Consider the following 72,089-nt stretch of genomic DNA (forward strand, 5'->3'; position numbering starts at 1 on the left):
GCTATAATAAAAGTTAGAAACTGGGGGTGATGTGCAATTGGGAGCCAGGAAATCTGCATTTGGTGTTCACTGCAGCAGAGAGGTGAGTGGGACTCACTGTGAGCTCTTGTCCCCTCTGTTTTTACACTGGTACCTGCCTCTTCCAGGAGTCCCAGGACAGGAGGGGTCATAACACATATCCAAGTGCCTCTGGATACTTCAGCAGAAGTGAGAATAGATGCAGTAAGAATAGCTAGTTTGAATTGTTACTAAAAGATTTATAAATTATCTTCTCTCCTGTGTGAGAAACATGCAGAAAAAAATTTGACATATTGCTGTGAGATTCTGGTACCTCAATTTTAGGCTCTTCTGTGCCCAGCAATAAGAGCATTAGCTGTTCATAGCCCTCTGGAGCCCATGGCCAGCGAGGGCAGCAGGGATCCCTCTAGTCATCATTGCAAAATAAATACTTGTCTGCAACACGAACCTCTGAATGCAGTATCCAGTTTGCTCCCAGAGCAGAGGGAGCTTCTAAATTTCTGCTGGCAGGAGCTTTGTGAGGAAGAAGAGCTCAGTCCTTCTGCAAGCACAGCAGGCACTCCTCCTGCAAGAGCTAATGCCTGCAGCTTCAGACCACAGACTTCAGTCTCGCCAGATCTTTCAACCCCTGTTTCTCCCTTTTTTTATAGAAAATCCTATTGGTTTAGGTTAAAATCAGAAAACCCCAAGAGGTTCAGTGGGATGGGACTAATTAGCCAGTACGGACATATCTGGTCCACACACGTAGTGACTAACTCCTAACATAGTGCTAATGAATGTATGGCCAGTCTTCGCGAACGAAGATTTGGGAAGGGTCTTTACCCTTCGAGCCTGCGCAGTGGATTTTTTTTTTTTTTTTTAGGTGAGACACAGTGTGCGCTGAGCTGAGCCCACCCTTTAATCCTGAGGTTCATCTGCCGGGGCCGAGCAAGCTTGGACGGTGGCAGTGAGGTCCTCAGGACGTAGGTTTGTTTAGAGTGACCTTCTCTTAGATGGATGGCCTTACAGGGCTAACGAGCTCCATCTACCCGGGGGACTTTTTCTCTGACTGGGAATCGAACCCGGGCCGCGGCGGTGAAAGCGCCACATCCTAACCACTAGACCACCAGAGGGCCCCAGTGCTAATGAACAGACCTGACAAATAAATGAAACAGGGCAAAGTTTTCTCCTGCCAAGTAACACAGTTTTCTGACAAAAAAATATTTGAAACAAAATAATCCAAGTAATTCTGCTGACTTTAAATTCCAGGTTTTGATGTCCACTTTGTTTTTAAACTTCTCTGATCTTTGTGAAGGGGAGATGGAGGGACAACAGCTCATGTTCCTCTCTTTTTTCCACAGATAAAGGAAATGGAGAGAAGAGAAATGGGGAAAAAATGCCAGTGTTCAGTCTCTCTCTATCCCCTCAGATATTTTTTTCTCTCGCTTTTCTGGATGGGGGTTACAGGAGGAGAAAAAGAGGAGGAAGTATGTGAAATGAGGAAGGACCAAAGGTTTCTTTCTTTTATCTCTTTTTGTTTGATTTCCCTGTTTTTTACAAGAAGGTAAGAGATTGGATGAAATGATACTAAAAATTCTCAAATTCAAATACTGAAAAGCTAAATCCAGTCAAACACATATTGGGCAACACTGAATTAAAATTTGAATTTTGATTTGCTGAAAATTTTTATTAGAACTGAATACTTACAAAAAGTTACTTTATAATAAAATGCATATTCCATTGGTAGGAGAATATAGTTGATATTGAAATATAGTTGATATTGAAATATAGTTGATAGGGAAACCTAAAATGTAGAAACAAATAATTTCATAGCATGATTCTACAATCTGTGATGTTTCCTGTAATATAGAGTACATTATAGAAATACCTGAGTTTTCTCAGCACCTTGTCATTTCCACTGAAATGAAATGTCTTCAGTACCTCACAGTATTTGCCCTCACAAGTCCCATATGTCTGGTGTGAAATTTCCCCAGACTCTGTCCATGGGACTGCTCTGGTCACGGAAAAGCTGCTCCCTGTCTCCAGCCTCGTTATGTCACTTGCTGTAATCATGACTTGTGGATTAGTGTTATCACTTTATGAGTAACTTAGCCATCCCCAGACAAGTCATGAAAATCACAAACCTTGGAATAACATAAACCAACATATATAATCATTGCCACTGCAGCTTTCACTATGGTTAAGGGAGTCTTCAAAACATGTTTCCAAGTACATGTTTCTCAATGTCTCAGCTCCAGAGCTTTGTTTCATGGACCTCGGCTACAAATCACAGTCTTCTATGCAGAGATGCTGGTGGTCTGTTCTGTACTGAGCCCTCATCCTGTGTGTTTGAGAGTCTCTGTAGCATACACCATGCCAGCAGTGCTCTATGCAGTTAGAGAAACCTGAGTTATTCTTTGAAATTACCTTGGTCTGACAAAAATTACTCTTTTGTGCTTGAACCATCCAGCTGATATTCTTCATGATAAGGAGATAAATATCAGCCCAGGATGTTTTCTTGGATTTGGTTGGTTGGTTTGTTGTTGTGGTTTTGGTTTTTTTTGGTTTTGGTTTTGGTTTTTTTTTTTTAAATAAAGGGGATTACAATCTGAAAATATTTATTTATTAAAATATGAGATAAAGGGAAGAAATGAATGATTTAGACACTCCTATCAGAAGACAACTTTGTCAGCATCTCCCTGTTTGGAGGCAAGGTCTTGAAAGTGGGCTGCCTGCTCACCACAGATACTGGGAAGCATCTTTTGCTGCTCTTAGGAAGCTTCTGCCTATATTGGGCAAACTATGAGATATTGAAACATTCCATCTCTCTTCTGATGATCACGGACTTCCCTAACATTGCATTCTTGTCCCAGAGGGTTTGCCTACACTGAACACCTGTCTATCACCCTGGGGCAAGAGAAGAGGAGACAGACTTTCTTCGCAGTTGCTCTCCAGCTTCCCTGCCATGCTCTTCCTCGTGGTGACCAAGCACACTGGTTTTTTGGCCCCTTTCTGAAGGAATCTCTCACTGGCAGGTTCGACTGAGCTGTTTCTTATTGGGGAGGTCTTCATCATTAAGCACCACTGGAGGACTTGAAACAAACCAGAGAGATATCATGGTCTCTTTTCAAACACTCAGGACCAATGTACCGGGAATCACCAGCATCTCTGTGGAGCCATAATCACAAGGAATTGGGGAAGGTGAGCGCAGAGTGGCAGCTTGGGAAGTGATCTGAGTTGTGTGGACTCCCTGTGGGTATCTGTCTTACATGGAAAGTGCCACTGAGTAAAGGATATGACTTCCTGTGTACTGAAACCCGCAGGAGATGCTGTGTGATATACAAGGCAACTTCTTTAGCCCAGGACTTCATGATTTGCAGCCTGACCCATTGCAAGGTCCCAAGAGACATCTCCTCCCCAGTGCTCTCTATTTCTGTTGATGTGTCATTTTGGCTGCTTCAGTGTGGGTCAGGGCTCTGTAGTGCAAACACAGAAACTGTGAAAAAAGTATTCCCCAGTGACCTCTGCACTGAGGAGAAGCACTGCCTTCCTCAGCCTCAGGCTGTACACAGCTTTCACGGCTGTGATGCCCACTTCTGTGGAGCAGAAATCACTCTTCTGTTCTCTGCTTATACAGCTGTTTAGCATTCCCAGGCTCCAAGGTGATGCAAGAACTAGCAACTAAGGCACAAAAGCACTTTCACACCCCGTTTAGCTTCCCTGAAATTCAGTTTCCAAAAGAAACTGCTGTCTTCTCCACTCACCTTTCTAGCAGCCTACTTCAGAGACCCACAGGCCTGTGTCAGCCTCCCTCCATCAGCAGCCTCTCAGATGAGCCTGTATGGCAGTGCTGGTCTCAGTCTACAAAGGACAAAGGGGAGAGGGGCCTCCTTAGATTTCTACACACACACCCCCCCCGAAAGTAGAAAGGGAAAAAAAACCCTCCTCTTGGTGAAAACAATGGGAAAAATGAGATGAATACATATTACTTCACCCCTTTTCCTACCTCCATGCATTCCTGGTCTGAACCAGGGGAGTGAGAGAACTAGAATATAACCCAAAGCCCCCCTTTTGTTTCACTGGTGATTTCTTTTAGATATTTTTGGAAGGAGATGTTGCAGGTGGCTTTCTCAAACATATTGACTGCATGTAGGAGGGAGAAGTGGGAAAAGGCATGATTAGACTTTCAGAAAGAGATCAATAGTTCTCTGGAGGACTGGTATACTACAGCTGTAAATATTTCAACCCTCCAATCAAGATAGAAACGGCAATATGTGACTCAGACACCACCATCCTCAACAGTCAAGAAAGACTTTATGAGTTAGTGCAGTGGAGTTCCATGAGAAATGCAGAGTGTGCTGGTGGCAAGTAGGATCAGCTCACAAAGCTGACAGAGAAAGAAATGATCACATTTATACCAGTTGCCAAGCTTTGGACTCTCTGTTGTCTCTTCCATCTACCCTTGTACTGTGGAAATGCACCTGACAATACCAAACATAATGACAGCTTGGCCTGTGCTCTCACTGAACATTTCAACCAGCCCTGCACAGCACAGAGCACGTGCTGTAGGCGTGTAACACTGCAAAACCACTTAGTATTGGCAAAGAGAGGGAACATCATGTCTTTTCCAGCTGTATCTCCTGCAAATCCGTGGGAAACCTTTCCTGTCAAATATCTCCACTGGTTTGCTGGCTGGCTTGTATTATGTGCAGATAATTCCAATGTGGTTGCTTAAAGCTATCCTCCATTTTGGTATCAAGCCATATATTTTCAGCCCTCTAATATTTGTCTAATATAAGCATGTATTTGTATGTGTTAGAGGCCAAATTGGCATGTGGTCTCTTGGCTCAGCCAAGGCCTGGAGACTTCCCCACACAGCAACCCTCCAGGTTGCAGGGATTGCTTCTATTTCAAATAACAACTTTTCCTTGAAAGCCTCCATGGCACCTGTGTTACGTCAACAAGAGACCCTCAGGACCATGTCAAAGCACACGTGGCAGCTGCATAACGGGGAGAGAGCACTGACTTTTGTCCCCCTGCCCCACAAACATGTCTGTGCTGCAGAAGCAGAGCCATCTGTGCCTCCCACTGTCAAAGCCTTCCCATGCCATGGGCTCCTCTTCACCACACACCAATCCCTGAGGCCCCATCACCTTCCGTCTACAACATGTTCTGCCACAGCCAGAATAGCTCTGCCTATGCTGAGATGCTGCTTAAGTACTCAAAATAGCCTTATCTCCTTCTATATCTCCCTCTATCTTTACCAGTCCTGCTCTGGCTTCCCCCACCAATGTGCCTGAGCATCTCCCAAAACAAACAGCTGCCTGAGAAGCTCTTCCCAGGGCTGCCAGGTCTTGAATGCTTTGTATCCACTTCCTCATTCTGTATTGCTTACCACGCATCATCTCATAGTAGCAGACTCCCTGAATCCAGCACTCACGCAGTAAAGTGACAAAGAAGTTGATTGCAAACAGATATTTTTGGTATGTGTACATACTTATGTTCAACACTGGAAATCTTAAAATTGCTTTGTTTCCTTGTATTTTTCCTATGAATTTCATGTTCCATTTTTAGGTGTGCTTGCATTTTACTTGGAACCTGCACTCTTAAGTCAGATGGACAAATTATTGCTTTGCTTTTTCTGGGAAAATAATACTATAGAACGGTCGCTTCAGCATACACAAGTACTACTGGCAAGGAATATATAGGTAGTTTAGATTTATATGGCTGTAACTGAAAGCAGAACTTGGCTCTATTCTGCCTGACTGTCATGAAAAGAGATAGTCACAATGGGCTTTAATATGAACTTGGCTCCTAGAAATTATGGCAATAAAAATAGCAATGCCATCATTCGTTAGTTCTAATTATTCCAAAACTTAGACATGCAATCCTTTTCTTAAAGAGATGTGCTGAACTGAAATACCTAAAAAGAAAGTAGTAGTTCTTCTACCAGCACAATACAGACAAAAATTCCTCCAGAAATTTATATCATGATGATCAGTGCACAGTTTGAACACTACAGCTTCTTCCAGAGAGAAAAAGATGAAAAGTTTTTTTCCAATATCCTTAGGGTAAACCTTTTTTTCATATTTACAGATTTTCTGAAGTAAGTGTCTCTTACTAATGTGAATTGTACACGTAGAGAGGCATTATGGTGGCTGACCAATGCCTTGGACATCTGCACGCAGAAATGCCACCAGCTAGGCTATGAGCCTTGTATCTTAGCAAAAGAGGGTCAGTAGACCACAGCCAACAGGAAACAGAAGCAAGAAATCAGTTATAGGTTTTTTTCTTATTTTATTACAATTTTTCCACAGGGCTTTGGGACTTTTCTCACAGCTCTGTTGAGTAACCAAGTCTTATCCATCTCCTGTTCTTCTTGTCTTTACAGATGGTAATGGCACTGGTTTACCTTTTTGTGTCTGTCAATCTCCAAACAACAGTATTTTAGATCTCAGCAATTCCAAGCAGATCCTGCTGTGCAGTCTGTCCAGAAACAGACAGAAACTTCTCAGAAAACAGCTTCTCAGAAACAGAGTAAAATGTTTCACTGAAATACCACATGCAACTGCTGTATCTTGTTCATTTCTTGAATGCATGTGCTTACATTCAATTTAGGGCTGATGACAAGTATCATATTGACAAGCTCAAAGTTCCACACAAATTCCCCATGTCTTCATCATGAAGTTGCATCTTCCAGTTGCCCATGAATCTGTGTGGCTCCTCCATACCATGTGAAGTTTCTTCCTTCACAAAGCCAACATGTTTGGGTAGTGTTTTTCTGAAGACGTGAATTTTTGCAGCCAGTTGTGCTGCACAGTTGTCACACTTCATATACTGTTAGTTTCTTCCTCAGTTGTCAATTCCCCTACAATTTCTGAATCCACTGGCCCCCTTCAATCACACTGCTGAAGTGGAAAAAGTATCAAAGATAAGAAGTTCCTATAAAGCAGTGAAAACCAGGGCTTGGATAGAGGACAGAGACATCAGTTAGTGTCCTGAGTGAGGGAAGGCCTGCAAGGTGAGAGCAGTAATTATCTGTCCTGTTTGACTGCCAACTGGCAAGGAACAAAGGTATCCAAGGGAGCCGGTCCATACTACATGGTTCAAAACAGGCAGTGGCACATGTTGCTTTTGTCTCCCCAGGAGCTGGAGGACTATTGGAAAAGAGATGAGAGTCTGTGAAATATTTCAGGTAGTGCATGGAAAAATGAGGTCATGGGAAATGCTTATATTGGTTGTGATTACACAGATGAAACCCAGAATTCCCGTAGAAAAACAGGCTGCATCAATTTGCATGATCAGTAGATAACTTGTTTTAATATTTGCCTGTTCATTGTTCCCTGCAGAAAATATAGGTTTTGCCAAAAGCCTGGCACTGGGAGACAGAAAACACTGAGCTGCAGGGTGTCCCTGGAGGCTGGTGGAGAGCAGTTTGTGTTCTGTACAGAGGGGTTTCCATGTGTGGAGCTGTGACCTGAGACTCCTCAGAAAATACAGGCAACTGAAATTAGTTTAGGTCTGAAGACAGACAATTAATTCACTCAAATTACCTTCTGTTTGTGGTAGACAGAGTACATACCCACAGGCTGCTGCCACAAGCAGAGTTTTGTTAAACTGCAGTCAATGAGTTGCTCTGACTTCACTGTGATGCTGCAAGACATAGATGAGAACAACAGAGAACGGGAGTTAGCAAGAAGAGCACATCTTCTGGTCAATACCATCGCAGCTTCTCATCTCTTTTTGTACAAAATTACCTATTCCTGATAATGACACTTTTTAAAATTTTTCTGATGTGCTTATCTTTTTGTCTTATGTTTCCCCATAGAGTAGCAATTGCAAGGAAACAAGGGAAGAATTGGGAGAAGAGGCTACTGATATGTATACTGTGACAGTATTGCTTTCAGCAAATGAAATGAAACATTCCCCTAAAACAATCATGCTATGTTGAGGAACTCACGTTGCCCCATCATGGAGTCCTTCTGACTGACCAATAGTCAAAATCAGAACTCTTTCCTTCCCTGAGTGTGTTTCTACATAGAACAGACACATGGGTAATGAAGATGACTGCCTGCATGGGCTTTGCATGTGACCTTTCTCCAAAAGCAATTCTTTTCCATCAGTTTTCCATCAAAATCCTCCTGTCCAGCTAATTCCTCTGAGGCATTCTTTGGTCTCCCAGCTGGATGGCTAAAGCATTGGCCTATTCCCTGACCTTGGCACACATTTTGTCATTAAACTTGGAAAAACAAGCAATTCTTCAGACTGGCAGGCCAGGCAACAAACCCAGACTTTCAGAAATCACACACTATGCACATGTTTTGTTTTATTGAAATCACTGGATTTGGCCAGCTGCTGACTCCTGGATTAATGACCAATACCTCCTCCCATCAGGTGTCCCACTTAGCTTTTCCCTGGACAAATGGGGTAGCCATGAGACCTGCTGGGATTTGAATCCTAAACTACTTTGGACGTTGACCTTTCCAATGCTGCATGAATTTTTTAAAACAGTTACTGAAAGCTCAATTAATGATTTATTTATTTTATAATTAGTCAGCCCTAAGGAGGAAAAAGGGATAGACTCTGACAGCTCCTTGGTCCCAGAGCTGCTTATCAGCATGAGTAGTAAACAGGGAAAGAATCATAAATATTACATTATCCCTCAAGATAAGGGATTTCAGAGTGAAAGATTGCTTCCCAATAGCAAACTTCAGGGCAATGTCATGGAAATGGGTCACAGATTCCTGGAATGTAAAGTCTACCCTGGGTCTTCCTTAGAGCAATGGATTCTCTTCCACTCCCACACAGCTCCCTTATGGCTCCCAGGCATCTCCACTTCACCACAGAAAGTCAAGGCTGCAGCCTGAAGGTGTCTGCATTGTCTTCTGCATTAGTGACCTTTAGGAAAGAAGTAGAACCCCATTTCACTTCTCATTTCAGAGAAACATAGAGTTTCCCAGTACAATGATCACTATTCAGATCTCTGCCTGTGAAGAGATGAGGCATTTTTGCTTGCTTTAGGAAAAAGTGTGTCTTGCAGGCTGAAGGAACCATGCTCCCCATGGCCCATGCAGCCCCTGACTCTGCCAGGAGCTTGCTCCAGCACTGGCCACTCTGCAGTGGGAACTCAGGGAAGCCTGGACCAACCCCACCAAACTCGGTCAAGTAGGAGAGAGGAGCCTACAAAGCCCATCCCACCATCCTCTGGGCAGAGATCCTGGAGCTGACAGCAGGAGGTGATGATAGACCCCCTCTGAGAGAGAAACAATGCTCCCCCATCCCTGTAGGAAGCTGCTCTGGTTCCTGGCTCTATTTAGCATTCACAGTGATGACTTGGCATGTTCATGCTCTCTACATAAATCCTGATAAACTCCTAACCTCAAAAACATCCTGCAACTAGGAGTTCCCGTGTCTAGCTGCCATATTGTGTGAAAAAGCACTTCCCCTTATCACTATTTTCCTGTTTCTGAGTTTCACTGAATCTCTAGTTTTAAAGACAATTTGAATATTAATTCCTCACTCTCTTATCTATCCCACTCACTCTCTTCATACTTTTCTAATGTCCGCTCTCATTTATCTCCTTTTCAATGTGAATTCCTCCAACTGTTTTCAATTTCTGCTTAAGAAAGTTTTGCTTGTCTGCATCACTAATGGCATCAGTCACTACCTACCTGCCTTGGGGAGGACCAGTAGACAAAAAATCAAGGCCACTGTACCCCATTATTAAAAATTAGATCAAGCACCGCTTCTTTTAATATGGCTAGAGAAATAACTTCAAGGAAAGTCTTAAAACAACATCTTATCTCTCTGTTTGTAGCATAATTATACTATTATTATATTCTGTACAGAAGGACATATGTTTTATTGATTTTCAAAAGCATAAATAGCATTTTTAGCTTCTATTTAAAGAGCTCTTGGCAAACTGTATAAGGGCTAGAAGAACACAATCTTTTTTTACATACTTTTAATCCCTTCCCTAAACAAATCCTCTGACTTGAATTTTTTACATTTTGAAGGCACTAGGGTTTATGATTTGCTGTGTGATGCTCACTATTAATGATACCCATCACACTTTTGTGGTATCAACATTATCTGTTTTCCATAAGCATGCCATCATAATTCACAACAGCAGCTTTCAGATATGTTTTGCCTCTGCCCAAGGGAGATCACATCACTTTTTCTTACACTTTTGGTGGAGCTGCAATAACCAAAGTCTAGTTTGCATGGCCCTTCTAGCCTTTAATGTTTAATTAAAGTGCCCTGGCACTGCTTAAATACTTATTAATTCTCCTAATATTTGGCCTGATTGTGAAGTTAGTACAGCTGCTTTGCAAAAATACTACATTTCAGTAGTATTTTATGAGTAGTATTAGTGGTATTAATGGAAAAAGATATATGCCTGGACCACAGCTTTAGTTTGCAGAGCCACCTTGTCTGTTCCACTATAACCTTTCCCTAAAGCTCTCGCTCTAGAGAGGGAGAGAGGAATCTGAAGAAATTGTTACTGCTCTTCTGTCTTCATTATGAAAGCAAGAGTCTCCCTTCCTCCTCCTTCTCGTCCAGTCCCTTTGCAGCATAAACTTCTCTTCCACTATAGAGATGTGACACAGGGCAGAACAGAAGAGTCTCAGTTTATGTGTGAGCTTCAACTGCAATGAGACAGTGTAGTTTATTGATGTAAAGGAACATTAAATATTTACAGGTTCTTCAGCGTGTTCTGTGTTAGTTCTGCAATAAGGTAGAACACCTGAATATCTTAGCTGTCCTCTCAGAAGTAACCTCCTTCCCTCTAAAATAATGATCCTTATGAAGTCCTGCTAAAAGTATTCGTGTTCCCAGAAGCCACACCAGGACTACAGCTGATCAAAAAGCTTCTAGGCAAAGCTGTCACCTTGAAATTCATGTTTATATCAAAGTCGGTGTTGAGACTTAAAAGCAGTCCTTTGACCTGACAGTGTTGATACACATTCTGTTACCCAAGGGAGTTTATTTTTATTGTTTCTCTAAAATAAAAAAGGCACAATTAAAAATAATAATATATGAAAACACAAGCAAAGAGGAAATGAATAAGCATTAAGCTCAGAACAATGGGATGGGTCACAAACGACGCGCCAGGCCAAATGAGAACAGCAGCCTTGGCTCTGGCCCTTCAAGGGCTTCTGCACGTGCTTAACTCTATTTCCCCTGGCCTGATCCTGCACTGACTGTGCCATTAGGGCCCCAAGTTCAGTAAGAGCAAGGGCAAGCCCAAGTGAAACCTTCTTGCCCAGGCGTGTCTGTAACTTGAGGAGCATAATAGTACCTCTGAAGTCATGCTGGTGTTCTGCCGAGGGAGAATTTATTTTCTCCATGAGCTCGTTGATGACTTGGGGGGTGACCTTCCAGAAAGGGGCTGATGCAGTGAGGTAGTCACAGTTTCTCTCAGAGATCAAAAAGAGTTAATGTTCCAGCAGAGCATCTGCAGACAACTTATCATGACGAGTATCAAATCTTCACCTAACATGGTGTCTCTGGGTATTTTTGTTCAAAGTGAGACTACTACATGCTGGAGTGAGTTCCTATTTGGTTTATCAACAGATGTGTTGGATCCCTCTCTAGGAGTCTGTGCATCTTGTTACAGTTTTAGAAGGCATTTAACCAAATTGTCATCAACTCATTTAGACTGAACTGCATGTTGAATCAAAACATCCCCACAGAGGTGTGGAGGAATGCCTGTGGCTGAGATTATACTGAACTCGGGTTAAATTATCCCAAACTATTAAATAATCTGCCAGTGGCCTCTTAAGCAGGCTCAAAGAAGCGGCTGAAGAAGTCTGCAGCTAACTGAAGAATGTGTTGTTCTCAGCTGCAGCCTGAGAATCGGAAACATCGGTTATAAAGTAGACAAAAATGTAAATAGAAGAGTGATGTGTTGACCACTGCAGGCAAACACAGGGAGGCAGGGGAGCAGAAAGAACTGTAAGTCTTTGTTCTGGTGCTGTGACACAGCTGACCTCAGGGTGGCTTAGGACAGAGATCTGCTACAGGCCATCCAATCATTCATAGGAAGTAGAAGAAGCTTTAATAAGCATTTGTACAAGATATCCAAGCAATGAGATATGGCGGCAGTAGGAGATTTTAGTTACTTTAAACCATGCAGAAAAAACAACAGGGTGACTTAAAATCTCTTTACTATATAACCAAGGTTTTCAGCAGGAGTAGAAGAGTGAGCAGATCCTAAAAGATCTCTACATTGAAAACAGAAGAACAAGCTACCCTGTGCAGAAGAACACCAGGCACGGAGGTACTATTCTAGATGCAGTAGCTTTCTGAGGACTTGAAAAATTATGTACCACAGAAAGAAGTAACACAAACATCTAGCTAAGAACAAGGGAATAAGACAAACAACGGGGTACAGAAGCAAAGCTGCTACAGTACAGAAGGCATTTCAACTAGGAAAGGACATTAACGGGAACTGGAAAAGGTTCTATAAATAAATACATTTTGATTAGAGAGAAAAAAAAGGAAAGTCTTGATCCATTGCTAAACAGGAAAAGAGATCAAATAACAAATGATGCAGAGAAACCTGGCGTGTCTCTTGATCCAGCCCTTATTTTAAAAAAAGCTGTTTGTGACCAGCCAATTAACCAAATTATTTTTAAAATGAGGTAGGATTGCAGGTCAAAACAGGAAAAGACCAAGTCAAAGAATACTGGATGAGCTAACTGCACACAAGTCAGCAGGGCCTCATAGAGTTCACCTGAACTTATTCAAGAAATAAGATAAAGTAATATGTGAATAGCTAACAGTTATTTTAAAGCAATTATTGTAAAGGACTCACATAGAACGAGACGAGCCCTGGAGCACAGGAGAAGGGTGACTATAGTGCTGATCTTTAAAAAGGAATAATGAGACCCCAGGAAGCTATAAAACACTCATCCTGGTTTCCAAAAAATCTGGAATGAGTTATTAAACAATCAGTTTTTAAAATACCTAGAATTATGGTATGGTGATAAAAAGCAGTCCACCTGAGTTTGTCAAGAACAGATCATGTCAAATCTGTCTAATTTCTCTCTTGCTGACAGAGTAGCTGGCTTAGTGAATAAAGAAGAGCAAGTGGATGTGATTTATCTTATCTCCTGATATGGTCGCATTAGGTATGAACTAAATGTAATCACAACAAGACGGGTGCACAACTGGGTGAACTTCACTCCAAAACCACAGTTATCAATTGTTCTATCAAATAGGAAGTTGTTCGAGTAGGATTCCTCTGGGATTTTTTCTGGGCCTGTTTCCATTCTTTTCACTAATGATGCAGATGATGAAATCTGTGGTTACCATTAAACTTGGAGAGGCTGAAAAAGAATCAAAGTCAGAGGAACAAAGCACAAATTATCTGGTAAGATGGTTCAGAGCCAACCTGATTAAGTAACTGCTAGGATATGCTACTTTCAGGGAGGGGAAATCAAATTCCCAACTATAAAGCTGGAAGAAATTTGTAAACAGTGGAGTAGCAAAAGAAGGTCTGAGAGATATAGCAAATGACAAGCTGGATTTGAGTTGATAGTACAGTACCCTGAAAAAATTAAATATAAATGCCTGAGTTGTATATATGAAACATCATATATAAGACAAAGAAAGCAATTATTCTGCTCTGCACTTTGGTGTGGAGGTCTCAGTTGAAAAGTTTTGTCAAGTTTTTTTTACTGTACTTTAATAAAGATAATAGATATACTGGACACAATTCAGAGGAGATCAACAAGTATGATCAGAGATTTGGAAAATGCAACCGGTGAGATAGAAAGAATTGAATTTGTTTAGTCTATAAAAGATTGTTTAGTTTAGAGAAGATGAAGGTGAGGCAAGACTATTTCCTCAATGCACAAAAATCTCCAATAAAGATGACGGTGAGCAAGTAAGTGTCCTTAATCAAAGTAAGGACAAGAAGAGAACAGCTAAACACTCAGCAAAGGCTGCCTAGGCTGGAACCAGGGGAAAACTTTCCATCCATGGGTGCAGTGGAGCAGAAGGTTGTTCAATCTCCTTCACTGGAGAGGCTTAGGTGCAGGTTAGGGAAATGCCTTCTAGAAAGGGGGAAAATACACTAGTTTGAGCCCCGAGAGATCTCTCTCATTGGAGACCCTTTGCTGCACAACCCTGCAGCTTTGAGGCTTAATAGCTGAGGGTGCAAGTGTGTAATTTCTGATATTATAATGCAGTGACTCTGTTAGTACTTTAATGATCATCTTAAACAGCCCTCATCCCCTCTACCAAAAGCTCTTGCCTATCGAATTTCTTCTGCTTCTAGTGAGTTAAGGCAGATATAATGAAATAAGTTAATGTCTGCTGATTTTTTTTATGGCCCCAGGTACATAGCATGTCAGTGTGCCAAATTCATACCGGGGCACAGCCCAGGTACACTTCTGCCTTCATTTTTCCCAAATATGAGAAGGATTGGGCTGCATCCTGACCAAGATTCACATAGTGCTCTGTCAGCCACCCATCTTCTCCAGCAGGATGACAGGGCTACTCAAGGGAAGCACTTGAGTCACATCTGGGTCCAGGGAAGACCCTTGCCCTGTTGCAGCCTCTCACATTGCCATGGCTCCTTTGATCCTCTGGGAGGAACTGGGACTCCCTAAGATCCTGTCCCTCCCAGGGGCTGTGTTGCTCAGCTCCCACCATTTGCAAAGGGCTCAGTGCTCCCCAGCCTCCCTTTATACTTTACAAGCTGGAACCCTTCCTGCCCAATTAGTTGCACAAAGGAGGGTCTAGAAACTAATACCACCTTCCAGGAATGGTAAAAAGGTGTGTGTGTGGGGAAGCCCCACCAGAATCATCCGTCTTCAAGAATCCATAGTTCATACACAGCCAGGCATAACTTACCTCTATCACTTGTTATTCCCCACATCAGAAAAACTAATAGCTAACAGTGTTCAGAAAACCTAGCCTAAATTAAATCAATTAATTGAAACTCTGTTTCCCCCTCTTTTTAATATGCTTTTATGTATCTCTTTAAAATTTATAACCTAACATGTATATATTTAATTTTAGCATTTCAGAGGTGGAACGTTGCTGCTAATTTATTTCGGTGCCACATTTTGTTTTCTTAACTGCTCGGGTCTTGCACATCTGGTGAACAAGCAACATTTTGTGGGGGCCCAGTTATTTCCTGTGGGGCTCTGATGTGTTTTGTCCTGTCACTGCACCAGTCTGCAAGTGACATGGAGTTAAGGTACTCAGGCTGCTTTCCTGTCTTGAATGCTGTAAATCAGTGCCAAAAAATAAGGGCGTCAGGAAGCTAATGAAGAGGAGAAATGGCAGCAGTCATCAGAACAGATGCCTCCAGGTGATGGTCAAAGATAGTATTAGGGAAATGATGGAAACTGCTGCAAGGGACTCAGATGGGAGAGTATCATCAGCAGATAATTGAATTTTATAGTTAAATTAGAGCTGTTCTAATATAGACATGATTTTTGATTTCACAGTTAAAGCACAGTTCCGTTTTGCACTGAAAACAGGAATTCAGCTTCTTTGTTATGTTTGAAAAATACAGTCTCCTCCTCAAATTGGCAGCACTTATCCCTCTGGGTACAAGATGAATGGTCTGGTAATTTGTTAGTTTGTGATTTGCAATTAATTAGAAACTTAGTCCTTTAAGAAATCTGGTCCAATTGTTCCTTTGTTTGAAACTTCTCAACAATGAAATAATGCAGACCACAAAAATGTCCCATCTAGTCAAATTCTTTGGAACTTTGCACACAGATAATAGCTGAATAAATTGGTTTGTAATTAAAATTTTTTTTAACCTATTGTAGACAGGGAATATGGTGACTTCAGCAAAATCTCATCCAATCATCTGGTTTTCTCTAGAAGGAATCTACACATGCTAATCCCATTGGCTGTAAGGATTTACATTCATTAGTCTCATTGACTTGTTCAGGGTTAAATGTATCAAGAAGACATTACTTGGCCAGTTCTTTTAATTTTTTACTTTCTGATTTGGTGTACAAAAGGCTCCCTTCAGCACTGCTGATCCAGTGTATATTTAAGAGGCATTGCTGAAGAATCTGAAGCAATAGGGTTCTTGAGAATATTGAAGTATTCAATATTCAAGAACCCTGTGCCCCTGTGACTCAAATATCACCCTCAGTTCCATCACTAATGCAGCACACTAAACCACTAGTTTCAACCTGTGGCTCTAAGATGCTTAAGAAAGGTAATTTCAAAGGGGTCTACAAACAGTAACTAAGAATTAACCTATTGCAGAAGACCCAAATTTGTTACACTGGAGTATATGCTTCCTTTGAAATTTTCACAGTGGTCCCCAAAGTGAAAAGCAAAATTAAATAAACCAATAGCAGATTTAATTCACTGTCTTCATTATCTGTTTGGTGTAGCTCTGATTGGCTACATCAGCTGTAAAATCCTGGCATGGAGCTAGATAAAGAAAACAGGAGTAAAAAACAAGATATATTTAAAAAAAATAGAGATGTAAGAGGGATGTAAGCAGTAAGAAAAAAAAGTAACAAACAGCAAGAAAAATCTCATTGTATCCCAGCAGAAGAAAATAAATTTGTTCCTTCCATAGACACTGCAGCCGAAAAGAGCTTTGGTAGAGGACAGAAGTGTCCTTGGAAGGAGGACAGTTGGTGCAGCCATGAAGATTGTCCCTTTGTCACATGCTAAGGAAAAGTTAATGTGATGCCAAGGCTAAGAAAGCTGCTGTGGCAAGTGGGGGAACAGCTCTTCACACCCCAATTTGAAAATCCAAGCATAAAGGACTTGATTGTGTTCTGGTAAGAAACCTTAAAAAATTAAAAAAAAAAAAAATCACAAAGATTCCGACTGAAACAAAAAATGGCTCATTTGGGTAGTTTTATGAAAGCTGTTAAAAATATTTCTATTACTGCTGCCAATTTATAAATGAAAATGTAGTTCAGAAGCAAAAGAATGCTTCTGTTTAGAAAAAGTTGAAACCAAATATTGTTTAACATTTAAACACTCTCAGTTCTTTCCTTAAAGAAAACAACTTTTTGGTACTTATCCCAAATTCATAAATAACTCTTATTCTCCCTTATTTGTAAAGTGGGATGATATCATTTGCCCAAAAAAAAAAAACAACAACCCAACAAAAAGTCCAGTATCTTCCTAAATCTTAAAATAACTAAAACCTTAAAATAACTAACATCAGACCAAATGGTCAGTCAGACATGAACTAAATCCAAAGATTTAACAAAGATCTAATACAGGAATGACCCAATGCCTGGGAAAGAAAGCGGTCACTGGAACGGGCAGGATCCTTGCCAGCCCCAAAGCAGAAGCACCCAACAGTGAGCCCCACCAGGGTGCAAAGCAGCCTGCATGGCGTGGAAACTTGTCTGTGACTGCCAGCCAGGAGAGGAAATCAGAAGGCATAAAACAAAAGGGAAATGCAGAACTGCACATCTCCCGTGACAGAGAAGAATCCCAGAGCTGCTGGAGCTAGTGGGGGGTGCAAACTTATTTCTCTGCATTATCTGTTAGGAAAAAACACTGCCCAGCAAAAAGCGTGGGGGGGGAAGCTCTTACCCCACAACAGGAGGGCACCATGGCTGCTCCATCATGTGGGGCTGGCTGGAGGAAGGTCATCCTGGCCAGTGGGATGTGGCCCTTTGATGCAGTGGGGGTATGGCAGAAGAGAGGGGGCTCAAGAAGTCCCAAATGGCAGAGAGGTGGCATATGCAGGTGAGAAGTAGTCAGGACACAAGGGGAAAATCTGAGCCGCATGGAGTGTCTTGCATGTGAGTGCTGGGATGCAGGCTTGGGTTGGGAACCTCGGGAGCCCTAATTTTCTTCTGGTACTAGGAATGTTTATCTTGGGGACTGGGACAAAGAGGTCTGTTTTTTCTCCATGCTTCTGTTAGGAATTCCTCTGGATTTCCTATCCAAAAATAATAAGAATTTAGGGAGGATAAGACATGAATTCTCTTTCTGCTCTGAGGTGGAGTGGGCTGATGGAGAGGCGCTGAGCTGGCAGGAGGTGTGCATCCCCCCAGGGTTTCCTCCCAGCACCTCCTCTGACCAGACACCTCCCAGCTGACCTTCCCACTTTGGAGGACAGAGTGGCCAAGGGAGGTGTTCCTCAGATTGCCCCCGTGGGAACGTGAAGCTGCATCCAAGGGCTGGAGGTGTGATCTAAGCAGTCAGTTCCTGTGTGCACAGGTCTGGCAGCCATTCCAGTCTGCAGAGAATTCAAGGTTACAGCACTGAGCAAGGCACTGTAAAGGCTTGCATGCAAGACCACTTAAACCCTGGAGATTATAAAATAATGTAATAATATAAAATAATCTCCTGGAAGCAAACCAGGAACTGATGTGACTCTGTCTTCTGGTCTGGCAGCTGGACCAGTGTTGAGGAATCATGCAATAAAATAGGTCACAGGTTTCCAAAAGGCCATTTTTTTCCTTTAAGCTTATGAGAAAATGATGATTTATGAAAATCAGCTTGAAGCAAGGCAGTCGTTCTGATAATAAAACCTCAAAAGAGTACGGAGGGCTTTGTCATTACAGTAATGGGCCCCAGATAAGTGCTTCATCAAGAAGACTATACATCATTACTACTTACAATGCGCTGAAAAGATGGGGCAGGGGGAGAATGAATGACATCTGCTACAAAAATAAACTACAGCAGAGATGTTGCTCAATGCTTTTATATTTTATATCATAAAATACTCCATTTTGGAATTCAGTTAAGCCAAACACACATTTTTCACCTCCTCTCATCACCTCAGAGTGCACTTAAAATGTGAAGCCCTGAGTGTAACCTGCAGGTCAAGCCTCCCACTGGCCTTGGTGAGTCCCATGTCCATCCCTCCAGAATGTACCCAAGGCACCCAACAGCCCCGTGCAGTGGTGGAGGTTTTGCTACCACCTGTATGAGCTGCAAAGAGAAGCAGTTTCTTGCCTTGTTTAAAAGCACAGAGGTGGACAGCAAGATGCTGAGGAAAAGCAAACACAGCCTTGTCTGGCACAGTCAAAACAAAATTTGGTCCCATGACTTGTTTTTTTTCCCTCTGACCATGCTTGCAGCTCAGCTGTGGAGGTCAGGATGTAACAAACCACTGCAGAGTTTTGCTGTGCTCAGGTGTTTTGTTAGATTTATGTAAAGGAAAACACTTTTTCTCAGATTTCTGCATGGCTGCCTCTGTTGCTACAAGCTTTCCCCAGCAAGAGAAAAACTTCTCTCAGCTTAACCATGGAAAGCTGCTTGGTCATGGAAGTGGAGGAAAAGCAGAGGCTGAACTGCAGGAAGGACATGCTGGGGAGGGCAGGTTCCTGGGGACCCCAGCTGGGAGGTAAAGCGAAATGGCCCTCCTGGGACCTCTGACTATCCTGGGAGACCACCAGGACATGGGAGAGCCAGTGTCTCCAGCCCTGTCTGAGACCCTGAGCTCTCCTTGCTCATGGGGTGGCTGCGATGTACCCAAACAAATGGATAAAGTCAAACAAAGCATGAATTCAGGCTCTGAGCCAGACTTTCAGTGCTGCTTTCTAGTGTTTCCATAGTTCTAGCAGCAAGCAAAGGGGAAGGCTTGGAGTGACAATCACAGTGGGGTTTCATTCTGTTATAATGTACCATATAAACTAGGCACAGGTTCTCTTGCTAGGCTGCACCCTCAGTTGTATGTACAACTACTTCTGGTTTGTGGCTATCTAAAATGTTTCTTACAATTTATCATCTTCACTAACAGCAAATTTTTATTCATAATTTATGCAGTGCTTTTGTGACTTTCATCCAAAATAAAATAAATGTAACAGCTGGCGCATCTGTAGTTGAAGAGGGCGATAAAAAGAAGAATAAAGTATCTCTGAAATGAAATTTCCTTTCCAGCACATGCACATAAAAGACACAACAGAAAGTTTAATTTAAAACTAATTTATTGGTGAAATGTTATCAGAATCCCAACGAAGACAAATAAATCAACGTGACACTGGGAAAAAGATCAGCTGGTGAGGATGAAAGCTACCAACATAACAATTCGCAGACGGGAGAAGACTTACACAAACTGGAGTACATCAGCAAAACCAGAGTGAAATGCTCCCTCACAACTTTGGATTCCAAAAGGAAATCATTTGAGGCTGAAATGCTGATGTGTGCAAATATTTGTTCTTTTCACAAGAAGCAAATACTGGATTTTCGACCATGAAACTCTCCCTTGGCCCAGTGCTTCTGTTTCCCACTCACTCTTCAAAAACTCCGAGTTACAAGCAAGGAACAGAGAAAAACGTGACATTTTTGGGGTATTTTGACTGAACTTCACTAACACCAGGTTTATATGTTTCTTCTTATTGAGGCAAGGGAGACAGAAATTGAATGTTTCCTTGGTTGCTCTAAATCAGAAGGCTGTGAAAATTGTTTTGCTTTTCTGGAAAGAAGGCCCTGATGAATGAGAAGCAAGAAACAAAAAACGGTAACAAAAAAATTTCTTCTGGCTCAGAATTTGCCCAGATACATTCTCAAGAGAAGATTTGGGCTTTTGGCTGAGCATTTTGCCAGAAATACAGAGAGTGCACACAGAGACATTGCCTTCACTGCTCTGATTCCTCTTGCACCAAAGGCAGCAGGATTTGTGCGCTCTTTTACAAAAGGTGCCTGAGTCCATTGCTGATCTCTCCCTCTTACTGCTTATAAGGGTCCTATATTTTGGGTGGCTGTTTCACATTACGAGTTTTTCTCACTCTTTGTGGGTGTTTCATTGGAGAAGAGTCAGAGTTCCCAAGAAAACAATTTACTCACTATTCCTTTTGGGACCAGAGGCATGAAATGCTGGACCTCTTTGAGGAGCCCCTGCTGTCACAAAGTCTACGGCCTACACTTGAGGGAAGGTTTTAATTTTGCATAAGGCACAGTCACTTAGTGAAGCATTTTGAAGGATGTACTTTGTTTTAATGACCACAGAGTTATGAACAACAGCTCCAACTCAGCTCATGCACAATCAGACACAACTGTATTTAATCAATGAATTCACTCCTGTCTGAACCAGGGCTCCAATTTGCCCTCATTTTCTTTCCTATACTGTAACAAATTATTCCTAGTGACTGAACAGAGCGTGCCAAAGCTCCTTATGCTCTCATTTATGTGAAATAATTAGCACGATATTGTCTGGGTTTGAGGCCACTCAGCTCTTTTTCTTGTATTTCAGCATCTGCATTCTTTCCCATTCTGTACCAATTAGCAGAGAGGAAGCAGAATCCAGCCATAAAGGACAGCTCCTCTGCTTCACAACATCCACTTCATCCAGACTCTTCTCAGACAGCTTCTTACCTTTTGAGAAAGGGCACTCGCCCCCTCCAGAAAATACCAAACAAACAAGCAAACAAACAACAACCCCCCCACCTTTTCAGAACAGCAAAAACACTGAACAAAAAGAAGAGTTCTACAGAGCACATGACTTCCAATTAAAGTAGAAGGACTGGTTTGTTCTAAAAACAAACTGCCCAACTCTGTTGCTAAAAAAAAAAAAAGAAAAAAAGGAGAGAAAAAAAAGACCACCACCTATTTCTTCAAACACAATTTAATTGGTCCTAAGGGGGAGTAACTCTCTGGGGCAGCTGTTCAGCCAGGGTAAATCAGCAGCTCCCTACTACAGCACAGCTGATCTGTGCCAGCTGAACTATTTATGGAGCTCATTGGGCTCAGTGGTAAAAGAGAGCAAGTTGCCACTGACTTGATAACAGGAGTGTTGGATGAAAGGGATTAGGGAGAGAGTCCTTGAGGTTTCTTGGGGTTTATTTCTGTTTTCCTGATGAAGCTTCTCTTCCTCAAGTAGGCTGCATTACTATTACTTCATTATAAGAGTTTATGATAATTTTTCAGCAATGAATACTACTATAGGATAAAAAAGGTTAAAGAGTGTTCTCTGCAAGAGCTCTTCAGCTCTCTACCCTTTCCTTGGCACCATACATCCTGTTCAGTGGCCCTTGGGACCTGATAGCAAACCTTGGTTATGTATCTAGATTTACATAAGTGTTGCTGTTTGTGCATAAGGAAAAACTCAAAAATACTGCAACTAAAGTTCAGGTTGCAACATAGCAACGTGCTTATGGCAGGGAAATGAGCTCATCTGCCACACACAGTGAGATGTCTACACCAGCTAACCAGATCAGTCCGTGTGTCCTTGGCACCATTTCTGCCAGGGAGCTGCACCCTTTCGGAACACATAGAAGTGTTGTTGGAGCCAGATGAGTAGAGATCTGCCCAGACCTGGAAGACCTATTCTGGAGCTGTAGTAAGGCAGATTTCACTCTAGGAGAGAAATGGGACCCTTTGTAAATGGGATCTACCTCATCAGGAGAAAATGGTGTTCAACATAGCTGATGTGCATCCCAAAGAATGAGTGAAAGTAGCTTTTCCTCCAAATACATATTTTTGTAAGAATGCAATGTAAGAAGTAGCAAAAATAAGCCTGGGAAAAACTCTGTTTTTCTACCCAAACCCAATAAATCTTAAAGCGAAGACCTATAATTTATCTAAATCTGTGGTTGTAGTTTGGTTTCTTTCATTAAATAAACAGCACCAATCACCTTTAACTATAGTATACTAGCCTGCTGGTACACCACCCTGCTGGGGAACAAAAAGTCTGACCAAAGCAATCTTTCGTCTGCTTTGTTTCTAAACATGATTTTGCATCAAAGTGAAAAGAAAAAAATGTGCAAGATAAGATAATGCCAGACCATGCTGCCAGCGGTGAGCCTGAGCAGTTCCTGGAATCTGAAGGTCATTGGAATAGGAACATGAAATATTTCATTTCAAAGTACCAGTTCAAAGCCTCTCCACCGTTATTAGGATCAACATTTTCATCAAACCTTTTCGGTAAAATTACTGCAAATATGTTGCAAATATGTTGTGTGCCTACTTCTGGATATGAGAAATTATGCAACTTGAAGGAAGATACCTTCGGTTTTTCTGCTGTTTTGTAAAAAATTCAGCCAAATAGTGATGCTGAATTGAGATAAGTCGGTGTGAACTGCAGATATTAAACATACCATGTTATTAGCAGTCCACATCTATCCTCACCATCCTTGATTAAATTTTGTTCTTACCTTTGGAGTAATTTTCAGACTTCACTGACTGATCATTACTTTCCAAATTCATTACAGTAGTGAAGTGTCTCAGGAGTGTGGACAGGCTTTTCATCTCTTGTGATGGAAAGTGTGGTGTAATTGCAAGCAATTAAGGAAAGACATTCCCTAAGTGGGTCTGAGGGGCTCAAATCCCACTTTTAGTCATTCATGTCAAATTTTCACATCTTTTAGGATGCCATTGCTACAAGGAAGATTGATGGATCACAGCTCTTTTCCCTGTATTTCAGCATCTGCCAGCTTTGCTGGCTGCTTACTTTTTCCCAAGGAGAAGCAGGTGGCACTTTGATGTTACAGTAATTCATAGTGAAAAAGAGAAGCCTGCAGATGGACCTGGCGAGGCACAAGTAAATTGCCTGCTAACAGATTCATGCTCTCCAAGCATTGCCTGGACACATGATAAAGAGAAATGCAGGATCGGGTTGCAAAGCAGCCTCTTATCAGGTGATGTCTCCTACTGATATCACACAAGACCCCAACTTATGAGTCTTCAGCTAATTTGTCCTTGATGTTATATTTCTGATGAAGTTTAAATACAGCATTCCTACGTTAGCTGTTCTGCACACCTGGCACAAGTTGGACACACTGCACCGGGAGGAGAGCTGCCCATGGTGTTCTTGCATCTGTAGCATGTTAGAGAACACATACAGGGGCCATAGGTCTGTTTAAGTTTCAGAATTATCTATTGTACTTTATGGAATAAACATATTTCAAACAAGAAATGAGCCTGAAGAGGATTTCAGCTCCAAGTGCCTCTGGGGCAGAGATCAAACACTGATCGAAGTGTCTTAGTCTGGGCTCTTCAGACAGATCAGGTCTAAGTACTCTCAAACTGTGAAGCCATGAAGTTCAACCCAGGAATCAGATCTTCCCCTCCCAGGGGAAGACAGGATTTCTACACCAATGTAATTTCATGTACTAACTGCAGGGTTTCTTTGTGAAATGCAGATTATAAGGTGAACAAGGTCCTGTTTCTGAATGCCATGTTTTGGGTAGGTCTTAATCTCCAACCTTTTTCTCAGGGCTTCCTTTAAGATCTCTCCGGCCATTCTGCCATCAGTAGAAAATTTACACAGATGTCCAAGGGCAAGGTTTGGCCTGACTAATTTTACAAGACTGGGATAACATTAATGGTCTATTTTAAATCCTATAGCCAGACTGAGAAAGAGCAGTCTTATCATGCTACTTATGATAGCAAATCTCCATACACACAAGCCTCAGATGAGGAACCAAAATTCTGCTCTGTTTCTCAGACTCTCCTGCTATTATGAAGACCAGCAGAAATATGGATTGGCAGAGAGCCGTGCCCAGAGCCTGGCAGCTCTGCACTACTTCCTGCCCTCTGAAGTCTCAAATGGCCCTACCATAACACTTTAATGCTCTGCAGAAAACACCATATAGTGCTCTGGAATGGCTGTTCTGATTGGGAGAGTGAGAAGGCACTAAGAGGAGCAAATAATGGTTAATGCTATTACTAATGTAGCCAGTGATGTAAGACAACAGAAGCAACCAATTTGCTCTTTCAGGAAATTCATCTAGAAAGCAGAAAATGTGTTGTGTTCACAAGGTCCACCATGTGATGCTTCACAGTCCTCCAATATATCTGTCACAGGTAAGCAGGAAAAGCTGTCTTTAATAATTAAAAGCTGGGAGATCTCTTCCTCTGATGGCTTACTGTTGACCCATGGCCCAGCAGCCTTGAGAGCTCACTCACCTCTGCTTGGTGGGAGTGAACTCTCTGTGAAGAAATCAGTGATGTCAACTCAAACAAGCAGTGGGAAATTTCTGTGGAATATGTGATGGTCCTAACACTGGCAGACAGTATCTGCTCAATGCAATCTACATGAGCTAGCTGTGACTCTTCCTCTGTCCTGTACCTACCTCAGACTCTACTCCTGGAGAGCCTGGGAAGGCACTCTCCCTCCCCTCAAGAAACAGGAGGACCTGACCTTCCCCAGTTGCCATTACCCATATTGCTCAGTTTCTATGTGTACACTCTGCATTCAGTGCCACTGCAGCAAACTGAACTTCTGCAGAGCCCAGTTTCCTACCCTTCAGGAGCACACATGATGCCAATTTGTCAGTGTCATTGGTACCCCATCACCTACTGCTTTCAGGCTTTTTCCATCTGTCCCTGGTGATTTACCTCACAAGAAGGTCTCAGGAGGCCCCATGAATCCTTTCCCTGTGATTTTCTTAAGGTCATGAAGTTAGAGCACTCCAAAAGACATAGGGGGAGGATTTTCCCTTTGTTTGTGAGACAGTTATAGCACTGATCCAGCTCACTGGTATCTTGCAGGCGTTAGGTTTAGGACTGACCAGAACCAGTGATGTGGGGAAAGTGACAAAAAGCTCTTCCTCATCTACAGATGAACCACTTGCAGAGTTTGACCATCTCAGGGTTTAGGATTGGAAAAGGGCCCCCACAGATGTGCACCATCCAAGCACAGCACCAGGCTACCAGTTCCTAACTGGTCTCTTCAAAGCGTCCTTGTAACCTTGTTACTGGCCAGGGCCACTGGGGACCCTGCACTGGGAGAATTGAGTGGGGCCTTTTCCTGCCTGACAATAAAATCTATTCTAATTATAATTCCCTGCACATATACTCTCTGAAGGACAGGGAAAAGCTTTAGCCGCTTGAGGTCAGGACTGAAAAATTAGCTGGTGGGCTCCGGGCGGGTGGACTCGAGGAACACCTGCTGTGGGAGGATTTCACAAGAGCAGAGATGGCAGGAAAATTGATGATGACCTTGCAGCACACACCTGGTGGAGGGACCTAAAGATAAGCCTATGGTCTGGTTTTGGAGCTTGCAGAACATGCAGCAAGTTCAGCAGCATGTCTCCAACAAGGTTCAGTGCTGTACGAGGAGGAGACAGTCCCTTTGCTCCAGTGGAGGAATTGTCTCATCAGAGTGCACCTCCATACAGCTCTGTACACCCAAAACCACTGCAGGGGCAGGTTCTAGCCTCCCAGTGCTGGGGCTCCTTCTCTGTCTCAGTGCTTCCAGGAGTCTCAAGGGAACAGATGTAGTGTTTCTCCATTCTGCACATTAAATGACTTTTTAACTCAGAAATTTTATTTTTCCTTTTAAAATTCTAATTGGAAATCCAGACATTAGTGCTCCATTTTTTCTTTCATATTGTGTTTTAAAATATTACAAATCCTATAAATTTTAGATTTTTTAAAAAACACTTTGACAAATTTCTACTTTGGAATATACAAAGTGGAGTAAGAGTGGAAATTAAGTTAGAGCTCCTCAGTCTTATTCATTCTATTGCAATTAATGTTGAAAAAAAAAGAACAGAAAAATATTAATTTTGAAATATAAAAATATTTTCAATCTCTGAAAAAAGAGAGATAAATCTAAATTTAGTCTGATGTAGATTTACATCAATGTCAAGATATTGCCAGCAGATTGTCAAAATGTTTGAGAAATTTTCTCAATGAAATAAAAAGCATAAGTTTGCAATTTCTATTGCTACTTGGATATTTATCTTCTTGACCATAGGAATTACTCTTCAAGCAAGGAAAGGAAGCACACACAGCATTAGTAGTTCTCATAGCAGCTCCAGAAGTCATTTGCAGCAGACAAACCCAGTGGCTTCTGACAACATTTCAAGATATTTTTACAGAAAATGTGTCTAAGTATTTATTATCCTAGACCAAGGTAAGCAGAAATTCTATATAAATGAGCAGTACACAGGGAAAAACCCTGAAACATCAATAGTTTTTCTCCCTATGTCATGTATCATTCCCAGATTGGAAGCCAGTTGTGCAGTGGTTTTCTAGTGGTGAGAGCAGGATATTGGGTTTCAGTACTCTTGGGTTAAATTATTGAATCTGCCATTGATTTGCAGTGTGACCTTGGGCAAGTAATTTAAAGGGAAATATGTAATTATTAGTTTCATTTGGCCAGGCTGACTTACTGTCTATGGCTTTATAGCGATTGCTACTTTCTATTAGACTGTTTGGGAGGGAGAAGGTCTCTTTTTTGCAAATGCTTTTTCATATGTCAAAGGGCTTGAGGGTTTTTATTCTCTCTTATAATGTATGGAATACGCAAACAATCCGACAGAGAAAACTAATAATCTGAATTCTACAAATAGTTTTGCATGTACTGCAAGCTATATTCTTAAGTACTCAATTTGAACAGCGTGTCTTTGGTTAGTATAGTACAGAACTGTGTGTGTGCAACACATGACAATATGAGGAATATTTCCCAATCTAATACCTTCAATAAAGATAGTACAAAACAACCCTCAGGGATTTGGGGCTGAGAGAAGTTAACTATGAAAGGATTTGTTTTTACAACTTAGTTCAAAGTGAAGGAGGTAAGCAGAAACTATCTTCAGATTTTTTAAAGTAAAAACTCTCCAATAGTTCTAAATAAAAGTCTTTTCTGGTGAAAAGATCTGCCTACAATGGCTTCAAGCATTTTGTTATTTAACACAGTACCAATGTTTCAAAAATAAGAAAATTCCCATTTTTCTCAACTTGAAAACACCATAAGAAGGATTGAGAAGTTTTCCACATATTCTCGTACTTTCTGAATCATCTTTAGACTTCTTCAGAATATTTCAAGATGTAAATTTTAATTGTGAAAAGTGTTGGGGGGATGAATATTTCAGTTTTTAACAACGTGGTTAAAAGAATGTTTAAAGTTAAGGTAGTCTGTAAAGTTCTATCTTTTCTGTAGCCTAATGGAACTATGCAAAATACAATACAGTACTTATATGTCCTACAGGATTATGTATTTTGAAGTTTAGCTATAGTTTATAAAGTGCTCAGAGATCCTCTGATGAAAATGTAATAACTATGTCATCATCATCATCATTGTTATTATTATGAATATCATTATTTTTATTCCCCTGGTGAAATAAGAAATTGGTTAGTAAAAATTACAACAGCTGCAGGGAATGTACCTCGATAACTTCTCTGTGTTTTGTACCATTGCCAAAAGAAGTTTATAAAACGCTGCAGGAGTAACCGTGTTCCCAGCTAACAGGCAGGAATTTGCTTGGACTGTCAAATGTTCACTCAACATGACAAATAAAACTAATGAGTACACCATGCACCATTTTTCGTTCAAGGGATGCATAAAAGTCTTTATATAAATGCCCTGGGATTCACATTTTTAACCTTAGACAAACATTTGTAATTTGTAGGGGCGTGCAAGGTGCAGTTATTAAAGGTAATGTGTGAACTGTTAAGGGTGAGGTCTGGCAAATGCCATAATGAAGAGGTCCCTTATCATGAAAGCACCAGGCCATGGTTTGTTACTAAACCTAAACCTGGGCTGGGGAAGGGACCGAAGCCACAGCTGCCACAACAGCTCTGGCTCACCAGCAACTTGAGGGGGTGGTTTTGTCTCACACAAGGGTAGATGTTGCTGTCCTTTGGGGGAGAAGGGGTCTTGAGTGCTCTTGTAGGAGTGAAGAGAGCACATAATTTCCCAGGAATTTTGCCCATAAGCTCTTTATGTTGTGTCACATCTCGGACTTCTCACTTGAAATTTTCTGCTACTTGAGAGGACATTTATCTGACAAGTTAATCCAGTCATGATTATATGGGAGGAAATGGCAGCAATGACTGAGGATATAAAGATGGAAAGGTGACCAGAAATGAGGGCAGTTTCCTGAATCTCAAAAACCAACCTCTGCTCTGCCACAGACTCATCACATGACCTTGGTCAAGTTCCTTAATCACTGAGTGCACCAATTCTCCAAGTGTATGCTGGGGCTAAAAGTGCTTCCCTTCCAAGTGAGGATCAATGCAAGACACTTTGTGAGGAGTTCAAAGAATTTCTTTTATGTGGAGTTTTGCTAACCAGGTATCTTAATCAGAGGACAGTCCTGAGAGAGGCCAATGGGATTCATTCAGGTGAAGTAACATTTGCATGTCAGCAGATAGAAATTCCTTCTCTTTCTAAATTGGATGTCACAAACAAAGGAAAAATTAAATCCGCTTCTCAGGATATGTCCCTGCACAGGAAATTCATTGGAGGGGTGTTTCCCTGATAAGAGCCTTCCCTGGGAAGAAACTGAGTCTGCCTTTTGTAAGGGGCTCTGAAAAATAATTCCCAGAATCCAGATCCTGTCAAAATTATGTGAGAACATGAGGCATTTTATTATCAAAATATTTTGGCTTCAGAAACTAGCAAATCTTTCTGCCTCGCTATGAAAAGACGCAGGGAAATGAAGCGGTTTTCTCAGTGCTGCAGACTGCTGTGGCAGTGAGCAATCACTTCGTTTCCCTCTGTCACTGAGACCTCACAAGCTTCTGGCACCTTGCCCGGTGCTCCCACCACTGCCTCCTGCCTGCTGTTAGAAGACTCGCTGCTCACCAGCCAGCTACCAGATGCTTGCTGGAGCATTCCCCTTTTATGCCTAAATTTCTTCTCCTAAAATTGTGCCACACAGGCTCCTTAAAAAAAAAAAAAGGCACTACAGGGGGCAGAGCTTAGACACTTGAATGCCATCCTGAGTTCAGTTGCAGTGACAGAACCAGAAGGGAGTGCAGAGAATGTTGTGTCATCCCATCTAAGGCACACAGGAGCTCAGCGAGAGTGATGTTCATCTCTGCAGCTCTGTTTTCCATCCTGGGATAGCATTAGCTTGTACCTGGCTGAGCTTACCTGAGATGTGGCCTGCTCTGCATTGCCTCATAAATAATTTATACATTTAGAATTTGTTTTGACACTTCAACACACTAGTTTTCTGGTTTTAAATGTAAGATTTTTTAATTTCTTGCTAGCATTTTAAATTTTTTCTTCATTAACTGAAGCTTAGAGCGTCTCCCAAATCCTTCTAATGAAAATAGCATAGCCAGATGTATTGTTCTGAAGTTCTGTTTCAAAAAGTACAGTAGGTTTTCCATGACAAAATTCTTTCCAGCAAGCACCTTGTAATGCCTGAGCTCTGTGGAAGCAGAGAGAGCAGTATCCTGACTCTCCCCTGTGGGACCATCACCCTCACCAGACCCAGGAAAGCAGCTCAGGCATCAACTCTGCAACCATGTTTGACACCTGCCTGTGCTGCTGTGGGTGTCATAGGCAGGAACGGGCTTTCTACAGGGGCTGGAGGGCAAGAGAGGATTGGGGCATTGTTTGTGCAGCCCACAGCAGGACATATTCTCACCCAGATGACACCAGGGCAGCTGCAAAACCCACAGAGCTAAATTCAGGGTTTTACAAACATTTTGAAATTCTGTCCCTAAGACCTTTGAAAATCCCAGCTTCAATTCACCTGCTAACACATATGCTGATTCCCAGAGGTAGCAGGCAGCTGGAGAGGCTTCCTGGGGCTGCAACCTGCACATTAGCCCTCATGCCCGAGGGGTCCTGCTGCCCTGAGGATCTGGGATGATGGTTCTCCCCATGCAGCCCTAGAACTGAGACCACCTCTGCCTGCTCCAAACACACTCAGTGCCCTCATTCTTTTTGGGGTGAGCACGTGCGGGTCTCCCACTCAGGTCTGCTTCCAATCATGGAGCTGTGTTCAATGAAAGACTGCTCTCATCAGAGCCAGAGTGGGTCAGGGGTGGCCAGGGCAGAGTGCATGAGAACTTCCCTCCATCCGGGAAAACACTTTTAATAGAACAAATCTGGCTCCTCACAGCAAGCAGCCAGGCCACAGCAGAGGGGAGGGAGGCAAAAGCAGAGGCTTCTCCAGCAGCTGTCAGCCTGCCACTACAGCAGCAGCTTTTACAGCTGCTTAATAGGAAACCACCCTCCCACACAACCCAACCCTCGGTGCTCTCTGGCAGGTTGGAGACAAGGCAAGCGAGCCAGGGGGACAGTCCAGCGAATCTCCACACTGGTATGAATAGGGAAAGAGGTTTGTATCACCAGGTGCCACAGTTTTGACCTCTGCCAGACAAGGGCAGACCCACACTGGCATCCTCTGTGAAGATATGGCAGTGCTAAGAGCCTAGAGGATTTATAGGAGGGCAGATTCCAGGCCCAGGTTTGCTCTGATCAGAGTTAAATCCCCAGCTCCATATTAAAAATCAGGTGGTCTGCAGAGTGAATCCTTCTTGGCAGGATGTGAGCAAGCTCCAACCCAAGTCCCATGGTGTAGTTCACTGGGTAAATTCCATGAAGCCAACAGCAGCTTTAGTTTTGGCCTCCCCTGCCTGCTGCCAGCCTGCAGCTGGGCAGAATCAGGGCAGGCATGGACAGGGGGCTGCACTGATGGACCATCTCCTGCACAGGGCAGGAGGCTGAGTAAAGGTCACAGATCCCCTCCAAGAAGTGAAAACTAGAAGGAAAAATGTGGCCAGCTACAGAGAGAGCTGGTACCTAACTACTGTTCAGCTGCTGCTTGAAGCTTAGGGGACAGTAGGAGCTTTTTGATCCTTCAGAAGGTAGGGAGGCATCATATTCAAAGGGGATGGGACAATGTCACCTGCTGGTCTATAGACCACCAGAGAGGAACATGGATTTCCCAAGGTGGGAAATCAAGTGGTGCAATTTCATTTTCAATTTGTTCCTAAATAAACATTCATCTGAGATCTGAAACCCAGTGAAGGTTATTTGTTTGAACCTACCCTCATCAGGCAGCTGAGTCACTCCAAGCTACTTATGTTCCACCAATGTGGAATTTCAGCACTTGGCGCTGGACATCTAAAATCAAAGGGTGAACACATCCCATGGGACTTTTAATCCCAGCCCCAGTGGCACACTGGACATGTTGTATCAGCCAGCTACTGAGGGCACCAAGGTGTTGAGATAAAGGACTAACATTTAGGCAACTAAATCTGTGTGAGTTCTGTCCATCTCTGAAACCATTACCATAGCTATTTTAAAAGATTCTTTCCCATTGGCTGAAGTAAAATGATGAAGAACACTCCATCTGAGTCAGATTCCTACTGGCCACCCTGTTTTATCAAGGTTTGAGGAATTTTTCATTTTAGATAAACAAATATTTTGTGGTTTCTTATTCACAGCAGCTGGACTTTATCAGCAGGTCACCACAGTGAGGAGATAAGGTGTCTCCTTCTCTTGGCGCCCTAGTAGGCGTCTCACAATCCCAGGTTGGTTTATAAGGCCATTAAAAAACCCTCTAAAGTGGTTTTGACCTCAGTACCTTTCCAACAGCTCTGTGGTTCAGATGTTTCCTGTGCTAACAGAGGAAATAGGACTTTTGCAGCTCTATCATAGCTTAAAGTTTAGCCATATAGATACACCCTTAAAACTGCTTTTATTGTCCTTCACATGAATTTATAAGGTGGGACCTCATAAATTTACTGTCACTTACTCCTGTTCCCACCCATCTTGTGCCACCTTGCAGCATGTAACCCATCTCCAGCAATGGGCTGGAGATGGAAATTTAAGTCAGAGAAGCATTTTAAGAATCCTCAGTGATTTAGGCAAATTGCTTCAATAAAAAGAAACTAATCAAAGTAGAAGGAAAAAGGAAAAATGAGAAGGGGAAGGAGGAGAAAGAGGAAAATTAGGAAAGGGAAAAATGAAAGGTTTCCTGTCTCTCCCAACTTCAAGACTTGAAACACCTTTGAAATCAAATCATAAGGACATTTCATTCTCATTTGAAATCATGAGTTTTTTAGAACTGTACTTACGAGAGGTAATATATCAAACTCATGTGTCGTCTTTTGAAAATGCAAACATGGTGTCATATTGCTGGATATTTTTAATGTTGTGCAGTTCGAGTTCCCAAAACATTTCAGCAGTGTTTCTGCACAGAACATTTTTCATCCTTGTGAGCTCTTTGTGTCTGACTGGGGATGTGAAAAGCCCTGTTTTCCCTCTGCGTGGTGAGGAGGGGCAGTGAGGCATGTCCTCCACCTATGCTCACTTCTCCCAGGACTGGTACCAGTGGGACCAGTCACTGTGCACTCCAACGCAGCTGGTGGGGGGAACTGCTGTGGTGCTGTGGCCGCACACCCGCGCTCCTCTGCACTGCCAGCAGAGGGAAATCAGCCCAAGAAAAAAATTATGGGCTCATCCCTATGAAATGAATATTACAGCTACCATTCCCCTTTTAGCAGGAGACTACATGGTCTTTGGTAAGATATTATAAGATACAGCTGGGCAAAGATTTCTTGGTAGTTTCTCTCCTTCTTTCTCTTTTTTAGCAGCACATCTTCCAAGAATCAGCACTCTATTCTCAGGAGTTAGACTCAGGGTATTAGTAAATAAATTCATTCTTGCAGAGGAAATACTGATTTTGCACTAAAAAAATTAAAACATAACTCAAGAACCTGTGGAAGATGAAAGACAGTTACTGAAACCTCCCTACTCTGTCACATCCCAGGGCAAAGAAAAGGAAAGGAAAAAGAAAGTACTTCTGGATCCGAAGTGTAAAAATTTAGGGCAGACATTTTGAGAGCTTCCAGTTTTCTGAACAAAAATAGTACATATTCTAAGAAAGCACGTGCTTTCCTCGAAATTTTGGTACTGGCAAATGCTGAAACCCCATTCCCTTTCCCATGGAGAAGGCAGGGGGTGAAAACTGGCAGTCAGCATCCAGGTGGCAGGCAGGGAGCTGGGCAGAGCAGAGGCAGCCCCAAGGGCCAGCCCGCGGGTTTCAGCGGGGGCAGGGGAGCTGCTAGAGCTGCTAGTCGGGCCCAGCTGCAGGCTGCCTGACTGGGAACATTCGAACAGCCCCTTGCATTGCTCCTCTTTGCAGCCATGAGAATGTGGGCAAGCAGGACTTCGCCTGCTGTGGTCCCGCTGGGATCGCAAAAGTATGTTGGACAAAGAAAACTGCAGCCTTATTGATATCACTTCAGCTGGCTAAAACACCATCTGCCTCCTCTGTACATATGTAAAGATATCCCTACACATTCATGTTCCTCTATGGAAAAACATTGTGTTTTGGGAAGTTCATTTTGACTGCTGTCTGTCAAAATATTTCCTTACTCCATTAATAACAATTATAAGCATGTTTACATAGCAGCTAGCATTTGCAAAATGCTTTACCCATGAATACATATCCTAATTACTCACAAAAAATTATTTCTTTACCCAAAATTAGCCCTTTTTGTTTGCCTGACCCGCTTCCAATCAGATCATGATTACAGCAAACTTAATGAATGCTCTGCACAGGCACACTCCATCCTGTGGCTGGCTGGGAATTGTGTGATTGCTGTGAGTTCCACTAAGTATTCTGTGTTTGCTTTCCCAAATCAAAGCAATTTTGATTAGACAAATAAATCACTGGTATATCTCCATTATGTAATGTTTTTCCTAAAAAAAAGGCAGATAATTTGGAATTGAAATTTGACTTAACATAAGTACCATGCCATCTGCAGGTACTATTCATTGCTTGGCCAGATTTTCTGACTGTAAAACCCTGTTTTTTCCCCCAGCTGCCCAATACAGATCCGACCACACATACTCAAACTTTATATGTACTTACAACAGTCACAAGAAGTAAAAAAAAGCACAAAGCTCATTATGAGGTAAAGACCATAGTGGCATCAGTTCACTTACTAAAGTGAAAGACAACGTGTTTAATACTAAGCAGCCCTGAAAATACTCCCATCAAAGGGCATGAGCATTTGGTGAAGTAGAGCATTGCTGACAGCTTAGGCTGAAATTTGTCTGAGATCATGAAGACTAAAATGATGCTTCTAAAGCCTGTGGTGGTTCCCACTTGTACATGCTACCCTAAAATCTGCCTTGCTGGTAGAACTCCAGGCACTGACTGGATAGGCTGCTTGCATCACTCTGCAAGTTGTGCCACAGCCTCTGTGGTGCAGGAACTGAGGAAATGGGGTGTCAGCAAAGGGCGCAGATCTGCAATTCCCCCAGAGAAGGGAGGTTTGAAGACCTGATTTCCAGAGATTTTCAACCTCTCCACAGATTTGAAATGGGGAGATGAGGAGGGGGAAAGAGGAAAAGGGGAGAAGAGAAGGGAATACATCGATAAGGAAACATGACCTTCAGTGGTTACAGACATGGTTGGAAAGCACTTCATCTGAAGTCAACAACAGGCAAAGCTAATACTTCAAGGCCAGCTTGTGCATCAGAAAAACTGCATGTGCAGCCCCTCTGCATATGAATCCCCACAGCTGCCAGCTTTCCACCACAGCAGCTCTCATCTTGGTTCGAGCACATGAGGATGCTGCTGCCAGTGAGGGGAGAGTGCAGGAGCAAAACAGCCATCAGCCCTCAAAACCCCTTCAAGCCAGGAAGAGGGGCAACAAGCATGCCACACTGTACCTGGAGGGAACCCAAGCCTGCCACCTCCTAAATTAAGTTGGAGAGGACCAAGCTTGCTCCATTGAGAGAGCAGCTCTCTAGGGACAGCAGGCACAGGACAAAGCATATTGTTTAGCTGTTTAACTGGGCTTGTACCATCCATTCTTCTGTCCCCGACATACAGAGCCGCAGGCACCCTGTGGGACACAGCCTCACCAAGCCTGGTGGGACCCACACAGGAGCAGCCCCTCGGCACATCTCCAGCCTGGGAGGGCACGAGGGGACGAGGCAGCTACAGTGTGCGCGCTCTCGTGCCCAGCCCTCCGGAAGAGAAGGAAACCGGCAGAGACAGGCAGCTGAGGGACAGGCAGGAGACAGGAACAAGGTCAGCACAAATGCAGGAACCCCGGTCTGAGCTGCAGACAAAGGTAATTCGACAAGCAGTTCTAAACTCCCGAGTGAGTAAGGGTTTTATTGGGAGAGCTCCCAGCGGGAAGTAAGCAGAGGCTCCAGGTCTGGCACCACTCAGGCCATCAAGGCTGGGTGTTGTCCGGACTTGCAGAGGGAGATCCCAAGCTCATACTTTGGGTGACCAGGTGGAGCCAATCCTTGGGAACTGGCGACGCCGTCCCAAAGTGATTTAGATGCTTGTCACTAGGAAAAAATAGACTTTCCTTGAATTGGCCAAATAAGCCTTTCATCTGGACACACATTGCTAAAAACAGGCAGCTTTTAGAGCAGTAAGGGTTGGATTTACTGTAAAGCTGTCCCCTCCCTGCAAACACCCACGGCTGTACAGGACCAGCTTATTTGGTGCCAGAGCAGCTGTACAGCTGTGCAGCCCCCAGGCTGCCCCAGACAGCACTGGGATTAAACCCCCATTCTCCCACCTAGGATTAAGCCCATCATTTATCAGCGGTTAATTAACAGATTACTGGGAGGCTGAGAGAGTCTTTTTAGACAGATTGCACACTGGCCTACTTGGCCTACAAACATAAGGCTCTTGGATTCACTCTGGATCCAGTGCTATTTTGCAGGGTGGTGGGAAGTGCACATAATCACTAAAACTTGACAATTGCACAATTTTTCACAGATTTTTCCCACCAGAAAACAGTATATGGGCTTAAAAGGTCTTCTCCTTTGAAAGGCTTAGAGTAGGACAGACACAAAACTGTTGATACAGAGGTTTTCCTGGAAATATGGTTTGCAATTAATTGAAAGTTTTCATGAAAACAGTTTACTTTCTTTGGAAAAGTTTGGCTCTCAGTCTAAAGCTTGTGGAAGGTTTTCCTTTTTTTTTTCCTTTTTCCCAACAGAAAAAATCATTTGCATGTGGTCTAGCACTCCAGTGCCTCTTGGGAGATGGAGTTGAACATCTCTGGTGGGGAGATGGCTGTGGGGCAGCATGGAAGGCATTACCCTGGTAGGAGGTCACTGAGGAGGCCACCAGAAAGGTCCCTGGGGCACCAGCATGACTCTGCGTGACATCAGAAAATGGAACCAGCTGGGATGCAGCTTGGTAACTTTTAATGACACTTCAAAATTATCTGTGGAAAAGGGGGAGAAAATGTCCAAACTATCTACAAAAAATAATAATGAGTCTCACTTTCCCCTCATTTTCTTAAGGCAGGCCAAAAATTTCTCTCACTGGAAAATAATTAAGGCAAGTGAGATGCCTTCTCCTTTCCCTGCTTTGTGCAGTCTGTCCATCTGAGGAGTTAGAGGGACAGAGTCAAGTAAAGCACCCAAAAAACTGATGTTCCAACACTTCTGTCCCTCCAGACACACTTAACTAATTTTCAATCAACATCCGAGCCTGCACAGAAAGAAAGGCCGAGAAACAGACGCACTCCAAACACCACAGGAAAACAAGATCTGAACCCTGTTAAAAGACAAGAGGAGATGTTGCTCAGAATGAGCACAGACTGCAGAAGCTACAGAGTCACAGGCAAGATCTATCCCTAACTCTCATCCAGTGGTGAGAGTTATCCAGAGCTGTAAAGGTTCAATCTCCTTATTACTTTTACGAAGTGATAACTTGCAGGACTCCACGGAGGAAACAGCTGTAAAATACAAGTTATAGCTCCCCCATGTGAAAGGGACAACCCTCAGGCCCTGCAAACGTTTCTTACAGCAGAAGGGCTGTGAGGGTGATCCTCTGGTCGCCTTAAAACCCTGGCAGTGATGCCCGAGCACCTGAAGTGTGATGGTACCCACAGGGTGGGTCCACAGCTGGGCCAGCCTGACCCTGCAGCCTGCTCCTCTTCAGACAAGGCTACCATGAAGAAGGACCCCCTTTGAGAAAGGGGGAAACTTCTGGATTGGTCTCTGAGGAAGAAACCTGGCCCAGTACACTTCACATTTGAAATCATATTCTTGTAAACCAGGAACAAGACCCTCCCCGAACTCTAATCTGCTCTTCTGTCTCTTCTTCCCTCCTTCTCTTTTTTCTCATCTTTTTTGATTCTACATTCCTATTTTCTGAAACTTTTTCCACTGTAAAGCCACACAGCAAACACTTTAGCTGAGGTACTGGTCCTGCAGACTTGGCATAATGCTCCAGAATTATCCTGTGGTCTCTCTGGGCCAGCTGTCATTGCTGCAGGGCTGTGCAGGCTGAATCCACCTTCTGGTGCTGGTGGGCTTAAAGCACCTTTTGCTCCCTTTCAGCATCCTCCAGCCAGCCTGGCTGTGCGCTGAGACATATACTTGCAGATCCAAGGACTCCCTTTGCAACCACAGGGCAGGGCTGGCCAGGGACATCCTGTTGCTACCAAATCACCAGAGTTGTGACCTGAAGAAGTCAACATTTCGAGATTTCCCTACATACTAAGGCAACTTGCTTATTCTGGAGACACAGTGAGACCTCCCCCTGCTTCCAGGAGATAGAACAAACATTTCGTAGAACATGGGCAACAAAGGTGACTTGAAGTACCTGAGCAAGACTGTCAGTCTGGAAGCATTTCAAGAGTAGGCTGTACTAAAATTTCAGTCATTCCTCATGCAAGGTAGAACTCATATGTAGAATCCCATAAAATAGGTTTAATTATCCTTTAGAGAAAAATGTAGGACTGGTGTTCACAAACTCCTTTGCAAACTCACATTAATTCTGTTGCCACGGTCATTTAGGAAAGAGTGCTATGAAAGACATTGAGAAAAATAGAAGCACTTCAGTTAATTCCTTTCTAAACAAGCCATTTGAGACTTTTTGGAACTTTAAAATTCTACTAGTAATTTCATACCACCATATTTTTATAATTTAAAAATTATGAACTGTTTCACAAAGCTAGTGCAGAAATGCTGTTTTATCCTCCAATATTTTGTGTTATTTCTCTGTTTCATGACTCTTTAAAAGATCAATTTGTGATGCTCCAGGCACAAATTTGCTTGTTTTAATTGCTGAAACTCACTGCATTCTCACTTCTCCTCACTGTCTTCCCCTCAAACTACTACTAGTGATCTTACCACTACACCCAGAGATTTGCTCTGAAAACAAGCTCTCCCTGTATTGGCACCGTGCTAGTTAAACCTTAGCAGCATTGCAGTTTGGTGTTAACAAGCAACCCAGCACGAAACAGGACTGCTGAAAAAAAACCTGTTTATTTTATACAGTCAAATTTTGGAAATGCTGTCCTGGTTTCCCCTGTCTAAGAAGAACAAAAAGGAGGGTGGAGGTAGAGCCATGGGGAAGAATGTATCAGCTATGGAGTAAACAGTTTGGAAGCCAAATATAATTGGCTGGTGAGTGCATATTGTGATTCACGAAGGGAAGGCTTTTTTTAAATTCCAGGAGCCATGGAGCAAGGACAGCCATGCAGTCATCTTCCTGTGAGAAACAAAGGCTCTGAGCCAGTGAGGTGCAGCACCAGCATGCTGGGACAATGGGGACACAGAGCATTACTTCAAGCCTGCAACATGCCACATGGTGATTGGCTTGATGTTTCCACAACCAGGCTATTGCTTTTAATATCAGGGTTTGGTGATTCAAGCCCTGTTCCCTCTCAGGGGCTCTGAGCACTACAGATCATTCCTATTTGGGGAGCATACCTTATCTAAGTCCATTATTGCCTCTCCCTAATATAAACAGTGTTTCGCTCCATACAAGGTCTGTGCATTCAAAGTTTTCTTAAACCAAGGAAACCTGTAATAAATACCTCATTGTCTCGAGGACTTTATCACGGTGGTTTGGAAGAAAACCAGTGTGGGACTGTTTTCCAGCAATAAAGTTCCTCCAGTCTCAGGAAGGACAGTTTTGATTTGTAAATTCATTGCTCTCACAGTCAGGACTTTACACTTGACCAGCAGCTGATACACTGTCAAAACCCTGATCTGGCATGCAGTCTGCAGTCTGTCTGTCATGACAAGCAGAGAAAGGGACTTTTTCATCATATTTTCTTACATTGTTAACTTAGATCTAAAAGTTTTAAACTTTGTCTTTTAAAACAGGAAAAAAGGAAAAAAAAAACCAAAAACAAAAAGAAGATTTAACATTACCAATATGTCTCCAAACTACCACAGTGCTGCTGTCAGGGGAAATTAATCCTATTCTTGCAAAACTCAAACACCGGTTTTTGAATGAGAAATTACTCTTACAAAATGTCCTTTGCTTCTTTTTTGTATAAAAAGTCCTTCAAAATTGACTGAATCTGAATGGAATGCTCTATTTCATTCAAAACTTTCGTCTTTCATGTTTTACTTTCTGGCTTGCAATTTTGGAAGTGATGACATACACTCAGAGCTGTAGCAGTGGACAACTTCATAATTTCCCATGTCTCTGGCAGCACACATTGTGCTAAATCCCAGCTAAGCCCACTGTTTGCTTCTCTGTGCTGCCAAGGGACAGGATACCAGGTGAGGTGAGTCTCTGCCTTTTCTTTCCCACCCACATCTCTCCCTTTTGCCTGGCTGACAGCTTTGCCCAGATTTTTGTCCCTGCTCATGAGTGTGTGCAGGTATAGGTACACTGTCAGCCCAGAACCCCAGAGCTCCTGCATGATGGAGCAAAGTGGGCACCATCAGACCATCCCAGGCTGCATCTCCTTCCCACACTGACAAATTGATCTCCTTGCCCAAACTCTGTCCCAGGCACTTTCCTTGCACCAGACAATGCTGATGCTGAGCTCCTCTGGCAAGGGGACAGAGCTGAAATGGCATTAAACACCATGGCTCTGGCATTACTTAAGAGAGTTTCTGAGAGTCCCTGACATGAGTACATGGCAGGGACCACGCTGGTCTCCACCATCTCCCAGGCAACCAAGCAAGCAACCTCTGCCAGCTGAGTAGTGGAGGAAAAGGCAAATAAAGTCTTTAGATAAAAGACTCACAGGTTCTTGCTGAAAACCATTGTACTCTGAAATGCCCAGGCCAAAAGCTCATTTATCTGACTCAAACCCCTGGAGATACAGCTGAAGGGATTCCCAAGCATCTTGCCTATCAGCCATGCTAGGATGTGTGCTAGGTATAATCAACATTTTGCATACTTTGTCTTTTGGCGTGGCCTGACTGACTCCAGCAAGAGCAGTAACTCCAGCTCCATAACGGAGGGGCAAAGTGCAAAGAGACAAACACCTTAAATTGTGTCTGAGCTGGAGGCAGTAAAATCCCACCCTGTCAGGGCAAGAGGGATCCATCTGTCAGGTTTCCAGTCCAAACAGGAATCCCGTCTGGACAGATTGGGTTTTAGCTGAAAGATGTATCTCAGCAGTGTGGACAAACATGAGCAGTCCCTGGAGCAGGCGGAAGCGGTGGGCGGAAAGGCTCAGGAGCGCTGGTCCTGCCGAGGATGGACTTGTGACACGAAACAACAAACAGGGTGTCTGGTGAGCCTGGCATAACAACCCAGGCACATGTGAAGGAAGAATCACTCTAAACACAAGAATGGGACCAGATGAGTTGATTTCAATGGTTTATTGTAAGAAAGCTCCTTAGATTACGCAGATTAAAATCTTCATGGAAACACTTCTGGAGACTGTGTGTTGCTCAGCTTCCTGCACAAGGCACTGCTTGGTCATAAGTATGTGGAATAAAAAACCTAGGAGACGAGGGTTTATTAGTTTATTATTATTATTACAAGGATACAGAGCTCATGTATATTGGTTTCCTCTTACACTGAACAGAAGTAAATCTCCACTTCAGAATCACTCACAAGTGAAGGAAAAAATGCAGTAAAGCAAGGGGTAGGTGTTCAGGGGAGCTTTCCCCCTCAACCCCTGCAAAACACAGCCCAGGAATATCAGGATGGAGAAGGGGAGCAGCCAGGCTGCAATTTTTTCTAGCTCTTGGGCTCCACAATAAAACTGAATAACTTGAATTATTCAGCTGTGGGATCAGGAAAGGAGTTAAGGCTTCACATACCAGCCTGGTTCTTAGTACAATTCCTTCACCCCAGTTGTGCAGAAGCCAAAAGATGAATGGCCGGTGCTGAGGTTGCATATGATGGCAGAAGTTCCCAGTGTGTGCTTGAAGTCCTTCTGTGGTGCCCCAGAGATCCTTCTTGGAAAGAGGAGCCCTATTCTGCTCACTGTGGTCTGCTTGGTAAAACAGCTTTAATTTTTTGTGACTACAATGTGCTCAGTGAGTTTAATTATGTTTCATTCCACTGCTGCTTTCCCCAGGAGCAGGATTGCAAATTGAGCAATGAATACTAGAAATAAGATGCTTCATACTTAATGTTCCCTTCACAACCTGCAGCCCCTTCCAATTCTTGTGGCTGTCCAGTCTATGCCTCAGCTCCTCCCCTGGGCAGCCCTGGGCTCACCTGGCTGACCTGCCTTCCTCAGTGACACTCCAAAGCCTTCAAGCTGTACCAGCAAACCCAGCATCAGTCACTTTTCCAAATGCCCCGTAACACCAGGAGTACAGGAAAACTTCAGCAGCTCAACACTTCCACTTTTCCCCATCTTTTTACCCTACAGGCATATCCTGCCTGCTGCCATCTCAGCAGGGCTACCCCCAGGGAGGGAGGCAATCTCTAGCTGGAGCCATGCCAAGACCTCTACCTGCAGTCAGGCACGGAGCTTCCCTCCATAGGCCACAGGGACACATGGGCATGTCCTCCCATTGCAGCTGGGGCAGGGAAGAGGAAATCACTCTCTCGAGAAGCTGTTCTCTCCTCAGTGGCTGTAGAAGGAGCCAAGAGCAGCCAATTCACACAAAATGTTCAGTTTTTAGAGAGCCAATGTCAGACATGAAGCACTCTGGGCACGCTGGTTTGTGACCACTGCTCCTCCTGGATAGAGTGTCCACTGCTAAACTGTGCTAAACTCAGCTGGGAGGCCGTGGAGAGCTGAGTGACAAGTTGGCTGGTGAGCAACTGGGAAATCATGGGCAGGGAAAAAAGACAGGGGGAGTGGCAGGCTTGGACTGAAAAAAAAGGAAAAATTGTGATAAATGGAGAGGGGAAATAATTTTTTCTAAATCCAAAATCCACAGTTTCCTTTTGCTTTTATGTTCTTTAGCTCTGCAATTATGGCTTTTTATCATGCCTGTTTCTAAATGAAAAATCTCCTTTCAAAGTGAAAAGGCAAAAACCTCTAGTTTGCAACTATCCAGGGGAAAGGGTCTGGTGCATTAAAATCCCACTCTGTTGTTTGTCTTCCAAACTGCTTATCAAATTCTACATGATTCTGGAAATCAGTCCAACCACTCTGAAACTTCCTATTTCATTTATCTTCCCCGCCTTACCATGCTCCCCATTTTTCTCACCCTTTTGTCCTGCTCTTCAGACATGCAGCTCCGTTGGGCTGTGATTCACAGTCCCCAGGCATCCCCCAGCAAGGGGGCCCCAACCTCAGCAATGTCTGTAGGTACTTCCTCATCCAAATGCTCTCCAATAACATGCACACAATTATTTTGCAAGGTGCTGCTGGCAGCAGGAGTTGGCTTCAGTTATTAACCATTCCTTTTCAAATTAGCAGCCTCACAACCTTGAACCCTTACAGGGTTACGTACTCCTTCATATCCTCCCAAGGCAGCATTTTTCTCCCACTGAATGGACGTGTAAAACTGCTATCATGGGTCAAAGCAACTGGCATTCATTTGAGGAAACACAAGAAACATGAATCTAAGGTATCAAAGCATCAAATAAAACACCAAACTCACTGCATCTCAGGCAAAACTCCTGTTTCAATGTTTTTGCTCCCAGCTCTACAAGGGACAATGGGGATAAAACTGTCCTTAAAAACATGAGGTGAGAAAATGACATGTCTATCAGAGCTGTCATCTGAGTAAGTATTCAAGCTACTGCCTGCAACCAGAGGGGACATGAAAGGTTTGCAGGGCGTTAATGATAGCTGTGATGCTGCCTGACCCCACAACCCAGCCTCTCAGGAGAAAGGGCTCTGCACACATATGAAGGGCAGCAGCCTCATCACCCTCATGCCCTGCTGGCCATTGGCTCCTTCTTCCTCAGCAAGTACAATTTGGACACAGGAGTGCAAAGAGAACGAGACATTCAGCCAAGTCCTACAGGAATTAGGAGGAGCCCTGCAATGTGAGGGTAATTTTGCTCAGCAAACAACAATCTTGTTTTCTTTCAAACCCCTTCCCACAGAAGAGTGGGAACAACTGAAAGGCCAAAGATTTGTACATATGAGCTGATATTGTAAACTTCCAACTAAAGCTTAAAAGCCTTTACTTCACCGCAGATGTCATTCCAGACACATAACCTCCCAGAAAACCAAAATACTGGTGAAATACTACATTTTAAAATTCAAAAAATCATGTTATACTTTTGCCAGAGAGATAATCATTTTTGAATGTTTTCCAGGAGTTGCATGGCTTACAGAGTCACTGGAAACAGGCAGAAAATTATAACATAATTATGGCTAATGATTTAGGTTGGGAGAGGGGTGAGCAATTAATTTTTATTATGTTTACCAACATCGTTGGTCACAATGTAACATTGAAACTGCTTCTTTTGTGACCCAGGATATTAAAAAGGCATTTGTGGCAGCATGGGTGCCTAACGTAAGTAATTATGTATTTGTACATGTTTTATTTGTTACAATATTATTATTTCCTAGTGTGTGACTTATACATTCTTGTAATTGTCATACTAGGCCAGTTTGAGTTTCCAATAGCACCTATATTGCAGTGTGTAAGATGTTTGCTTTGGAAGGAACTATGGGACACAGAAACATATAGATCACTTTATCATATATAGAAAGCATACAGTAAAAAGTTGGCTTTCATTACCACATTAGTACAGATCTAGATATGCACTAAGTGTTGACACTTGGTCATTCATAGGTTTATGATATTTAGAGCTGCTTTGTATTACTGAGGATATACATTCACTTTACTGGACATATAACACGTCTCCACTGAATATTCCTTCTGACAAATACTGTGAGACCCAGGACAACTGAAATCAGGCCTTTCTACTGATGAAACAGATATGGTTCTAGCCAGCTAGTTCTCCACTGTCTCTCCTCTTCATGTCTCTCCTCCGTCCCACTGTTCTGCACTGTGGCAGTGTTTTGATCCCTTGACTGTATGACTGAGACTTTCCTAAGACAGAGAGATAAATCTACAGGACAGAAAATCTTGAAAGACTCCTGTTTTTCACTAATGAAAATGCTCCTGCACTGTGGATAGGATTTTTTTAGCACTAGGAAGTGTCTTCTCACATGCAAAGGACACGCGACACTGTTGGGTGCACAGCAGGAGTAAATGGAAACTCTGCATGGATGGAGTGCAGCCTGGTGTGGGTGAAGATCATTTCTGCAATGACAGGGGCACCTTGCTGCAAGTGAAGTCATGCCTGATACACAAAACAGATAGTTGAACATTAAACAAAACACACGAACTTTGTCATCATTCCCTCTAGTGGTTAAATCCAGATGACACTGAAAAAGTTTGAGCATTAAGCTTCATCTCCTCTCTCAAGCAAGGCAGACTCATAGTCCTTTCTGCACGGTAGGTCATGGTCCCAATTCCACTGAGGGTTCAAATGGTGTCATTTACAGGATCACACTGCCCTACAAAATCTCTTGAGTACTTCTAGGATCCTGATAATATTTAGGAACTGAATGCCATACATTGTATTACAACACCTTGTGATGGCCTAGAAAGATGCTTTCTGGAATACTTCCAGGGAGCCATTGGATTTCGCAGAGGAGGCAAAAAGCCAGCAAGTGAGAGTTTATTTGGTGCTGAACACACCTCCATAGCCTGATTAGAGTAATGGTATTGCTGGACTTCAGCAACTCAAGGGAAGGCTACTGAGACTTTGTGGCGAAGCACCACACTGGGCACCACACTTTCTGCTGCAAATGCTTTTACCAAACTCACTACACCAAACACTGTGCTCAAAGGGCTGCAGCTGCCTCAACTTCCCAGCACATTTACGTGAGGTGACAATAGCATAGAGTCACCTCCACTGACAGCACCTCGAACCAGTGACTGCTGGCAGGGAGACATCACAGCTGATGGCCTCAGTGTAAGCAAAGCAGTCAGGACGGAAAGGTGCTGAGCTCTGAATTTCTCCCTGGAGGCACAATGACTACACTGACATTACCCTTCCCATAGCTCTTTCACTCCCAACAAATAGATACAGTTGATGCTGAGTATGATTACAATTGTGTTTTTCCAAACAGGGCATGTTGACAAGTTTCCATGAATCTGAAGTTTTGAGAGTTGAGTGTCTCTCCATCATTAGCAACGCCTGGGAAAAACAAAATTTGTAGGTACTACACACTTATTGGAACTAGATTTTAATTACTTTCTTCTTATTAACTATTCAGCAGATTTACTTGTGAATTCTCAGGAAGAACATCTTTTGCCTGCAGGAATAATGGTAAATTTGCAGAGGATGTGTTATATTTCTCTAAGAGGCTCAGTTCATAATTTTAGGCATAAAGTAAAATTCCTTCTCCATGTGAAGCCCCAGCCAAGATCTTTGTGACACTCATGTTACCAATGGTGCATAGCAATAGTAAAATGGACTTAGCCCTACTGATGGCACAGGCCACCAGCAGCGTCTCTAAAACATTTCTACAGTGATTACAAATATACTGTATTTGTTTTGTGCCTGACAGAAAATGTATGATAAAAAAACACAGCCATATTTATAAATCAAATTAATTCTATATAGACTCCAGTCAAGGAGTGAGGACAATATTGCACTGAGTGGGTACCCCAAGAACACAAATCAATGGTCCCTGATGGATTTTTGCCATTGGTAAGGCCAGGCTTCCTTTTCACCCAGTCAACTGCTGTTTGGTTGATTTGGGCAGACAGTTTTTATTCCACAACAGAGCCTTTCTGGCGACAGCATACCTCCTCAGAGTGCTCCAGTGTACAGCTCTGTTGCCTCCTTGAATCACAATGTGAATTTCTTTTTGGAGAGCTTTAAAAGCAAGATAAAGTGAGTTTACTGTCAGTCCCTTCGTAGCCTTGGGGAACTGCGTGGGACCATTTCTCCTGCGCAATTTCTAGCAACATCAGAGGTTGTGACCTCAGAAGAATCGTCTTCTTTCCTTACTTCTGTTGCCTTTATTGAAACAAAATTAAAAGCTTTAACCCCTGAGAATTCGGTGATTTCACACGCTTTGGCCCACTCTGATTTATACCTTTGCTAATGCAATAAGCATTTTTCCTGCTATATGACTCTATTGCCCTGATTTTCATCTCCCACTTAGCTGTCCCAGGGTAACCATCAATGACAAATGCTTTGAAAACTGGCCCCAAATTCCCCTCTGCCTCTTGCCTCAAGGGCAGAGTTACTCTGTTTGGTAAAAGGAGAAAGACAAAAGGTACAATTGGACTTGTAGAACTTTCCTGTGCCATTTGAACTAGTTCTGAGATGCCTTTGCACACAAAGTCAGTGAATAACAGACTCTTAGTTCATTTTTTGTTCTAGTAGATAATTAACTACATTTTTTGAACATGATGTGGATCCACCTGATAAAAAATACTTTCATTTAATTTTTTAATGAGATGAAAATTATAAATAAAGAAAACATGTTGGGATTGACCTCAAACCACCTTTGGTTTAATTCTTGATGTATTTTTTAAAAATTTATTTTAAAGCAAATTAATTAAACATTTACATACAACATTTATAACAAGAGAACTAAAATATTTTTCTCAGAAAATGCCAAAAGGAGATGTTTTCCATTTTTTTTAGAGGGGGAGGCACTTGAGCAAAACAATTTTGTAAATATGACACCAACTGATATGTTTTGTTCCAAGCCTACAGTTGCCAGTTAAAAACTGCAACTGCTTGAGAAGTTCACATGGCTCTGTTTGCACATTCATTCTGGTGACAATTTTACCCCCCCCATCTTGGGCTTCTGTTATTCAAAAGATCTTAGCCATGACAGAAGAAACAATGACCCTGAAGTTCACCACAAAGACCCACAGTCTTTACTAGTCTGAAATCTCCCCCCATTCATAATTTATCTTACCCTCAAGTCCACTAATTTGTAAACTGCAAAAACAAAGACGGTGCCCAAGAACTGTGCAAGAGATTCCAGCTCTCCAGCATGCAGGAGTTCACAGAGTCCCCTGAGATAGCCCGTGAACTCAGCAGCACAAGTTTAATGTTGCCCAATAGCTTTTACAACTTACTTTCATGATCTTTTTTCAATGACAATATAATAAATAATGTCAGTTTGGGATTTTTTTCCTTGCCTGTTTTTCTGTTGCAACAGACATAGAGAAAATCCCTGATAAGCATCTGTTGTGGAGAAAAATTAAGTACAATATGTATGCACAGAACACATATTAGTTTCCCAAATCATCTTAATGATGGGCTATAAATATTTTTTTGGCCTGCTTGCAGGCATATTACTTTCAGCTATGAACATGTGAGCTTCCATTAACAGAGCTGGATCCGTATTTTTAATGGACAAGTAACATAAATGTAGCCACAAAACAAGAGCTCTCTTTCCTGTGCACTAATCATAAGCTCCATCATATTTCATAAGGATGTTGTATTACTGAAGAGTCACCTGTCTGATGGAGGTATAAAGCAGATGTCTTAATTGCACTGAGGATCTTGCAGCATTATCTTACAAGTGCTACAAGAACATGATGTTCTACCCAAATTGTAACCCAAGATGTTAAATGTCTGTAGTCTGCCACCTCAAAGTCTCTATTTATGGTTTGGTTAGATCCATATCCTGTATTTCCAATGACTGAGTGCCAAATAAATTTATGCAGCTGCTGTGCTTCTCACCAGGAGTGGCCACATTGCTGCACCACAATGAATAACCTCTCACCCACCACAAGGTGCTGTTATGATGCAGATTACCTATAGGGTAATCAGATGAAATCTGACAGAGTAGGAATTATCTGCAATGGTCAGAGTTAATCATATCATTAAATATTTGACCACAGCTGGAATTAAGGAGCTGGACAACCTCTAGATAAAGGGGAACTCCAGAAGAGTGTTGTAAACATTTTGTTCCATCTACAGCATTTCATCAAATTCCCAACTCCCAAGCAAGACTGAGTTGGCTGCACTTAATAGCACAAAACGTAGATGCTACTAATTCTTGAACAAAAGATGAACTACGGGGAGCAGCTCTGGAATTGCAAAGGGTTGAAGGTGGAAGAGGAATTAATTGTGGGGAGAGGCATAAAGTCCATACAGCAAGGCAGCACTGGAAATGAATGGATACCATACAGCAAGAAGAGGAAGAGCAAATAAACAAAATGAGTTCTTTAGAGGAAATAAATAGGCAGAAACAAGAAACAAATTAAATATGTTAAATAATTATTCACTTGACAAGATTTGTTTTGGATTTCAGTGTCAAGAAATGTGTCTGAAGTACAGAGCATACACCTTCAAGTCCCACTAACTTCAGTAGGACTATGCTTACACTTCAGTGTAGGTGCCTAATCAATTAGTCTGCTGAGACAAAGGCACAGTGCACAGTCCTTGCCAATGGCAAACTTTTGCTATCTGTCACAAACCTGGTATTAGGCAAACAATTCCAGTTAAAGCAAAAATTCAATATTCAACTTTGCAGAACATTTGGATGATAAGAATCCAGGTTCATAGTTTATTAATAAACTTTGAAACTTTCTAAGACCTTTACCAAATACTAGTTAATTAAAAATCCTATGATCTCAACATAGATAATTATGTGATGGTTTGGAGCAGGGAGAGGAAAAAACAAGTTTGTGTTAACCAATCCCACCCAGTGACCTCAGCTGGAGGCACCTTCATCGCCTGCAGGGCCTGGATTAAGCTGATTTGAGCAAGGGTCCAAGTTCCCTTTTCCCACACTGAAGGGGAATCTGAAATATGTCAACAATATCTGAGGAAAACAGGGGAAGAGAAATGAGAAGAACTGCCGATCTGGAGGAGCTGCCTGCAGGAACGGGGCAGAAAGGGTCAGGGGGCTGCTGATGCGCCCAGCCCACTCTGAGCCTGGGCTGCTCCATCCCTTCTCAGGCAGTTCTCTCTGTGGAAGGACACCCAAGAATGATTGCAACAAAACCCATCCAAATTCAGCTCAGCATCAGTGTGCTGGTTTCAACAAGGAAGTGCTTGTAAACAGAGCTAAGTTGAGAACAGTTTCACAGACAGATTTAGCTTTGTCCATCCACAAATTTACTGTGACAGAGTTGCAACTTCTACTAGGACAGTCATAATTCCAGACAAATTGCCCCCCCAGAAGCAGGATGTGGTAGTAACAGGCAAGGGCTGCTTCATCTGGACTCATATGCCATATGCAGAATTCCCTCAAAAATGAATTTCAAAATTGCTGTTGCTGCTGGCAGTGTGTGAAGCAGAAAAAGCCTTCAGAATTCTGTTGTCCATTTTGATGACAGACTCAAATAAAAGACTAAGTGCCCATCCTGGCTGTGAGACAGAGGTGAAGGGATGCATTTCTCAGTGCATTAGAGAAATAGGACTTTAATGCCCACATGCTGCTACAAGCTCTAGTAAGGAACCTTGCAGGGGCATTATCCCGTAAAGAGGTGGAGAAAGAGAGTGAACATATTGGCTGTGAGTGTTTGAATATAAAGCAGTGCCTTGGTCAGGGGGTAAATCATGTCTCCAGGATAGGGAGTCATCTTGATTTCTTGCAAGTACAGGCAGTGCCCACAGCAGCTGTGGGCGTGTGCAGGCCCAGCACAGAGGTGTGAATGCCGGAGGCACGGAGAGCCAGCCCTGTCCCCAGGGCTTTGACTGGCACGGAGACAAGCACATAGAAGAAACCAGCTCCCTCACACCCTCAAAGCTCTGAATGGGTTGAAAGGGAGCAGGAAATCCTGCCTGATTCCTATGCTGGAAGGTTCTTGGGAAGGAAGAGGTGATGGGGGATGCCATGGCCACAACACAAGCAGGGGAGCACCGTGGGCAGATACCAAGGACCATCCAGGAAAAAGGTGCCCACATTTTGAAACCACACAGAGGCCAAAGTGATAGAAACCCCAGAGGAATGTGAGATGTGCAGATGTGCAGTGGTTTTTGAAAGGCGCTAACACAACTACATAGCAGGTAGTGTTTTGGTGCATAAAATTTTGTAGGATGCTATGTCAACAGCATCCTTGTGCCCTGACAACTGGGACATGATATACTGGTGTTCTGGGAACTAATATTGACAGCCAAGGGTATGGGAAACCCAGCAGGGATATCAGGGCAAATATCTTGATCCTGGTGGCAAATGCTAAGCGCAGCAAAGATCTGGCCCTAGCCAGAATGACATAAAGTAAATCTGGCTCCACATCAGTCTGGACCTGATAAATCGCTGACCTGACTATTGCTACAGATTGTGGATCTGAATTGATTTCCCAGTGAATTCTTGCCTCCTCCCCCAAAAAATGAAACAGTATCCACACCAGGCTGAGGGGTAGGAGAGGGCTGCCAGCCCTGGCAGGAGAGGGCTCTCCTGGAAGGCCAGAGCTTGCAATATTAGGATTAAAAAACACATCTTTTATTCTTTTTTTTTTTATTCTGAGAGTTTCCCAGTCATAGTAGGTATGTAAATCCATCTCTATCTGGCCCCTGTTGCAGGAGCAACCCAGAGGACAAGCCCTGGAGGGGAGCCCAGAGAGGCCCCAAAATCACTATCCCTGGAGTTCTTCAGGACTCACCTGCTTTAGCATAGGGTTGGACTAGATGACCTCCAGAGGTCTTCTCACTATTCTGGCAAATATCATATGAGCCTCCTCACTTAAGCCAAGCCCAAAGCCAACACATGCTCTGGAACACCAAAGTTTCTTCTATAACCTTGGACACTTGGGCTGAATAAAAAAGCCTTGAACTCCTGGAAGGGTGGAGGAGCCCAGCTAGAAGCCATGGCATGCTGTTGCTCAGCCTTCCCTCCCTTCCCGAGCAGCTGTTAATGACTCATTCACCTCAGAAATGCTGCCAAGAGCCATAGGAGCCATAGGGACTGGGGGAGAATTCCTTTCTCTTCTGAGTCCAATAATATTTATTGAATAACAATGCTACCAGCTCTGAATCACCGCTCCTGCCAGCAGGCAGGGGGTGTATGATTCTGGTACTAAAGGGCTTGATGATTGAACGCCTTTTGTCAAAAATCCATCCAAAGATTAAATCTAGAGCTGAGTGATGGTCTTATTTCAGATACTGAGCACATGAGGAACTTGGCTAGCTTGAGGCTTGAACAGAAGCAAAGCTGTCTGAACTCTGAAAAGAGTCCCTTTGTCAGAAGGCATTTTGCTGGGGCCTTGAACAGAAAAATGTTGTATGTGTGGTGGTTTTTATGATAGACCCACACTACCAGCATAGGAAAACAATCATCTGCTTTTTTAAATGACTCCAAGATAAATCACAAGAAGTGTACTATTATTGATTTATTTATATCTCAATGGAATATTTGAGCTATATTTTATGGTTGGGTAAACACAAACTGTGCAGAATTTTGCACTGTTTGAACTTGTCAATGGCAGGCCTTTCTCGTGTTTTCATTTTAATGTAAATCAAACTGTGAAATGTATGGATGCAATTTATTTCCAGTCATGTTTATTGGACTTGGGAACGACTTATTAACCAGGGGCTTTACTCAAATTCTCGTTTGATTTCCGTGGATTTGCCTGCCCAGCCTCTGCGGAGCTTTCATGGCTTGAGCACTGCAGACCCTAAATCTGATGGAAAAGACAACAGTGGTTTTCTCACAGTGCCCTTGTAGAGTCCTGGAGTGAGGCTGTAATGGAAAGAGTACATCCTGCAGAGCAGAGCGCTCAGAAGAAAGGGCTGGTGTCTGGGTGAAATCCCTGCTTGGCTGCCAAGTCTTCCCTTCATTGCAGCAGGGCCAGGATTCAGTTTCTAATTTAACTCTGTGGGGAGAATCACCCTCCACAATATTCTGTAGATCCCTCTGCTGTCAAGGAAAAGACTGCAAGGATTCAAGAGAAGATAGTCTTTATGCAATTTTGAAATAAGGGAAAAAACCCCTAGTAATGCTAACCAAATCCAGATCAGCAAGCACAAAAAAAGGTCAAGTACCTGGCCTGTAAAAGCAGTGGAGGTGTTATCAGCCAAGGTAGCCCATGCCTGGTCATGCCACAGCTGACAAAATCCTCTTTCTAAACTGGAACAGATGGAGCAACAGACGTGGAAAGGCAAGGACACAGTTTTTTCAGTATTCCTTTAAAACCAACTGAAAAATCCTGACCTGATGTCTTGACAGTAGATGCCCTGATGATTCCTCTCCAACTCAACACTTCCCCAAGTCCCCAGTGGACCCTGCGGAAATCTTGGCCATGGTGAAGTCAGTAAGAGTTTTACCCTCACCCTACAACAAATTACCCTTGGTGACTGAGGAAGTCTCTCATCACCATGTACCTCAGTTTCTCCGGAGAATATCATGATTTCCTGTTTGACTGAGGTGTCATGAGGACAAGTTCCTGCTGCCTGGGGACCACGAGCTGTGACGCTGATAACGGGCACAGGAAAATCTGCGTGGGTCACTGGACACATTCCATTCTTATGACACGTGGATCCAAAAGAGCATTTAAATCAAAAAATCACTGGTTATACTCAATCCTTAGTGAATGGCAGCCTGTAAATTTCTTAGTCTAAATTATTAAGAGAACATTGCATACTTTATAACTGCACGTTTGAATATACTCATGGGGTCAGGCTCTCCTTTTAGCCCCTGCAACATAAAGTTGGAGTCATTGCCTGACTCCAACACAGTTACTCCAGATTTATTTCAGGGTAACTCTGAGCAGGATCCTGGGTTTTGTTTATGACTTTTCATTTGTATTTTGTGAAAACTTAATAAAAATCTTTTAAAACTGAAAAACATTGTTCCATAAACCCCACATATGGGATCTTTAAACTCAACCAACTTATGAACTTAACCCTGACTTGTCTTCCTCCTCTTGGCCTTTTCAGCAACTAGCACTCTTCAGCCATGTCTGTATTTACAGAGGTCAGACAAACCTCAGACAGCCAACTCTTGCCTTTGCCTAAAACAATAACAGGAACGTATGACAAAACTGAACCACAATGTCCTAAAATGGAAATAAAAATGCTGAAAATGAGGATAGACAGCTGAGAGAATGCAACTTAATGCCTGCAAAGTGGAGCCTAACCAGCGTAACACTGGAACCTATTGAGAGGTGCTGGTACAACTAGCACCTTTTTTGAGGGGGTTTTATTAATATAGTGGAAAAATCACATGTCCTATCCTAGAGGTCTTTCACACAAAATTCTGGTTGTGACTAGCTCTATCCATGTTAGTGACTGTTATCCAGAGAGATTAAGGCATGGGATTTTATAATAGTCTATTCTGAAATGCTTGAAGCTGACCATGGCTTTTTCCACAGAGATTTCCACATCGACTCACCAACACATGGCTGATGCAGGGTACATGTAATGCAAGGTGTCTGGTTTAGAGTCAAACACTTTGAAGGCCTGAGAGTTCAAAAGTTCCTACATCACCTAGCAACGTTTTCCAAGATTTGTCAATCCTCCCTGTTTTGGAACATCTCAGTGCAATTCCATTGATTCCCATGAAGTTCCTCCTGGGTAAAAGAACCTTTGAAGAACGGGAGGGTAGAAAGATTGGTTTAAATTTAGCACTGGTATAAGATCCTCTGGTTTAGATTCGATATATCTGATTTGCCTCCTTGCTTTGCTCCTGAGGAAAAAAAAAAGGAAAAAAAAAAGGAAAAAAAAAAGGAAAAAAAAAGTGTTTCAGGCTAAAATGTAAAAACTGCCTAAGAAAAAAATTAATTAATTGAGAAATGAGCAAACAGATCTCTCCAGAGGTTTTGAAAACCTTCACTTCAGCTGTAGAAGAGTTAAGAATGTAAGGATGAATTAAAGATCTGATCTACATCCCTGAAAGCCCAGTGGCAATCCGTCCCAAGGAAAACAACATTAGACTTGGAAATGAAGGAGAATAAAGTAACATGAAAAAGAGTAACTAGAGATACTAGTTAAATGCAGAGACGATGTGCATTGAGGTATTACTCAGTCAGCATCAATAGAAAAGCATTGATCTAATCCACAGGGAAACCAGTCACAAAAGCACTGTGAGCCACAGGAGAGCAGCACCCTGCTTGAATTCTGTGGGTGATCACAGGGATGGCCTGGGCTCACCTCAGTGCTCCTGAACAGGCACCCAGAACACCACAATCCCCACCAGGGCTGGCAGCATTTCTGGTGCTGTTTTGGGATGCTCCAAGTCATTCAGACTGGCCAGTGAAACTACTTATTTTTGACAGCTGCAGCCAAAGGTCAGACAAATAGCAGGAGTCATCTGCTCAATGTTGCAGATGGCAGTGTCTGCCCAGGAAACCAGGGTGTTGATCTCTCTGGGTAATGTAGGCAAGTGCTTTCCAAACTCTTGTACATTTTGCTGTAAGCCCCTCAGGAACCAGCCTACCACTTAGATCTTCTTTAGGGAGGGTCTGGCACAGTGGGAGTCTCATTTACTTTAGCACCACACAAGCACATACTAAATGGCTGGAGAAATGGAGAGCTGCCTCTTTTGGAAAGTAGTTAACATCCAAGAAACACCAGCCTGGGGCATGGCAGGAGGCAGCAGGTAGTAAGGTCAACCGCCTCACTGATATTGGCCTGGATGTAACTAAGCACCTTCCTTAATGATCTGAAAATAAAGACATGAAAAGCTGGATCAGTTGTTAGGGTGGGACCATTTAAACAACACAGAACTGACTAGAGATAACAAAGATGTCTAGGTAAATGACAGGCATTTCCTGAGACCTCAGAAATCTTAGACTTGTTCCATAGACTGGAAGAAAGCAGGCAAGCAGAGGAATGAAAAGGCAAGAGGAAAGAAGAACTATACAGTCAGAGCACATAAGCTCAGCCTAAATTTCAAGCATGCTCCTCTGGCAAAATACAGCAAATGCCATGGCTCAAGATGCAACTGGAGATGTGAGGCAGGAAAGAGATGATTTTCCCCAGGTCTATAATAGTTGCATGTTGGATCATTGCTATCAATTTGGGTGTTTTTCAGAAAATGTTGCCGGATTTGGTAAGGAAACAGAAAGAAACCACTGAAATGGTTTAAGGGCTGAAAAAACCGGGTCTTTAGAGATGTCATGATAAGCAGAAGTCCACACACTGCAGTGCCCAACATTTCATCAGTAAATATTGTCCTGTAGCTAGGCATCTAAAGAAGTACACGTTCTCAGCTTCTCAAAAAGAAGATTCAATGGTGGTTTGGTTTTGGTGCCTAAGTATCCTCAGATAGAGAATATATTAGTCACTAACAGATTCTTTTAATCTAGAAAAGATAACCATAACATATAGCTAAGAAATCAAAGCCATAAAAATGTAACCATACCTTTTTTTTTTTTTTACTTTTTTTAGTCCATATCTGTCCTTAGACATGTTAGTCCATGTTGAAGAAAATTATCTACAAAATTTAAGGATGTCTCCATCTCTTGAAGTACTCAGATCATTGCTGAAGCCCACCCTGGAGGAGATACTTTTTGCTAGCACACATTACTGAACTCCATCCAGGAGTAACTTTGCAAAATGGAGTAGCCTGTGATGTACAAGAAGTCATACTCAGTGAATCTCTTGCAGGTTCAGCAATATTGAAGTAATACCAGTGAGCTAAAGGCAACTGGTTTAGTGTTTGACAGGCAAGACCTGGCAGTCAAGCACACCCACGCAGCCCAACTGATGGGGCCAAGATTTCCCCAGAGGATAACCTTCCCAATAACCCAGCAACCCCAGTGCTACCATAACGCTCCTCTCCCAGGCCTTCTGGAAAGTCAGTTTTGAGCAACAGTTGACCGACTTTGAGAGACAAATAATTGCTTCTCTAGGCTATGGTCTGTGGTCTGGTTTTCCATCAATCAGTGCAGCACACAGGTGGGGCAGGGAAGCATTCTAGCCCACAGCAGGGGGACTTGGTGAGTGCAGCCAAAACAAGCTTTTGTGTCCCAGCTGACATCTGTGGGAATGGGCAGGTCTTTCACTGTGTGGAACATACACGATTTATATGAAGGGATCCCTAAACACTTTAGTATTCATTATTTTTAAAAGAGATTGGATTCTGTAAAGGAGAGGGAATGTGTTTTCATACCTGGAGAACATTACTCCGTTGCATGACAACAATGTTTTAATGACCTGTTTATTTTCTCCTGTCTAGTGGAACAGAAAAAAAGAAAGTGAAGCATTTATTTACCAGAAAATTCTTACTACTTTTCTAGGGAATCAGAGAAGAAAAACATTTTTTACTGATGTTTCTTTTGTAAGATGCTCTGTGCATGCTATTTTTTGAGGAAATATATACGATATTTTTTTTTAATAAACAGTGGTTCATGGACATCAAATCTTCAGCTGAATATGTAATAGTTTCACAGAACTTCTGGGTGACGTGGTCCAGACCCTGAGCACTCAGACCCATTGCTGATTGAATATCTCTAGCTGCAGTTTATTTTGTACATGCAAATTAGGAATACAAGGAAAACATTTAAAATTATGAGGCTGGAACACCATTTTTACAGATGGCTTTTTCTGCCAGCATGCAATTTGTTCTCCTCATATAAACACTGGGAAAATTTAAGCATCTGCTCCTAATTAGTTCTCTTGCACAAGTTACTGATGTGCATAACTCACACTAACCCATACTCATTGCTAAGATCTCACATGATTAGTTTGTTTGCACGTTGCTCCTTGGAATTAGACAAAGCTGAAGACCTGGAATCACAGCTGTTCTCTCTGCACCAGAAATCAAACCTAATTTTATTGGAATGATGAAAATTGCCAAGATCAGATGACCCCGGGAAGCAAACACAAGTTAATTGGGCCCCAGCTGACCTTAATGTCACCACATAAATTTGGGGGGAATCTGGCCAGTATTTGATTAATTTATTTATAGAACATGTTTGAATAATTTTTCTGTACTGGACTAAATCTTCTTACCCAGAAAATTGTGTGTTTTATTCCTCAAGCCATTGTGGCGTCCTCACCAGATCTGGGACAAAGCCATGGTACATCTTTCAGAGTATGTTCAGCCTTAACCCTTCTCTGCCATTCAACACCTACAACACCTGAGCTTTAGATGCAGAGAAAATTAGGTTTTGGTTCTGGCCGTGGTATAAAACTCTACCACATTCCAGTGACACGGAGAATCAAGAGAGGCATTCCATGACTCTTCCTTTACATCTGAATAGAGCACTGCAGGGTTTAAACCTTTCCAGAAACCCTCACTCAAACACATCTTTAATGTTTTTAGTGACGTCACCAAAGCTTTATGTGTTCCTTAAAAGCTCCCAGAAATATTAGCTCTGGAAAGAATTTTCCTCAAACTTTCTATTTAAACAAAAGAAATTATAAGACTGATTTGGAAAGACATAAAACATAGAGTTCCAGGCCTCCATATATTTTAGTATCTGACAGAAATATCTCTTATGCCTTGTGCCAATATGGATCCAGTTAGCAGAAGTGTAGCAAAGCTCAAAAACTCTCCTGTATATAAGACCATACATCCACATTCATCCACCTCATACAGATCAGCAATATATTCAAACTTTTCTTGCTTAAGAGCTAAATCAAAATGTTTCCTATTTCTTGTATTGTATGCATGGTATCTTTTGATTTTATTGTTCATAAAGTAGTAGAAAGGAGAGCATTATGAGAAGCTCACTCTTTTTGTGACTATTCAGGTTTTAGCAACAATTAAAGTGGCCACTCTTGTATATATCAAGAAAAAGTGTAACTCCAAGATCTTACAGTCCAATGCCATAGTAGTAAGAAACTAGATTTTGAAGTACATAGAGCTTTTAATTACACCTATCTTAGGGACCATTTCTTTACAGCAGTCAAAACACTTTCCAAACCACTTAAGTATCAATAACCCCATTTTTAAAATTCGTAATGGCCCCAAGAATGGAAGAACAGATACTTACCCAATATCACACAACATACCATTATTGAATCCCAGTTATTCAGAACCTGCTTCAGCTCTCTGTCCGCAGAAAACACTGTTCTTTTTAAAAGGATTCATACTCACTCATATGCTTAAGTTGTTTTGGTTTTTTTCCAGAAAATTATGTTTTCTTATTCCTGCACCAATACTTGAATGCAAATAAAACTATGCTGCAAAAATAAAAGCACCAGAATCAGTGAAATCAGTTTCCTTTAGCTTTGTGTCTCATGGATGAGTGACTATCTAAAATTTTATTGTGATTGAGACATCTGTGAGGGTTTTCCCCCCATATGGATTCCCTCATTTCTAATAAAGTGCACTCTTGTTCTGCTCTTTTCCCTACTGTCAGATCCTCTCAGCAAAATTTTCTTTCACCTAGCCATCTGCTTTCAGAGGCTTACTTATCTTAGACCTCTATACTCCTCTGACAAATCTGGTGGAAATCAGCCAACGAATTCAAAAGGTGTCAGGGACACACACAGTACACACAATCCTCTTTTCTGCAAGAAATCAAGGCTCATTTCCCTAGACTCAACTGGAAAATCTAAAAAATTATACACAAATAAACTTACCTTCTACGATTATTAAATCACTGTAATAGCTGGCATTTCAATTTTAAAGACCCCAGAACCTTCTAAGTGTTTACCAGCATCTAGACTTGAGTCCATTAACACACCAGTTTAATACTGATGTGAACTTCACTGACATCACAGCAGTCATATATGGTACATGAACACAAAATCAGTCCTATTTGCTTTAATGAATACAGACAGTGACTGCAGTGTATAGAGAACTATTAAATATTTGGAATAGAAAAGAAAATGTACTATTCTTCCTCCTCAACAGACCAGGGCAAAGACCACCGAGCTTGTTTTTCAAGGATCTAAATAGTCTTGTGCTATTTATTTTCTCAGCAATGAGTTTCATCCCTTCTGTGTGGTCAAGCCTACCTGGTTTCAAAAAGGAGAAACAGTTCTGAGAGAAACCTGGTTCTATGGAAGTTCTTTAAGTGTCCTTTGATTGTGAAATCCAGGGGACTGCACTGCAAACACCCTTATGAAGGGCCAGAATTTCAAAGTTCATATTCAGCCTTGCACTGTGTGGCAAGTAAAAGTGTTGAGATTCGATCTGTACTGCATCTATTAGAGATTAGTGGATGTTTCTGTTACAACAGCTGAATTTAAAAACACATTAACTGAGCACAAAAAACTTTGTATTACATATTTCCAGCTAAAAGACTTTTGCCCAAACATGCATTCTTGATGCATCTGGAGTCAGATTTCCACAACTACTCAGTGAAATGGAGTCTCTTAGCAGTTTCACAGCTAGATTGTCATCAAAAATAACAGAAGTTGTCGATTTGGCTGAGCAGATTCTCCAAATCAATGGAAATACCTTTGAATTTGAAATACTTTTGCATCTAAAATACCTTGAAATTCTAGTTTGATTCAGACTGAAATCACCTTAAAAAATATAAACATTTTGGCAAACTGGAGAACAGTTTTTGTTCAGCTCTAGTGCACACTTCTATCAGGGGCTGGCCAACCTTTGTCTTAAAAGTATCTCATCAGTGTACCCATCTACCTCTTTCAGAGAAAATAAAATATTTGCTGCTGTAAGCTATTATTCTGCAACCAAGAAATGCCCCCCACCTTCACACTTGGTTTCCACACAGTGCTTACTCAGGCAAAGGTCCCATTGACTTTCGGTGGGTGACTGGTACACAAGTAGGAACTTCAAGATTTGGCCGACATATGTTTTGCAAGTGAATGTTAAGGGAAGAGCAATTTGATCTCATTTCAAAGCCTGGCAGAACACAATATAGTATAATCACTAAAAAATCTAAGACAGAATTTCATCAAGCAAAAACAAACACTGTTCAGAAACTCAGCAGGAGACAGCCAGCCCTGAGCCTACAGTAATTGCAACATTGAGAATAGGAGTGAATTCCCTGAAGATGCTCCATACAGTAGCAAACCATCTGTCTAAACACTTGCAGAAAAGGCTCATGTTTGAAAACCCTGGATCTTGCCAAGGTCTTTGCCATTGGCTTTGGAAGTGTAATGACATGGGATATTTACAGATGTTCTTTCTGAATGTCCCCTACTCCCTGTAAGCAGATGGATCTTGGAGGCTGCAAAATGAACTACCAGGAAAGACAACAAAACCTTTTTCCGCCTTCTGTTGCCTTTCTCTACAGTAGGGACTGAGGCTTCAAAAATCAATTAGCATTTTTCTGCTGATGGGCAACAGTAAGGGAAATTCTTCCTTCAAAGACCGATCATTGCTGAAACTGGCCCCTGTGGAGAATTTCGCCAAGGCACCCTTTCACATGGCCCTGGACCACCAAACCTATCCTTCAGAACAAGCATCTGTGACTCCAGAAAACATTTTCTAATGTATCTTGGGAAAGAATGACAGCTGTGTTTTTTTCCAGAACAAGTACAATTCGTCACTAATATACCCGGAAAAATCCACTGCATGGCAGGGTCTTTAGTGAGTGAGGAAGGTTTGTAAAGCAGAAAATAATTCATATTACAGTATAAAAGCAATGACATTTGAAGTTAAGGATCAGCTGCCAATTCACTTATGAGCTCTGTTTTTCAGGGCTTTAGAACTTGAATGAATACACACAACATCAAGTTGACAGTCTCAATGATTTTTTCAAACAATGGATTAATTTTCTTAAGCTGATTTCAACACTTAGTTTAAACACAGTAAGGTTTAATGGGAATTTTAAGAGTTGTGAAAAGAAAGCCCACTGAGAGGCATACAAATTGGAATCTGCTTCCCCCTATACTCAGTGCAGTGTTCACTACCAGATGGGGCTTCCTCTGCTGCTGCACCACTGGGCTTCACCCCAACAGAGAAAAAGCTAAGAGCCAGTTCATCCCTATGGCGTCCTTCAAGTGGCCTTCACAAACAGATAGATGAAGATTGACACTATGGGAATTTCATGCTGTGTAAAATCTAAACAGAATATACTTGTGTTCTGCTTTCTTCTCATCAGCATCTGGCAGAACTCCTTGAGCTGGGTCTTCAGACTCCACCTGCACCAGCCTTCCTCAGTGGCTGGACGCATTGTCCATGCTATCCCTGTAGCTCAGTTGCTAATCTTTGAGATATTCCATTCCATGTTTTGCTCCGTCAACAAAACAAAGCTGTTGACAAACACAGAGGCCTTGGCTCAGGAAGAAATTCCAAACACATTTTTGCGCTTCATCCAAGGCATGCAAGGAAAGGAAGTAGGGGCTCTGCCACTGGACTACCTCCCTTTGTCGTCTGGCTACTGTCTGGCTAAACCTGCCCTGAAAGACTCACCTCAATCTCTGCTTGCTGCAGTGTAGTTGTTTGGTTCAGGGCTGGCCATGTGGCACCTGTATGTCAGTGATTGGTGGAGACAAATGTTCCGAGCATCAGCATCTGTATTTCATAACAGAACATGAGGATCTGATAGACCCAGACAGTGGGACCTCCCAGAAAACTGACAAGAACCATCTCAGCTCCCTGTGGGCTTCTAGGTAATTGCAGCACAACATTTTCCTCACCTTGACAACAGGGAGCTGTCATAGCTGCTTTATGGCCCTTCTCAATGCAGCATCTCACTGCCTCCCAGGTTTTATTTATTCTTTCTTCAAAATACTGCTTTGAGGCGAGGAAATCTTATGCCCCTATTCACACACCAGGACAGCAATGTCCAAGTCTGATGGAGTGAAAACACCAGGAGCCCAAAAGTGCACCCACACATCTGTTAGTCAGCTGTCTGAACCAGCACCAACTGCGACCTAGGAACGAGCATCAGTCACATCAGTGCTATGTGGTGGACATAGGAAGACTGAAAGATATCTGACAAATGGTGGGAACCTTGGCCAACACACCATGGTCTCCTCTGAAGGCTGATTTGAGCTTCTTCCCAGCTGTACTCAGGAGCTCTCTTAAATCTACTTCCAGATAATTTGAGTCTGAATTTAAATACATGTCCAAATTCATGCTTAAAATCTAAGCCAGAGAATCATTTGATCACGCTCCCTTGGAAGGTGTGTAGCAGAGCAGGGATCTGGACCCAGGCTTCTCTCCTGTAACTGGCGTTCTCCCTATATATTTCTTTACTCTTAGAGGTCTTTTCCAACACTATTTGAGGTTTTCCAATCATGAAAAAAAAAAAAGAGCAGGATGGAGGAGGAAAATTGGGCAGGGAAAGAAAGAAAAACAAAAATTTCAAACCATAGTATTTCTAGATAATGTTAACTGAAGAATTCTAAAAGATCAAAAACTATAAAAATCTTGAAAAAAACAACACCAATACCCTAATATTTTCATTACAACCTGTGAGTTAAAAAAAAAAAAAAGTGGAAAAGAAAACTGTGACCAGTTCCCACCAAGAGCCTTTAAAAATTTCTCATGACAAGGACTACAGCACATTTATGAGGTGGCCATTCCACATGCAAGCAAGCCAACTGGATTTTTGTGTTCCTAATAATAAAAAAAGAGGTGATGCTACACTAGTGTAATATTACTGATGAGAGTTGTGAAATTAGTTTCCTTGCAGTCAGGTCTTTCTCAAACGAATTTTATAAGCTATGCTTGCCCCTTTTATACAAAACTGCATGATCTGCTTTATGTCTGCAATGGAAAACATGGTTATAAAGAGTCTTCTTTACTCTTGTTTTTATTTAACATAATATCAGAATCAGTAGCATGGAAACTAAGAACCCAGGTTACATGCCAGGAGCCTTGGAACATAAAACCTTGCTGTGGGCCGATAATATCTGCCTGATTCTTACCAGTCTCCAGGACTCTGTCCACGACCCTTCTGCAAAATAAAGCTTTATGAAATCAAAACTTGCACCCTTCTCAGAAGTCCAGTCCCTTCCTGTGGTGAACACCACTTTTGTGATAACCAAAGGAATTTTATATTTAGGGACAGCACTTGTTCTTGACCTTCAGAGAACTGTTTCCATTGACACATGCTGAAAAGAAAAGGGATAAAAATCCCCTTTGGGATTTCAGTTCAGATACTACAGTTCTAATATGAAATTTAAACTGCCCCAAGCTGCTAGTGTTATAATACCGCCTGCTAAGTATAAAGCAGAAAGGGAAAAGTCCAGAAGACAGTACTTCATTACATGGAAATTCCTTGAATCCTAAAGCCATATGGAACATTAAAAGCTTTCCCCAAATCCCTCTCAGACCAGTGGAATTCAATTGTTGTACAAGACTGAAATTTAGAAGAAGAAAATTCTGATTTTCTGCATTTCTGGGAGCTGACTGAGATTCATCTGTGACTAGAAAATTAGCTGTAGTACAAGAGCCAGGAGACAAAATCTCTTTTAATCATTTAATCAGCAGCTTTCTCAGTGAATCAGGCTGTGTGCCTCCTCCAGTTGAGAGCAATGCTTCCCATTCATAAAAGATCCTTTAAAACCTTCTGCGAATCCTTCATTTTATGAATGAAGTTTCACCAATAGGTCTGTTTTGTACATTCGTACATTAGTACATTATAGGAAGCCCTGCTCGCAGTCATCTTGTGTTTTTTGTCTTCTGAAGAAGAGTAGATGTAATGACCCCATCAAAAAAGTCTGTAACATACACAACACACCAGGTGTAAGGTGCAAATTCTTTCATGGACATACACAGGAGGTAGTTCATGCACAAATGAATTGGTATAAGTTGTTAGTCAAGCCATTATGAGAAATTAACAAACCTACAAAGATGATGGCCTTGATCTTGGAAAATTTGTGGCCAAGAAAAGAGCCTGTATTTGAGAAATGCACTGTCATTTTCCTACCACCTTGAGTGGTAGGAACCTTGAGTTTAAGAGGCTGTTCAACAGGGCAGGGAAAAGGATATGACCCCAAGCTCCCAGATCAGCACCTGTTCCAGAAAGGACAGGACTCAGCTTTAGGGCTCTCTTGAAAACCAAATTTGAAAAAGAATTTATTTTGTCCCATGCCATCCTCAGAAGCTGTTGGGGTTTTTACCTTACTAAAACTTTTTGCAGAATACATAGGCTGTTTGTTTTCCACCCAGACAACAGAAGCCAGGGTTTGGTAAAATACCATAGTAATATACTAACTTCCCTGGCAATGTGAGTGACCCATTCTTTACCACAAAAGACATTAAAATGGAACAACATTTTAATGAATCTTTCAGAGCACCTCTTGAGTAGTTCAAGGGAGACCATGCTGCAATTTTTGCTGAAATAGCTCACTCAGAGGAATAGCATGCTGTGCTTGTTGGCCTCCTTCCACTCAAGGTTATGAATCAGAGTTGTGATAACGAACCCAGGGAAACCTCCTCTGTGCTGAGCGCAGCAGAAGGCCGACCAAGATTTAATTGTCCTTGCTGTTACTCTCCTTTGCTAGGCTCAACGTAGAGGCTTCAAGCCCTGGGTGGCATAGCTGTTCTCATGACACATTCCCCACTGCACAGAATCCATGTCCAGCACAAAGGCAGAATGGAGCACGACGGAGCGTGAAGCAAGATCTCTGCTTGCCATCGCCTTGACTTTTCCATGTGCCGCAGAGGTGTTATTCATCCGTTCTATTGCACCCTGTGGGTTTGCACACACCTACCATCGCTGTGCCATCTGGTAATGATTTTCTGCAAACAGCATCATATATTCTTGATGGGAGTTTGTATGAACTACATGGCTCTTGCTGCTCCCCACAGAGGAAATATCTTCTTTTTGGTGAGATCAGTGGGCCAAACCTTGATGTCAACATTCAGCTCTCTTTTGTTTTGCAGAACCTCCATGGTAAGCATCTACCTCAGCCAAGAGGAAGTAAGATTCAAGAACCAGACCCTCTCAGGTTGCATAATAAAGGACTCATATTTTATATCAAGCTTCTTTCTAGGAGCTTTTCATTCAAAATTGAAGGATGACATGCAAATAGCTGTATGTGTGAAATGTTCCCTGTGTAAAAATGGGAATTTCAGGAGAGAAGACTGCATAAGTATGCTCCAGTTTTGTGTCCTTTCTCAGTGGGGGGTACCAGGCTCAGTTTCCCATCATCTCTGGCTGGTCACTGAGGGAACAGGAAGCACTGTGGCTGTCCAAAGCTTTCATTTTGTTTTGATCACCTCTGATACAAAAGCAGCATTCACTTTGCAATAGCACAGCTGGCTATACAGCAAGTGAAGCTGAGGAGAGACAGGCACACCAAACCCACTTCCATGCCATGGGGGCAGAGGGCAATCACGAGGAGCAAAGAGCAGAATGATATATAGTCAGGCGGCTAGAGGTAATTAACCCTTGGCTAGTCCAACCAAAGGACTTGGTCTTCTGCCTCTTGAAGACTTCGAATCAACATATGATATCTCTCTTTTTTAAAAAGTGAACTTTGACTCTGCCTCAACGCAGACCTCACAGATGAATCACAGACAAAGAGTCCATACAGGCAACCATAAAAATCCCTATGGCCTTGAACACAATGAATCAGGCCTTGTTTAATCTACACCTGTGTTATGTCCATGGGTAAAGCCAAACTGCTTGCATAGCTCCAATACATTTGAAAAGAGTTGTGCCTGCTAACATCATGGGCCTGCATCCCATGTCCACACAATATCTGCTGGGTTTTGAACTTTTTGCAAGCTTCTTAAAAACTTCAGGCACCTTGAAGCTTCTCTTCTTCCAACTGAATCAGTGACTAAGGAATCCTGGTCAGAATCTCTCCATTAAACACTTAGCTTTCTTGATTGTGCTGACCTATTTACACCCAAGAGTTTATTTTAACACAGGATTTTTTCCCTCCTTCTCAAATTTCCTTTTTAACAGAATTTAAGAAAATGCAAGAAAGTCTTTGCTGATATTTGGTTACTCACCACATGCTGAGCTGAGTTTCCTGTTTAAAGAAGAGAGAGACTCTGTGTGTGTGTGTGTGTGTGTGTATGTGAGCATGTGTGTGAGCCAACAGGCTTAGAAGTGCCAATACCCAGCCATGAGATTTTTCTGAGCTATCTTGACCCAACTAGCACCAAACTCAGCTTGTGCAGTGCAAGCAGCACTGGGCAGAGGTCCCAACAAATGCAAAACAATATTTTTAATTCATCTGGGGGATTTCCTGAAGCAAACCTTGGCATGGAAAGAGCAAATTGCATACAGCAAGAATGGTGATGTTTGAGAAGGATTTAGCCGGTGATAGGCACCTTTAGTGGAGTGCAAGTTCTTCTCAAAGATTGTCCCTGAAGCGGGGGTGCATGAGGTGCAATGAGAGAGCATGAGAGAGAGGCAATTGATAGCAGATGGGGGAATAAAGAACTGCTTTCAACAGGCCTCTGAAACAGTATGGAAAGTGGTGGGAAAGAAGGGCTACAGAGAAAGCTATCCTGCGCCTTGTAAGAGCTTCAGAAAAAGGGGCAGGGGAGAGTGGTGTGCCTTGAAAAACTAGATGTCCCAATATACAATATATACAATATATACATGACTCTAGGGGCCCTCTGGTGGTCTAGTGGTTAGGATGCGGCGCTTTCACCGCCGCGGCCCGGGTTCGATTCCCGGTCAGAGAAAAAGTCCCCCGGGCAGATGGAGCTCGTTAGCCCTGTAAGGCCATCCATCTAAGAGAAGGTCACTCTATACAAACCTACGTCCTGAGGACCTCACTGCCACCGTCCAAGCTTGCTCGGCCCCGGCAGATGAACCTCAGGATTAAAGGGTGGGCTCAGCTCAGCGCACACTGTGTCTCACCTAAAAAATCCACTGCGCAGGCTCAAAGGGCAAAGACCTTTCCCAAATCTTCGTTCGCGAAGACTGGCCATACATACATGACTCTGAAAAAGAGGGTCACGTGGAAGAGAAGAAAAATACCCAAACTAAGAATCAACAGAGACAATCCTGAAAAAATGCTTTTTAATCTGAAGGGTCACCATCCCTCACAATGTGACTGTGGATATTGTGAAATCTGGTGATTTTTTAAAAGTCCAGATTGTGAAATCACAGGATTTATGTGTGAGCCTCATCCAGCATTCTGTCAATGCTTCATGGAGACTTCTTGCCCCCATGCTTAGAAATGTAACTCGCAGGTTATCTAAAGGCTCAGAAATCAGCTGCAAGAAACAGAAATGTCCCCACTTATAAAATTTGTTTTAAGCCAAGCTCAAGACTTTGCAAGGCTCGTTTTTCAGCAGTAGTAGAAAATGGGAAGCTGAACTTTACTCCCTTTTGACAGTCAGGGACTTACATATCACTTTGCCAGAACAAAACAAGCCTGCAAACAATATGATTAGGTAAAGCCTTTTCTATTAATGTCCTAGCAAGAAATCCTCTGCAGCAAAAACAATGTACTAATCTCTGATCTGCTTCTAACTCTATAATATCACTCCAAGCACTATATTAAGCCTTATTGTTCCCTTCAGTAAAAGGCAGTTCTTAGGCTGCGTTTTTGGGGACAGCTTCACACAATTAGAGATTGAATAGCTGTAAGCATGACTCCTACAACTGAAAGGAATGAGCATTTAGTGTGGCCTTTCATAAAAGACAGAAGATATGAGGATAAAGGTCAAGTACTTTGAACCAAAGGCTGGGAAAGAAAACCAGCTTCTTACCACTTTAGGCGGTGGTACTGCCTGTCTGTTCCATTGATCTGCTAAGCTCTCTTGTGAGTGAATGCACAGGGCATGTGAGACCCAATGTGCCATTTTCTTATGAGGTTCCATCTTACTTCATTTCTGTTGTATTTAAGATTGCATCTGTAGTCCAGAAAGAGGGTTAGAGAACAACAGACCCTAAAGTGTCCTTCCACATTTTCATATGTGCTTTTCTTGACAGGTAACATGAGATTACAGTTAATTTCCTGGGTAGCAAGGGAATTTTTGTTCCATAGGAGTGACTAGAAGGGTGGTAAAAGAGCCTCAAAACTTGCTGGAATTAACTAGAATCAGGTACCATTGCAAAGTGCCTCAAGTTTTTAATTTCCAATGCAAATTGGTCCAGTGTTGTCCCTTCAGATGAAGGGATTTTCTATTTTTAATCAAAAGGGAAAATCCTGAACTAAAGCAGAGTAAAAGGTTGCCAATCCATATCTGCCTTTTTTCCCCCTTTAGATTCATCCAAATCTCCCATGGAGTAATAGAAATATCACTATATAATGAAACTTATAAAACTTTAATGTAGGATTTATACTTTTTCATGTCTATTATTTCCAAAGCTTGCCTCCATACCCTGTCAATTGGTTTCCTCATGGGTATGGGTAAGGATCTCAGCTGCATCTGATTTGATTACATCCTAATGAAAATGGTGAGTTGATAAGTATCGGATATATCTGAACATTCTCCCAAAATTACATCTGACATTTACAAGGAAATAATACTGTAAATTCAGCCTTAGGATCTAGTAGTTGCTTGTAAAGCAAAAATTGGCATTGGCAGGCTCATGTTGATCTAGAAATTTCAGGGAACATAAGAATTCCTTCAACAGAAAAAAACCTGTGCCTGTATTGACAGTAAATTTTAAGCGTCCAATATCAATCAGAAATGAAATGCAATGTAATTCAATATCCCTCCTTGAGACCTGGCCAAAAAGGAGAACTTTCACAAGTTGAAGAGCAGATAGTAACCCATCCTCCCATATTGCATAATGCAACCTTGCTCACATATGGTTCTGCTCAGTGTTTGTCAGGCAACATAGACACTTCCACAAGCAGGAAAGAAAGTCCTAGGGACAGACTGGGCAGTAAAAGGGAGCTCTGTGACAAGCTGCATTGCCTCAAGATGAACTCTTGGAAGTACAGGGCTGAGCACCATCCGTTTTCAGAGACAGTTGCTGGGCAGGGAGAATCAGGTTTTTTTGGGGGGGTTCATAATGCAGTGCCATTCCATTATAACTGTTTTTCTCCCTGGGAAAGAGTTTTTTCTTGTGAAGTTTCCAGTTTGAAGTTTTTTCCTTCTCCAAATTGCTCAAATCTCCACTTTTCAAAGTAGCTTTTAATTTCCAAATTTAAGGTAATTGTATGGCTAGAAACAATTTAGAAATATCCAGAACTAAAACAAAACATTTGAAAATTGTCTAAACAAAGTGCTGCACTTGACCCCTAACCTCACTGCTCTTTTCCAGATTTTCAGTTCACCAGTATGGTTCAGATTTTGACTTTCTGGCCTCTGTCAGAACAAAAAAAGTTTTTCCATCTCTTTGAAAATCCTCACAAATTAAGAAAATAACTTCCAGCCTAGATCTAGTGCCAGTCCTATGCTCTTCTATCTACGTAATTCTTAGTTTTTCTCCAGTGGCACAGGATGTTAAAAAAGAAGAGTTTTGACATTCAAAAGTGTGCAAAGACTGTAGATGCAGCAGAGATAAAGGAGAGAGAGGAAGGGAGATGGTGTCAGAGTGCATCTCCTGTGAACCTCAGTCTTGCCTGTTTCAATTTTCTCTTCACCCTCGGTAAGTTTTTGCTAGAGCCAGTATGAGAAATCTCCCAAGGCACTGTTGCTCCAGCCCACACGAGGTCCTGGTAGCAATTCCCTTTTTCTTTTACATTTGGCCCCACGTGGATCAGCCATGAAGTGCAGACCTCAGTTAGAGTCAGCCTCACCCACAGACTCATTACTTGCTCTGGATCAGATTCATAACTTTAATTCCAATTCTTACTCAGTCAAAACTCCCAATTGACTCCCAGAAGACTTGAGTGCAAAGTATGTCTCTGCCATCACTCATAACTCTTGCAAAACATCCATGACCTTAGAAAAATACTGAGTGCCCTTTTGGATTTAGAGAAATTCTTCTTCAGAAGAGAAGGATTCACATCACCCTTGCCTCTCCAGCTGTAGTAGACCACCACAGCCATTCCCTCCAGCTGTCCCATGCCTGAGTGAGAGCAGGCAAGATCACACAGCCACAAAAATTTGAAGTACTTTTCAAGTTAGTTGAGTGCTGTCTCTGCTCTCCTCTCACTTTGATACACTGGCCAGTATAACAGGCTGGAGAGCCATCTTCCAGTAGAGACATACAAAGCAAGGAAATCCTGCAGAGGCTGCTGTTCACACACTCCTCTCTGCTCAGGGGACTACTGCCCCTTGAAATTGGTCACAGACAAAGCTGGCAGAGGCGAGGATTCAACTGACCTGGCTGCAGCCATTTATAATAAAGCACATAACATAGGCTGTGTTTTCTCCCTCAGCACTCAAAAGAGGAGAGCAGAGACTTCGTTTAAGAGCTATCATTTTTTTATCCACATCTAGGCATGTCTGGGAGACCAATGGAGTCAGGGCTTTAGGTAACACCCTGACATCACAGGGTGGGGAGGGAGATGATGCCAAAAGTGTCTATGTTGTAGAATCCCTGGGTTCCACTCCTTGCCCCTAGGCATACTAAGAGAAATCAGCCCATCAGGGGAAACAAACCCAACTTCAAACCAAGGTCACCCCTTGGCACAAAACCTGCCAGACAGAGGCAGGGATGGTTGGCTGCATTCCACGAAGGCACAGTAAGCACCTGCACACACTACAAGCTGCGCAGCCGAGGGTGGAGTGGGGCCACCACGGCTTGGACTGCTCTTAGCAGACTTTTGCTTTCAAGCTTAGAGCTGAAAGCCCCAAGTGCAATGGGACAGTGTGCAATGCAACAAGCATGAGCTCTGGAAAGCAGCTCCTCCAAGGCAGGACACACTGTTTCGGCAGCTAAATGGCGAGCAGGCTGTTCTGGCATCTCATGCACCTCATTAACCCTAGGAAGCAGCAGAAACTGGAAGTAACCTTAGCAGCCCCTGATGCCTCCATTTCTCATCTTCCCTAGTGCCTCCACTTCTCACCCCGATATGTGTAATGACTGGAGCTGAGTCTTGGCCAGGCTGAATTTAAACAGACTGATTTTCACCCCAGACTACAGCAGATCTCGAGGCAGTGAGTGCCTGCAAGTGCTGTGAAGCACCTGTGTGAGGTTTAGAAGGAAAGAGTTCTATGAGACCTGGGTGTGGAGAAGTATGTGTTTCTCACAAGTGCGGCCAACCATACCCTCCCAAAACCATACATGAGATCCCTGAAGAAGGCAGCTTAAAAATCACTGAATTTATCAGCATAACAGTAATGTTTCTGGGATTATTTTTATTTGCCTTCTGGTTTGGGGGCTTTTTAGATCATATTTATGTGTATTTTTTTTCTTCAGCCATAAAACCTAAAAACCCTGTTGAGATTTTTATTGTTCCCATGAATCCAGGAGCTGGAAGTTCACAGAATGTTCATGGGACTTACAGTAAAACTCATGAGCTAAGAACGCATAGGCTTGCATGCAAGAGGCTGTTGTGTAGCGCTAAGCAAATTTAGTCTGTATAACAATATGTAAAGGGAAGTATGTGAGGAGGATGTTGTAAGTTAGTATGACGTGTCTGTGGGAGAGATGATGGGTATATAGGGGATTGCTGCACTTTAGGGCCATAAGTACATCTCTGGCAATTGTGTTTTCTGAAGTGTGCCTGGTATTTAAATTTTTTTCAGTGTGCAGAGGAGCATGAACATCGTTCGCTAGCGATTTGCTGGCTGCA

This window comes from Chiroxiphia lanceolata, chromosome 8, assembly GCF_009829145.1.
Source record: "Chiroxiphia lanceolata isolate bChiLan1 chromosome 8, bChiLan1.pri, whole genome shotgun sequence".
NCBI lineage: Eukaryota > Metazoa > Chordata > Aves > Passeriformes > Pipridae > Chiroxiphia > Chiroxiphia lanceolata.